General features: G+C 33.7%; 2 protein-coding genes across 2 annotated transcripts; both read left to right on the top strand.

Annotated features, from left to right (window-relative positions):
- The first annotated feature begins 4,914 nt into the window (after nucleotides 1-4,914).
- Nucleotides 4,915-27,991, top strand: LOC123553957 (calcium-activated chloride channel regulator 4A-like). The gene is made up of 14 exons (XM_045343735.2): nucleotides 4,915-5,199; nucleotides 7,983-8,265; nucleotides 8,548-8,659; nucleotides 11,341-11,518; nucleotides 11,920-12,064; nucleotides 13,849-13,949; nucleotides 15,457-15,681; nucleotides 16,606-16,896; nucleotides 17,160-17,372; nucleotides 19,456-19,720; nucleotides 21,002-21,160; nucleotides 21,371-21,607; nucleotides 22,055-22,510; nucleotides 23,045-27,991. Exons 1-14 carry the CDS (start codon nucleotides 5,050-5,052, stop codon nucleotides 23,782-23,784), a joined length of 3,555 nt encoding a protein of 1,184 aa, XP_045199670.2. The 5' UTR covers nucleotides 4,915-5,049; the 3' UTR covers nucleotides 23,785-27,991.
- Nucleotides 27,992-39,786: 11,795 nt separating this feature from the next.
- Nucleotides 39,787-67,488, top strand: LOC123553958 (calcium-activated chloride channel regulator 1-like). The gene is made up of 14 exons (XM_053548639.1): nucleotides 39,787-40,048; nucleotides 42,650-42,932; nucleotides 43,218-43,329; nucleotides 43,908-44,085; nucleotides 45,382-45,526; nucleotides 49,079-49,182; nucleotides 51,488-51,712; nucleotides 59,762-60,052; nucleotides 60,768-60,977; nucleotides 61,900-62,164; nucleotides 62,695-62,853; nucleotides 63,272-63,508; nucleotides 63,933-64,388; nucleotides 65,183-67,488. The coding sequence occupies exons 1-14, from the start codon at nucleotides 39,902-39,904 to the stop codon at nucleotides 65,311-65,313; spliced, it is 2,943 nt and encodes a 980-aa protein (XP_053404614.1). The 5' UTR covers nucleotides 39,787-39,901; the 3' UTR covers nucleotides 65,314-67,488.
- Nucleotides 67,489-72,089: the final 4,601 nt, after the last annotated feature.

The following is a 72,089-nucleotide window of genomic DNA, read 5'->3' as shown; positions in this document are numbered from 1 at the left end:
TTTAAAGCTATGTATTCTGTGGTTAAATCATGTGTCAAACATTGTAATGCACTTTCTGATTTTTTTGATATATCGATAGGTTTAAGACAAGGGCAAAATAATTCCCCGGCATTTTTTGCTTTATTTGTAGAAGATCTTGAATTATTTTTACAAGGTAAGCAAGACAGCGGACTTTCATTGTATGATTTGAGTATAATTCTTCTATTATTTGCTGATGACATGGTCATAGTTGGTAAAACTCAACAAGACTTACAAAACAGTCTAAATAATTTACATGAATGTTGCTGTTACTGGGGACTTGAAGTTAATACTTCTAAAACAAAAGTTGTTGTATTTCGAAAGAGGGGACCCATCAAACTATATGAGAAGTGGTATTATGATAATGAACCATTAGAAGTTGTAAATGATTTTAATTATTTAGGGGTTGTTTTTAACTATACTGGTTCATTTGTTCTTAATAATCAGTGTATCGTTGGCAAATCCTTAAAGGCAATGAATGTTTTAATGAGTAATATTAACAAATATGATATAAGTCCATTTATATCGCTTCAACTGTTTGACTCGTTTGTGGGTTCTATTTTAAATTATGCATGTCCGGTATGGGGTTTCTCAAAGTCTAAAGATCTTGAAAGAGTTCACCTTAAATTTTGTAAAAACATACTTGGCGTGAAACAAAGTGCATGTAACGCTGCAACCTATGGTGAACTTGGGCGTTATCCCCTGTATATAAATAGATATGTTCATATTATTAAGTATTGGTTTAAGTTATTAAATACAGATAATATTATTTTAAAAGGTATTTACCAAAATGCTTTAGACCAGTGTAATCATAATGGTGTAAAAAATTGGGCATACCATGTGAAATGCCTTCTTAACGAGCATGGTTTCTCTGATGTTTGGAATCTACCAAGTCAGTTTGAAGCCAAAACATTTGTACCCATTTTTAAACAAAGAATTATAGATTGTTTTAAGCAAAAATGGTGTGCCGACATTGCTGCAAATAATGTTTTAAATACTTTATATTCACATGTTAAAACAAATTTTGGTATTGAAAATTATTTGAATATATTATTATGTAAAACATCACGAAGTTGTTTAACGAAACTCCGTATATCTGCACATAAGTTACGTATAGAGTCTGCCAGGTACGGCAGAGACAGGTTAGAAAGACACGAACGAATTTGTCAGTTATGTGATCTTAATGAGATTGAAGATGAATTTCATTTTGTTCTTAAATGCAGAGTTTATAAAGAATTACGTGCAAAGTTCATTAAACGTTATTTCTATACTCATACAAGTATGTATAAATTCTTAGAATTGCTACAATCATGTAATAAATCTATTCTAGTTAATTTGTGTAAATATATAACATTAGCTAATAACAAGAGAAAGGAATTATTGCAAGGAATTTAAACTCGTGTCTTGGAAATGCTTGTAAGTTTGTTTGTGTTGACATTAATTATAATATAACATATACATATACTGCCATTCAGTTTATATTACACTACCTATACTTCTTGAATTCGTAAATGCAGATTATTTATTAGCATTAATTTTTGTATACTAGTATAACAAGATTGATATTGTTTCTATTGTGATATCGTCGTAATATTCTTGTAATATACTGATGGTTAAAATCAGATCTGTTCATTCTCTACATATACCGAAAAGTCATTTTGCCTATCACGTATATTGTATTATATGTATAATTTCATGTTGTATTAACAAGATACATGTATTGTATACGTTAATAAAATATCTGTTCTGTTCTGTTATATTTTGAAACACTAGTTCTCTCCCTCCACTAGTCCCCAAAAGAACAAATAACACAATCTTATTCTTCGTATAATTTGTTTAAGCCACAGACATCTGTAATTATCATTCTAATATGACAAGTCATGTCATGAAAAAGGCCGTTTTGAAGCCGTATCGTATAAAAGGACATAACTGTGACTTCGTTGAGACTGAAACTGTGGTTTTAATATTTCATCATAAACGTCTCCATATGGATGTTTACTTATATTTAAACACGATTTGCTGTTTAGGAAGAGGTTATACGCCTGCGGCATAATTTCAAGTTTAGGTATATAATAGTAAACATTTATGCAAAAGAGTGAGTGAAATAGAGAATCGCTATTTCTTGGCGCATGTTCGGCGCCAAATAGTAGATCGACGTGACGTCATCTTGACCGTGTTTTAATGATAATATAACAAGACGAAGAGGTAAAACATCCCGCAGAAAAATGTATAGAGGATAATTGTTGGTTTCGGTGTAATATCACGTTATAATTTCACCGAGTGGGCACCAAAAGTGATATTTTCACGAGTGGCGCAGCCACGAGTGAAAATAACAACTTTTGGTGTTCACGAGTGAAATTACCGTGATATAACATCGATACCAACAATTTTTCTGTTTATTTTATGTCTAAAACTCTACTTTTGTTGTGTTTATTTCAATAAAATGTCGAAATTTGCGGGAAATTTTATCAGGAAGCATCGCAAAGATGACGTCATTTTAACGACGTCATCGTCATATTGTTTCCGGCTTTCAGTACGCTCGGTAAACTTTTTGACGTTAATCCGGGTATCAGATTTGATAATTTTCACTGAGTGGCCAGTGAGTTTATCAGGATATAATTCACCGTTATATTTCGATAAACCACCGAAAAACATAAAATAAAGACGTCTAGTTAATAATTCTGTAAAATAAATAATCGATTCAGAGTATATGAAAATAAGTGTTTAACAACTCCGTTCTATTACACTGTCTTTCGTATGTATCAAATATGGTAACACTCATTCCCTGCCAAGAATTTTGTCAACGTGACTTCAATATCGCCGTGTTTTAAAACAAAGTAGAAACAAATATGAGAGCAATAATCTTTTAAACCTGGTCCAGGAGAGATTTGACCGACTGAATCAAAGATGTTTAACGCAAGTAGACAGCTGCCGTTGACCGTCTATAATACAATTAATAGAATGTTAAACAGAATAATACATAGCCTAATTAATACAAAAAAACTGAAAGGTGAAAAACATGCGGGCTTAAAGTAACTCTTTTACATGATCACCTATATCGTAACATACCTATATCTTAACTATTAATAATCTTTGTTTGAGAATGAAATATAATCGGCCAATATATTTTTAAATAACCTTTTTATATATTTACGAGTATCATTATTTTTAAGTACTAGTATAAAAAGCAATGTGTACTTTATTAAATTCTATTTCGCAATAAACTGGTTAACGAACGAAATAAAAACCTTCAAATATAAAGCTCAATTTATAACGTATATTATTTCTTCTCATTTCAATTTTCAAATACATAATCTCTCCAGCACAGTCTAAAGACTTCCTTGTATATCTTTATATCAACATTTTTTAAGTTTAGTTTCTTTTGTTGAAAAGACTGATTGATCTCTAGTCGAAATTAAGAATTAATATGTTCAATGACAATTGAACAATCTGCATTAGTAAAACCCACGTAATGGCACGCACTTATCACGTGGTAATTATGCACTATCAATATAAATACCAACAAGAACCAGGGGGACAAGGACTTGCTGAAAATTTAATGGTAATTACTGGTATAAAAAAGACGAACGAAAATATCATACATAAGGTACCTTCAACCCGTACGTAAAATGGAAAAAGCAGACAATCTGCGAAACTCAACAGGTCGGCAAACAAGACCAAAAACAATGGAGAAAAAGTTGCAACTGTAGTGGAAATGCATATTTCACCTCATTTATATTAAAAAGAAATATAATAAGTCATTTTCTCTAAGATAAAATAGACCAATGAAGGAGTTTTATATGAAATCTGCACTTAGATAAATGGCTTAAATGAATAACTGGTATCACTTTAAAGACTTTACCAGTTTCGGAAAATCTGTTAGAATATGTGCAACATGTTTTGACATTTTGTGGTGTGTGCACCTGCTGAAAAGGGAAATGGTTATTTTTCTAAATAAATAAAAAAAAAAAAACATCCAAATTTTCAGTTTATGTTTCTTAACATGTTAAAACGTAAATATTGAACTTCTTTACTGTGAACAAATATGAAAATTTTGCAGGCTCTTTTTGATTGACCGTGTTCATGGGCGGAAGTGGAAATGCATCTAACCCCAGGCCTCAGTATCTGCATATGTACAAAATGCAATAGATGTACTTGGAACCTTCGAAATAAACGTTTCATAGTTTCCGTTCTTATAATTTTCGTGAATCGTAATAGGTCTATAATCAGACTACACTTGCCCGTAGTGTTAGAATAATACGTGTTACTTGACGTATAGAATTTGTTTCAGTTGTATTGCTGCCGAAACATTGTTTTACGAAAAACACTCAAGCTGTCGCCCGAGAAATTAAAAATTATGTGCACACGTAGTATTTACAACCAAAGTTGTTAAATATTCTTGTTATTTAGAAAGAAAGAAATTTATCATTCTTTATTATCAGATTATCAGTAACTGATAGACGGAGTTTGGAAATGGTTTGCATGGCCGTGTTTAAAACGTAAAGAGACTGGAATTCAAACCCAAATGAAAAGTACTATATCGCAATTAAAACACTAGTTTTCTCTTTCTTCAAGATCAATTAACTGCGGCTGTCGGAATAGCAGATTGTCTTACGTAGTGTCACAACAAACGCTTTCCTTAGGTAACGTTCAGTAATATGACGACCTGGCGTAGGTAAACAATTTGCTGTAGCCCAACCTGGTATTAGTGACCTTAATATAAACACATTCGTCATATTTGTGTATCTTCGCGAATGCAGAAATAGTATAAATATGGTTTTTGTGATGGGTGTCAGTTATCCTTAAGCGTACACGTACATTACATGCGTTTGCTTTTTTAAATAATTACAAAAATGAACCTTCAATGAATAGTCAGTCACGTTTATGCCATGTTCGTATTTATAACGACGCAGTTTTCTTCCAAGGTACAAGAAATCCAGAGGAGGTACGACGCAGTTGTTTTATGACAGACAGGGAAACTATTTGTTTAGATTTATTTGTCGTTTGATATAATATGAAATTATATGAGATATGCTGACTATCACTGGACCAGTTTGTTTAGCTTCAATTGTTGTCAGTGGTGTTTTCAGTATTTCTGTAAACAATGGCGGATATGAGGATATAAATATTGTAATCCAAAACACGGTTGCGGAGAATGAAATACTTCTAGAAAGAATCCAGGTAAAACTTCTACCTAATAATGTCGCCACTTCGCACAACCAACAATTTCATCTTTAAATGTTGTACAATAGGGTAATTGATCTGGGATGTTGTATTGGACCAGAGCAGATTTTGTCAGGCCGGATTACACGAGGCGCTTCCGGCCTGACAAAATCCACGAGAGCCGAATACAACATCCCAAATCAAGCTACTGTTATAATGGCCTTTCATTAATACCTTCTAATTTTTGTTGTCTTTTAGCAAAAGATTACTAAATTCACATCTGCAACACATTGCTATTTGTTAACCTCGCACAGGAACTTATAGTATATACATTGCAAGCATTGATTGCCGACCGTTCGAAACCGTTACCGTTTCGGAGCCTTATTTTCATAGGAATGATAAAAGTACAAATTAATATGTTCATTTTTGAAATTAAAAAATTAAATTTTAATTGAATGCTTTCAATGTTCTGAAAGATTTTAACGTCTTTTTGATCACGGCAAACGATGCTAATTTAATTCGTTATGCCATCGTCCCTCCTACATACTATAAGGATCGCCTATAACAATATAAATGTAGCGTCGGCATGCGTCGTCGTATGTCTATGGTTCTAGAAGAATTTTTCAACAAAATATAAATTTGTTGATAAATAATTCTATTTTCTATTACAGTTTCAAACAAATAATAAACAATCGGCAAATCTAATTGGTTTACACATATAAAAAAACTTTTATCGATACATTACAATAATCAAGACTTTTTTTAATATATTTAAACACCGTTTGAATTTATACAAGAATGGCGAACTGGTGTCAACAGTGTGGCAGTTTTGACCTTGTACAAAAGTGTACGTTTGAAATAGAATATTTTTTAAACAACATTATATTTCACAACCTACGTACAGTTATTACGAGAATTCGCATCATATCCGCAAATAGTCTTAGAATACAAACAGGCAGATTTTGAAGAGACATTATAGACAGAAACTTGAGAGATAGAGGACGAATTCCATTTTGTATTCAATTGCCATCCCAATTAAGAAATTAGACTAAAGTATATAAAGAACTATTACAGAAGAAAACCTAGTAGGTTTAAACTTACACATTTTTTTGTCGTCCAGAAACTTATATGCTAGAATCTATCTAAGTTTTCAGGAAACGCTAGAAATACGTACGCTCAGACTATCGAGCGTCAATATTTGAACTATTTTAAAATATGTATTGTACATAGTTAATTTAGAATGTATCATTTGTAAATAGAATGTATGTGTGTAAGACTACTGCATATTGATAATATGTTCGCAAGGTCGTATAGTAGTTGAACAACAGTAAGATTACTGCATGATATTTAAACAGGCCCTTCTTGGATAGCTGGTCTATATCTTTTGTTATTTTTCTACCTCCTTTCTTCAAAAGTCAGTGATACAGTAAGCTGCTCAATTAACCAACGACTTGTTAAGAATAAAACAAAAAATAATGATTACTATATGTAATAAATTAAACACGACAATTATGTACACGTGAGACAGAGTTGAAAGAGTAAATGAAAGTGCCGCTTTTTATTTTTATTTCGCATCGGCTAGCTTTTGAACATTGTATGGGAAAGCATAACATTTCTACGCGGGGTATATGTTATCGCACCCATTACACTACTACTTCATGCTTGTCTTTAGAAACTATATAGTTTATTTGAAAATAAATTTGTTCGTTCGTTTGTTATTTTGATTATGTCCGACGAACACTGATGTTGCAAATATACAAAACAAAAGTTCGACCGTATACGTAATTTGTGTACACACTACTTAGAACTTAGGTCCATGGAAACAAATTGTTCTATCAATTCTTAGTTTCTACACTAGACTTTCCTGTAGTTATTCTGTAGTATGCTCATTTAATGAAGGCACAATTTCGTACCGCAGGGAAATATGTAAGAAGATTATTTTAGAAACAAGAAAAATATCAGTAGACTCCGTTTACTTCGGTCTGTTAATGAGAGGCAATGCGGCTCCTTAGTTTCATTAAATTTAGCAACTGACAATAGTGAATATGTGATACAAACTAAATTGATGCGAGCATGAACTTAGATAAAAGTTATCAAAAGCATTATGGCTGGCCCACAGGTCATGTCAACATCACTGTTATTATGAAATAAGATTTGTCACAGAATCCGGAAGTGATGGTGAAATGCCATTTATCCATAAAAAATGTCACCAAAATTGTGATTTTCCGATAGACTCCCATTATGAAAACTCGACTGATGTTCAAATTTTTCAAATTAATCCAGACAAAAATAATATAATATTAATTTCATTGGCATGTTCGTAGTGAACATGGTTTGAGAAAATCGCTTTTTAATCAAATTCTATATTTTAGAAAAACTATCTGAACGTGCAGACCTACATTAACTTAAAATATTTGACAATGTAGATAACTGTCACAGTTAACATTGTCTCTCGTTTTTCATTCGACTATTCCTATAGTTATGTCCAACAAAAGTTCTTGTATATTGAGAAACGATGTGTCATGTATAAGGTAATGGCGAGGTTTCGTTTCAATTTCGCTTTTATCTGGAAGCATATACACATTTAGTTGATGCATAATGGGTATGGAATAACAATCAGCAAATGTGTGCATTGCCATATTTCAAGGGTATACTATTACACAAAACCATCAGAAAATATCATCAAAATGGAATGGAATAGAAATGCTATTAAAATACGTATAGTATCTTAACTGTTTACCATTGCATCATGCCAATGCGTATCTCAATACAAATCCCACGGACATGACTTTCCGTTACAGGAAGTATTCACCAAAACATCGCAGCTGCTTTTCGAAGCGACTAGGCACCAAGTTTACTTCAGACAAATCAACATCATATTACCCAAATCTTGGAGCTGGAAATCGGAATATACAGAAATCCCAGCATTGTCAGAACTAGAGTCCTATATTACTGTTGAAGAAGGAAAAGTTAAATCTCCTCACACAAAACGGAAGAGAAAGAAGTGCGGCGACCCAGGATGGTACATATATCTACACACTGACTTTTTGTTCACAAAAGGAAACACCGAATGGGGACCTCATGGTAAACAGTTTTTTTAACTTTTTTTTTAACTGTATCAGACCTGCCCATTTCCAATGTATCCATTTACTGCGTCTTAGCATTACATGTATTTGTATACATATACGATAATTAACATGGCTTTTAACTTCTGTATTATAGAATAACTTAAATGTTTGTAAACTTGTGTTCAAATGGAAGTTTGTTCTTGCCCTTTTCAACGCGTTCTAGTATTATCCTGATATCACGGCTCGTAAGTGGAAATATATGAAACATCATCGTCTTAACTGAATTGTCTTTGTTTAGAGAACGTTATAGTACATGAGTGGGCGCATTTAAGATGGGGTCTGTTTGAAGAGTATGGCAGCAAGAAGAGAGGGCGGTTTTATCTGGACAATGGTATATGGAACCCTGTTAGGTACTGACTATTTTATGACAAACTGTAAATTTTCAACTAGAACATAAACATTTAGACAGATTGAAATATTTGATTTTAATCCTGATGGCGATTACCCTTTTCTATAGAAAATCTATGGATTAGCCCGGTCGAAATAAATTACTATACAAAGCGTTACCTGCTCTTAAAACTAATTTATACTTAGTTGTGCTTCCATTTTATATGAAATATTATACTAAGAACAAAACTCGTCTTTACAACGCAAATCTAATTATCGCATTTATGTTTACCGTTCTTTGTAGTTGTTTATACTGTTGAGTAAGTTTTAATAAAAATAGTTCTGAATTCACCGACACAAGCTTATAGGTTACAGTCTGATTTGGTACGCCCAAGTTTTGCCATTGTTTAGTGGCAGTGAACACTGATGCCAGACCAGAAAGGAAAAGCCACTTTACATGTTATACTCTACCTCTAAATATACTGTAAGATATACTGTAAGAACCATGATCATGAACGGAAAGTATGCTAACCGATTTCAACTGCGCATTTCTGACTTACATCGCGTTCTGTAAATGGGTACCAGGCATATTAATAAACAAGTGGTAATTTATCTTCCTTCGTGCACCAATAACATTGTCCAATAACATTGTCTCAATATCGATTCTGATAAAGGATCTCATTTATAAACTTAACTCTACTGGCATCTCTGGGTCCTTGTTATCTTGATATTCTTCATACCTACATAATCGGAAAAAACTGTACTCCTTAGTTGCAAATCAGCTCCAAAGGTAATCACTGCTGGGATTCCCCAAGGGTCAATCCTTAGCCCCTCTAGCTTATTTCTAATCTTCATCAGTGAGTATTGTCCTAGATATTCAAGCTCATATAAGATTATTTGATTATGACACGAGCCTTTTAATTGTCGTTAAGAATGCAAGTACTGCTTCTATTATCTTAAATTCTGATCTTCAGACAATTTCAAATTGGGCATCAAGATACTAGCTATTGAACTTTAACCCTTGATATCCCGCAAACAAAATAGAGCTTATCATCGTCCACTATTAATGCAAGGACAACAAATAAACGAAGTCCATAATCATAAACATTTAGGTATTGTTCTTTCAAATGATATTTGATGGACTACACAAATTGACTACATAAAAAAGAAAGCTTGGTTGCGAATAAATGTAATGAAAAAATCATTTAGACAGAAATTTTCTTGAGGTAATTTACAAATCATTTTTTAGACATATTCCTGAGTATGGCGATGTTCTTTTTCACAATTGTACACAAAGCGAAAAAAAAAAACCAACAACAAAAGAAAACAAAAGATTTTGATCTACAAGAAGTGCACATATTAGAACAAGCTTACGTGAAAAATAGTTTGCCGAACCCCGTTTACTGTATCAAGTGATAGTTACAGTAGCAAGCATGTAAGTGCTACTAGTTTTATTGTCTATTTCTGTTTTTTTTCTTTCTTCTTGTACTTTCCACTACGGAATTTTTTTTATAACTTCCCCTTTGGAAATATCCTTTAGTAAATACTTGTAATTTTTCCAATTCATTAGAAGTATTATATTGCCATGAATTATGTATGCACATTGCTGTAATATGGAGAAGGCAACCTTAAAGACGTGCCACAAAATAACTGTATCCTTTTGTATTTCCATGATGGTAATTATACATGCTTTGCATGAAAAAATTGAGAAATAACGGTGATATATTTAAGGCCAAGACAAGGTGTTTAATGTCTAAATATATTATTCAATTAATGTAGTAGCACGCATTAAGGTGAATTTAGACCATACTTTTTTCCTACAGTGTAAGATAATTATTATTCTATTTTTTTTAAACTATACTGGAAAGAGGCTGACTGAATAACTTTGCAGAGGAAATTGTGAAAACATATTTAATTAGGGCGGGCCTAAATTTTCCGCCTGTCATCTTGTAGAATAGCTGTATAATACCAGTATTATAAGAATGATTTGCACTAAGTTCATGTGAGAGGAAAAAGTAGGTCACTAGGTTGTGGTGGGTCTTTAAGCTTCCTGTCCAATCCTTTATTGTACATTTGTATGCATGATACGAAAATAAGTTTTAAAAAATATGTTTAAACCAACTGTAAATATTAAACATTTTCTTTCTTGTTTGTTTACGTTTTGTCTGAGATGTGCACACGGCCGTGTCGTCTAGACCGGAAGTTCATTAAGGAAGTTCATTCAAGTTTTTTTCTATAACGTTGACGAAAGCATAAAATATGCAGAGATTCTCTGCGATATGAAATATTGAGACAATGTTACATGTTCACGATGGAAGATAAATTACCACTTGTTTAACATGCAGAATATCTATTTACCGAACTGCACATTGTAGATGTGAAATGTGCGATTGAAATGGGTTAGTGCATTTTCCCGTTCATGACCATGGTTCTTACAGTATACCTAGGGATAAGGTATAACATGTACAGCGGCGTTTTGTTTCTGGTCTGGTGCCAGTAGTGGAGAATATATTATTACTTTCTATTACAGCATATAACTTCAACTGCGTTCATGATCTATAATTTTAAGGTTAAAAGTATACCCAGATATCTAGACTTTTTATGTGTTATTTTGCTTTTAACATTGTATGGAAAACATTACACGTTGAAGAATGTGTCAACATAGCTTTACATTATTTCAATGCTTCTCTACAATCTGATATAGATGCAGTGGGAGTGTTAGCGGAAAAGTAGGAAAAGGTAGAGACTGTACTAGAGCAACGTCAAAGTGTAAAACAACAGACACGAGTCGGTTGATAAATGAAAATTGTAAATTTTGCCCAGATGAATCGCAGGCTGAATCCAATTTGAGTTCAATACTGGCATTTAACTGGATTGATCGGGTATGTGCGTAGCATTTCATATTTTCTAGTTTTCAGATATAATATTTCCTTAACGGTAACACTTCCGAAAATGTTCATGATCAGGGTACAATGTAAAATTTGCACAGCATGTAATATATGTTTTTAAAAGTAAATCGAGTTAGAGTTATTATAAACAGGAGTTAGCTAGTAGGTGTAGGAGAACCTGCATCACACAATGTTTGATAAATACAGAACAGAGTCTACTATGTAATTATGCAATCATCAGTATGGCACATACATGGAAAGTACAAGTACTTTGCATCACTATGTTGACATGTATTAATTTAATTTAAATTTTCGAGGACAAAAGTATATTTTTGACGTTCTGATTTTAAGGTCAAAAATACCCAGTGAATATATTGTTTCTCTTTGTAATTCAGGTGTCTACATTTTGTGACAAAGAAAACGACAAAACTGTTCCAGTACATCAAAGACACAACAGCAAGGCCCCTAATAAACACAATTCCAAATGCCGTGGTCGTAGTGCTTGGGAAGTAATGAGAGAACACGAGGACTTCAAAGCTGGTAACCCAAGACAGAAAAACGCATATTTTAGATTAAATACATTAAGACAGTGTTTAATGCACTTATTTCGAATTTACAATAATTAAAACTTTTGTAGACGGTTTTACTTTTTTCTCTCAATGCAATTAAATGAATATCATATCATTTGCACAACAATACAACCCAGTTTAACATGTATTATAAGTTTATTCCTTATATAAATGTGACTTACATATACTACAAATTTCAAGAAATAAAACCTAAAAGAAGAATATTTGGAAGCATAGAATGAAACCAAGCAAATAATTCTCTTCAAAAGAAGTTATGAAATGTGAAACATCCCTCACACCTGTCCCCTTTCCCAGCACCAGTTTCTGTAGAATTCTAATATTCATAAACATTGAGTGAACTCCTTGATCGAAAACAGCTTACAAGTACATTTTGCACCGATCTGCAATTTTATATATTTATTGGTATTTATTTTGGTATTAAATCTAGGCTATTCGTAGATAAATTATATCAAATTTGATTTGGTTAAATGTATTCGTCCTTCAGATATGGTAATGATACATTGTGCAGTTTACCGTGATATCAGTGTATTCATTATTACGTATAGATTTAGTCAAACAGGTTGTCATGATCAAATAATTGATATATATTGCAGTAATATAATTCTACTTGTTTTTCGTAACACTATTTTAAATTATGATATTTAATATAAGATTTTTACATTGTTTTTAAATTTGATTGTTCAGAAATCCTGTCAATTTGTTAAAACTGTATTCTGCAAAAACGGGTTTGGTATAAAGTCATTGACATGTGACTTCCCTGTATCATGCAAATACGACACAACAGCAAGGCCCTTAATAAACAAAATTCGAAATGCGATAGTCGAAGTGCTTAGGAAGTAATGAGAGAACAGGATGACCTCAAAACAGGTTATCAATCAGGAGAAATGCATACATTTAGACAGTGTTGATTTCGATATTGCTATAAACGTATTGACATGTGACTTTATACGAAATTTTCATTTCAAAAATCCAACAAAAAGTTTATTTTAACTATATGCAAAATACAGAAATATTGGTGGGGGTGGGGGCGGGTAAGGGGTAGATAAAGAGTCGGTTGTTAGAGGAAGTGAGCAAGGATTAATATTCAACAGGAAAAGCCACGTTCCTTAAACGAAGTCTCTACACCGTAAACCACAGCAGCACAGATAAACAAACAAACAAATAAGTAAAAACAATATTGTGGGGCACCGTCCAACACAGCAGCACAGACAAACAAACAGACAAGTAAGAAGAAAACAACATTGTGGGGCACGCCCAACACATGCGCGCACGCACGGACGGACGGACGCACGCACACACGCACAAGCAGGAAAAAAAGAAACAGTCGGGCACCGCCTAAGGACGGCCGGTGGAAATTTTGGTGGGCACGATAACCTGTTCACAGTAAAAGGACAGGGGGATCAAATGCAAGGGAGCGCAAATGCAAAGGGAAGGGGTTGGACGGGGGACGATGGTGGTAGTGAGGAGAAAGAGGAAAGAAACGCCAACAATAAACAAGACAACATACGCAACACAAAATACGAGACGGACAGAAAACAAATTGAAAATAGGGACACTGCCTAGGACCGGTCAGTAACCTATATAAAGGAAACTGGGGGTTTAAACGCGTTTAGGGCATGCCAACCTCGCACTTACCCTAGGCCACTAATAAACACGATCATACGAGCGGAGTAAATATGTTTAAAATAACTTATCTCCAAGTTCTTCAGTGCTAAGTTCTATCTATTCTTTCAGCACCATTGTCGGCCAGCACAAACACGACGCCTATATTCAATATTCTCCGAGAAACTGACGGCTATCGTGTGTTTGTACTAGACGTTTCCGGTAGTATGCAGGTACCTGTTATAGATACCAAGCGGTTAAACTTATCATAAAAAAGACTTATACAATGTATTAAAACGTAAACATTTATTTACTGGTAGTTGTTTATCTCGCTTGATTTTCTAGTCACTTGTACAACATTCTAAACGCTATTTCATGTCTGTTACAATTTATCATTACTTCGTTTCCTATCCTTAAAATATATATATAGCAACTACACATTTTTTATATGTCTGCCCTGATGATTATGATATGAAACCGGTAGGTAGACAGAAATACAGATAGAGGAAACCCATTGGATGTTTTTCTTTTATATATATATATATATATACTTTAGTGCAGTATATTTTGCAAAAGATGTCCTAATAGATATACAATTCATATTATTTTGCATTCAAGTGTAGTTCCGTACCAGTGAAAAATAAAAATGATATTTCCACTGCTTTAAAACAGTGAAAATATCAATTTTACTTCACTGATATAATTTAATATTTCACTGAAAAGGATAAAATAAAACGCTTTATTGGAGATTATCATCCAAAACTGAAACATATCCCTGGTGCCTTCAAGTCACATGCGCCTCAACGCTCCATGTTGCAAAATCGTTTTTGGTTGAAACTCTTGCGTTTGACAAAATACGCCATTGAAGCTTGATATTTCAACCAACGTTCTTGGCAATGCAAAAATAAACGACTATAGGGACACCTATTGTCTTTATCAACCAACAAAAAAGTTTACTGTGATGGTTTGACATGAAGTAATTGGATGCTTCAGTCTTCAATCTGAAAATAGATTTAACTGTGTCTTTGATACGAGTTTGCAGAAAATAGTTATTCTTCCACACCTCATTCAACAGAACATATAGAAGATAAGGTTCTTGTACTGGTGGTAGGTACATATAGCAATATCCGGCTTGAGGACAAGAGTAAATGTTGAGGCGTTAACGAGGCTCTTTCGACTTACCGCGCAAACTGTTATCTGAGAGCCTTCATACCCATCTGTACATGAAATGTATATACAAAATCAGGAGACATTATGTCATACAGAAAGATAAGAAACAACACAGTGTCCAGCTTTATTTTATTACATGCAGTGTGCGTTATACATTTTTCGTAAAATACAGTTTTATTAATCAAGAAATATACTTCAAGGAATAAGGAGAAACCGTCAAGATATTTGATTTTTTTCGCCTTTTCGTGAAAATAATTCAAAAAGTTACTGCACGAACCAACTACATAAATGTTGCTTGATAAACAGTGTTGACAACACTTGAATCATGTTACATGAGAGTTTTCGTTTTCCAGCACCGTTGAAAAGACCTGAAACTCATATCTGGTATGTAAGAAAGACATAGCTTAACCCAGTCATATACAAAAATGTACCAAAGAAATAACTGTCGCTCAATGCAAACGCAATTTTAGTAAGGTTAATACTTATCGTAATGTATATATATTATATTATATCAGTCATAATATTAGGAACAGACATTCCCTTATCTATAAATATATATTCTGTTACAAGGGCACAAGAATTGCAACGTTGTATCAAGCATGCGAATATATAATCCAAACAAATATTCCTGAAGATAGCTGGTTGGGTATTGTTTGGTTCTCTAGCAGTGGTTCAACAAAGATGGATATTACTCGAGTTACATCCCAGCAGGTTAGGGATGCGCTTATAACTGCAGTTCCACAGACTACCGGTGGAGGCACATGTATTGGATGTGGCATAGACGAAGCCATAAGAGTAAATATTGTATTATATATTTATTTCTTCTGCCATTTCACTCCTGTACGAAGAGTGTTTATGATACTACTGACATAATACCGATATTTTACTTTATATTTACAGTTTGTTTTTTTTATTTTAAAGATTGAAAATGCCTTTCTATTGACATATTTACATATGATTCCCATCAATGATAATATCATGACTGGTATCATATCTTTCGTGTAGCAACTATTGATTGAATAAAAATATTCGCGTGTCCCGAAGTAAACTAAAGATAACTCATTGTTTTTCGTTAGAAGTGAGACAGCTCGAGTAAGATGTAATTTTCAAAACTTATCTCATTTTGAGGTTAGATATACTCCACACTTACAAATAAACAACATATTTCATTTTTGTTTTATGCTTATAGATAAAAACCCGCAAAGAAATAAACAAAAGCTATATCCTTTGCAATTTGAATTATAGGAATTATACAGGTTTCAAAGATGTGTATAAGTAAAATGTGCGGGCGTCAAAACTGCTCTTGAAATACTAACAGATCAATATTTAGGTACATTATGTATGAACGTTATGGGATGGCAAATAGCTACATTTAGTTTATGTACCTGTTTACGCAACATACTACAAGCTTCGTTTAGGTACCAGGTTCGTGAACTGAAAGACTTTTCATTTTTGCATAAATCTTCGCAAAGCATTAATACTGTCAAATACGAAGAACATTGGTTACATGTATATGTATCAGCGACTAGCGTCAGTATATTTTCGTCCAACAATACAGGTGAAAACAGATTACTAATTAGTAATGAACTCATAATGTCACTTTCGATTTGGTTTGCCTTTAAAGCAGGCGAGCTTCAAACATAATATTATCGTTGGGTATTATATGTAAAGATAAAATACTTAACGTTGGATACAGCTGATTTTGCCATATTAATGCAGATTTTGTCCAGCAAACGTGGTGATCCTGCCGGATCCGAAATCATGGTGATATCAGATGGTCAAAACAATGTTGGTGACCTTGATGCGTCTATTGAAAATGCCAAAGAAGCAAATGTAATCATACACACCATTTCTGTGTCACAAGCAGCAGACGAAAGAATGATATCGATGGCAACTGCAACAGGAGGCATACATATATCTTACCTCGAGACTGGAACTATAAGTTTTGCATCCGTTTTTATAGAAATACTGTCCAGTGGAGTGACCTCCTTTGCGACTGAATCAACCACGGTTTGTTCTATTTTTGTTATAATAAAACTATAAGTCGAAATGAAAAACTTAATAAGTTCAAGACTCACAAACTATTTACTCACATGAAATGACTTAGATTGCCTTCATTTTTTTAATATGTTTGAATTATATATCCTAGTAGTGATATTCAACTGGCATTATGATAATGTGTCTGCCGAGATTCATTATATTTGTCACATGTCATACGTGATTATCGTTTGAAGATGCTTTCTTTTCTGTACTGGTCTTTTTACCATTCCAAGATTTTGTCAGAGAAGTTGGACTCCTTATCATCAAATACCGTACCATTCAGTTTTGACATTGATAGTAGCGTTGGAATAAACACTACTGTCAGCATACTGCAAGGATCCTCCACAGATATAAGCATAGAGGTCCAAAGTCCAGATGGTACAGTTTATACAGAACAAACTACTGGAGGAGATAGCCTGATACTAGATATTCCTGGCACAGCTGTGGTATATATATATATTTTATGAGTTTGATATTTCTGCAGTTTGAAGTGTTTAGTTGAGATTTACTTAAATATGTCTGGTCACTTTGGATTCTTATTAACTTGTTTAACCTATTTCGGGTTCGGATAGGATAGAGCATATCTTTGAAAACAGGAAACGTTGCAATAGGCATGTCGTTACGACTGATGCAGCAGAAAATGCGCAGAAATGATAAAGGCGAAAACTACAATATTCTGACATCAATATGCATTTCTATACACAAGTATCATGTTTGAATTTGTTTTTATTTCCAACACCCTTTATGCAGAAAATTGCCAAGTAATTAAAATTGTAAAATAAATATCAAATTAACCATAACTTTCGATAAGAAATCTACTTTCATATTTAAAATATTTATATCAATTTGTACGATTAAATAAGTCCAACATCGTAAAACATGTTTTAAACTTCTGGATATGTAACTTTTTCTAAATATAATCACTGTAAAAAGGGCTTAAATCCTATGGACCCGTTTACCATCATTTAAAAAGAACATACCGTTAAATCATTCAGTTAAAAGATTGGGCACGGTCAATTTCTTTTGACTGCTTGGCTCTTGACTTCTAAAATGGCTTTTATTAGCATTTGGTCAGTAAAAATTGTCAAGGGAATGCAATTATGGTATACAAAGTGCTTTCTGCATTGTTTTCACTGTTAACAGTGACGCCCTTCTATATTTATGGAACAATTGAAGTACATTTATGCAATTAAGGACTAACATTCCTGTTTTTCCAGAATTAATTACATTGAAATTAAAAGCTTTTTTGTGCGTGTATGAGGCGGGTGGGGATCGAGACGTTTGCTCGGTTTACACGAAATTTTGGTTTTCTCAAAATATATTATATATAGAGCGCCAACAATCTAAGCCCAAAGAACGGTTAATAGATTTTAGATAGATAGATTTATTTCTGCATAAAATGTATAAAACATGGCATCACGATACATTATCCGTTAAAACAGAAACAAACATGTGATAAGGATCCATGTCAACTACATTATATACAAAGGATGACACAAAAAAGAGACATGGAATCTCTTATTTCCATTGTGGTCCTTTAAATACAAAACAGTTTTACATAGGAAGACAATTTTAAAAAAATATCACAGCAATTGGAAAAAGTATGGTGCACTATCAAATGCTAGACATGGGCATTTTCATGTATCACAGATTTTAGATAATCAGTACAATATTAAAATGATAAATCTATCTATAATTAAAAACATGACTAGAAAATGAAATATACTTCTTTAAACAGAATTTAAAATTAACTAAAAAATACCACAGCAATTGGAAAAAGTATGGTGCACTATTAAATGCTAGACATGGACTTTTTCATATATCACAGAATTTAGATAATCACTAAAATATTAAAATGATAAATCTATCTTGAATTAGAAACATGACTAGAAAATGAAACAAACAAAAAAAAGAAGGAAATGTTTAGTCCATCAAGTACTTCTTTAAACAGGACTTAAAACTAACTAAGGACCTGCTGTCTCTTATATGTTGTGGAAGCTCATTCCATAATGAACATCCACGGTACGTGAATAACCTTTTACCAAAGTCCTTAACTCTGGGTACAGAGAAACGACCAGTCAGCGAAAGTACGAGATAGATCATCATTGGATGATGTGGATGTTACTCTAAACCTAGTATTATAATTGTGAACAGAAGCACCAGGGGTAAACTGGGTAAAGATGGTGCAGTATTAGAAGATACCTTAAATACATGACACAGAGTTATAAAGTCAACACTACTGACCGCAGATAACCAATTCAGGCTAGAAAACTGCTCCTTACCTATATGTGCCCTGGAATCAAGGTTCAGAACAAATCTTTTAAGTTTATTCTGCGTGACCTGCAATTTGTTCCTTGCGTAACAGAATAAAACCAAACAGATGATGCGTAGTCAAAATGACATGGACATAATACTTTTCTGTAGAGTAATAGAATTTACGCATTGACTATTCATTTGATTTTTTTTATCTATAATCTTGAACTTTTAATGATATTTTTATCAGTGGTATCAAAAATTTATATTTTACAGACAGGGAAATATAATGCGACAGTAACAACACAAACTTCGACATCTTTTGAATATTACGTAACATCTTGGCCTACAGGCTCCGAAGTCGTGCGTATATCCTCTTGGGTGACTCCAATAAATTTAGACTTTTTTACTGGTGAATTACCTGTGATCGAAGCTGATGTAATGAAAGGTCGAGCGGCTGTTTTGAATGCAATTGTGACAGCAGTTGTAGAGACAGGTGGATCAGAATCCTGTGAAGTTGCATTACTCGACGATGGAGCCGGTCAGATATATATAATATATATATTGCTTGATATTAGTTCTGTTCATTAGAATTCTAACATGGACAAAATTTATAACACATATAGCTGTAGTTAATGTTTATTTTTTCAGTAAATCAATGCTTGCCATTATCAAGTAAAAAGAAGCTTATCATATATGAGAGATGCATTAAATGATACGTAGATTGGCTCTACAACTTTTTTACGTATTATATAGTATACTAAAATGATATCACATGATTCTTCAAAAATTGTTTTGTTTTTCTATAAGAAAAATATTCTAGTATACTTTTTTTACATTTATCATGCAAAATATCGTAAGAAAATTAGATGTCATGAAGACGTTGCTGAACTGGACCCAGACATTTTTGTCTTGATTAAACAGATGATGAAAATATAAAAGTTTATAAAGTAAAAGCTTCAGATCTGGAACAATTGTAGCACACAAATTGTATTCTAAACTGATATTGATATCAATATAATATATACATGTATTTTTGAAGTCATGATTAATCAGACAATACTTGTACATGTAGATCTATTTGTTTAGGTTTAACATTATTTTTAAAGAAAATAGTTTTCATTGTGAGCTCAGCTTGAGTGCTCAAGTTGAACTGTTGTTTCTATCTGCTCGTCATGAAACTCTGTCAAAATATTTGTTTGTGTGAAGTCTTAGACCATGTTCAAAACTTATACAAATGTAAGGTAAAATGTAGGTCACATTGTCAAATAATAAATTCTGTAAAAAGATCCTTTGGAAGCAAAGAATGCAACAAATAATAGCAGACTCGGTTTGATGGAGTCTGTTCATGAGAGGTAATGAAATGTGCAACACCTCACACGCCCCCTAGTACCGGCTTAAGCGGAACTCTATCCGGATATGCTGAATGGACTCCATGATACCAGAGGACCAGAAAATATAACAACACTGAAACCTTGTTGGCTAACACTCCAGAGGCCAGTGTTTCTACCCGATCTGAAACTGTCAGAATGGCTGTCTTCCTGAGAACTAAGTAAAGTTTGAAGAAGTAAGATGTAGGTTATGAATCGATTGATGGGGTTCATTATCTGTGATGAAAACCATGCCTCAAACTTGTGCAAGTGGTTCCGCTTGACGTCCTCTTTCTAACCACGGTCCTGTCTATTATATGATGATAAGAGGAATGTTTTTCACACAAAACAAAATTGTTGCATTTATTGATACTGTGTGTCATGGTATATATTTAAGGTATTGGTCAGGTAAGCGTCTGTAGGACCATTATGTCCCTCTTGCTCCATTACAGATCCTGATGATACCATAGACGACGGGGTTTATGCAGGCGTTATACCAAGGTTCTGTTTCGACCAAAACGGTCGCGTTAGTGCAAAGGTGTACGCGCGTGGTGAAAATGGAACAGCATCTGTACAGGATGTCTTTAGTGGAGCCGGAAGTCCTGATTCAGGTTAATTTATACCTATGATTTCTGTTCTGTTTTGGTACTTTCCAATCAAATTCTTCTAGTAATTAAACATAAAATAAATTGGTTCAAGAGTCTGACATTTTGGATCTTAAGTTTAACAATGACATTATAGCTTGCTTAAGTCCTTGATTATTTAGTTCGATAGTGGGGAACAGATGGTAAATTTAAAAGAAAAAAGATTCATAATTGTAGATGAAGACTTAAACAGCACAGAGGTTCTCCAGGACAGCTTTCAACGAGTCAGTCTGCCCAGTGAGATTTTAGTATCGAACTATTCAAGTATAATTGCAAACCAAGATATAACTGCACCTGGCCGTATAACAGATGTATCTATCATAGACATTTCCACGGAGAATACGCAATACGGCGAGAGTAGAAACTTCACCATCACATGGACGGCAACCGGGGATGATATAAACATTGGACAAGGTAATTCTGTAACTATTATTAGACAGTAAATATGCTTGATGTTGCTGGCATTTCCCAGCCAATTTATACTTTAACTTATTTGATAGTAAGCCAACTCTTAATTAAAACTCATTTCTTTCAAGATTTAGACAGACGTATTATCTTGAGATGGCCGTCGATAACGTAACTTACATGCGAGGAGTCTACTGACATGTGTTCTCGGGACTGCTATGATTGTTTTTTTGTTGTAGATTTTAAAATCTTAGTTCATACTCATTTAATTTTGAAAATATGGCGACATTCGAGTTTTCATGGTAGGAGAAGTTCCTGTGTGTGCATCTGAGCATTACTCAATGCACTAATAACACCTTTGCATATCTTTCTACGATCAATTAACCAACTGAATAACTTTTTCACATAAAACGATTCTAGATCCCAAGGTTAACAAAGACTCTTTATTAATTTAAGCCACGGAATATGAACTGAGAATCTCTGATGATATAAATGTCCTGATAGATAACTTTTCGAGTGCGGAACTGCTGGATGTCGTAAATGCAAACTTCACACCAAAGGCTGCTGGGGAAGTTGAATACATCAGAATAGAAATAGATGCGGAAGAGTCATACACGTCTACAACATTCTTTGGTATAAGTGCAAAAGACGAAGCTGGGAATACAGGCGATATCTCTAACATTGTTTCTATACTTGTTGCCAATGGATACCGAATTAAAGTCGAAGGTGATGTGGTTTATTCTAAATCTTATACCGATGAACAAATTGAAGAAGATGTTATAGAAGAAGAAAAGAAGAAGAATCTCACAGCACTTATTATCGGTTTGTCTTCTACAGCAGGGATAATCGTTATTGCAATTACCGCCGTAACTGTTTGTATGAAGAACTTGAAAGCTAAAGAAAGTGTCAAAGGTAAAATAAAAATTTACAAAGCGTCGGTTGCCGCATTTTTATAAAGTCCAGAATGAGAACAGAACCTTCGAAATTAGTTTTCTATAATATTCATTTACCTTTTCAGAGTATAGACGGTACAGAATCATTATTTGACATTGACATGTAGTTACTATTTGTCATCATTGAGTCTTTGTGATTGCAAGGAACCAGGTGTATTTTAATCTAACAATCTTTATACATAAACTTCTAGGGTTTTTGCGAGGCCAGTAACTAGAACGGACTATAGCTTATCACTATACGGTGTCCGGCTTGTGCTTTCTGAATTGAAAAGTGTTCAACAGTTAATCACTTGTCTATGTTATATCCCGTTAACTAAGTCACTTAAGGATTTATTTCGATTCGTTTATGAAAAATAAGATATAAATGTGCGTGGGTTAGGGGGCGGGGAGGGGGTGGGGGTGCAATATAGCAAACAGTTCAGAACTAATAGGGAACTGATTATTAAAAAATAATCACATTTTGACATTTGTACTTTCTGTCTTTTTTATTCAGATTGTGAATTCGGCAGTAGGGCTTCAACGACTACGGTAGTTTCAATAGATAAACCGTTGAGAGACTTTTACACTAACATGGTCTCACGGCAGACGGTTGCAAAGAAAACCTTCCAGTCAGCCCAGCTACAAACCATTCCAGAGAGAGAAGAAAGCTGGATTACATCGTTTTCTTCACGGCCATCCCCGTATCAAAGGAAACCGTTTGATATAATAAGTCAAGGTTCATGCAGTATTGAAATGCTAAATGGCCCGAATAATGCGTTTTCAGAGCACATGGACGATTACTTGAATACTGATGCTACAAGCATCTTTGAACAACTGTCGCCAAGAAGTGACAATTTAGCATTTGATGATGGTATGATGATTGAAAATTCTCCGGAAGCGGAAGTAGATATTCTACCAGAGAAAGGAACTACAGCTCAGGCAGACGATATAAAAACCAAGTGTAAATTCCTAGCCGTACTTGAAGATATGCCAGAAGAATTTCCAATACAAACAACAGATGAAGGTTTGAGCAAGGAAGCGAATGCACAGGAGATTGTTCCCGGAACAGTTGTAATTCTGGAAGAAAACCACGCAAGGAAGGAGAATAGAAAGGGATTCAAACGTGAGCTGAAGGAACCGTATTTTGAAGAAAGGTCCGTAACATGTACAAGTTTGTCTGTCGAATTTCCAGCTCTTGACAATGACGAAATAAGTCAAGAGATCAGTAAGCTTTATGATGATGTTAACTGTTGAGAAACGTGATTTGTTTTAACAAAATATGACTGTGCAACTCTTTTAATCGAATTTTTGACTAGTGTTCTTTTTAAGGAAACTTTGTCTTTTTATTTAGCGATAGGTTGTCTCCATGACTGAATATGAATCATTATTCTATATAGACTGTTCTTTATTTCCATTTGGAAATTGTTGGTTGAATTATATATTTTTTATTTACTCTACATTCATGATGCATTCTGTTAAACGGTATAAACTATAGTCTTGAATTAGACTGGCGTTAATGTTGATGGCTTATCTGTAATATGTATCTACACTGATAGCTAAAAACCTTATAAACTAATATTAGCTTCACAACAAACTCAACTCACTTGCCTACAGTTGTCAAGACAGATATTCAAATACATTTTTATAAATATATGTACCTAATCCCTGATTTAGTCTATTATTTAAATTATAAGAATGATGAAACTTGACGTGCCAATCCACAGAAGTAACGACATAGTATCACGACGTTATCGAAGTAATGCAGTGAACTGACAAAGAGATAACAGTATAGAAAATTTTATCTAGTTTTTAAATGAATCACATCTTAACATATATTGTATATTTTGTAGAAAATATATTTTAAGCACAGCAAACGATACACCAGAAAGGTTTTCTATTTCAATTATATATCTTCAAAAACTGGAAGTAGCCTATCTCAATTATTTACAAATGTGAAACATTTTGACTAAAATATCTACTAATTAATCATTTGACAGTTATTGTAACATTTGTTAACATGCCATTTTGTATCCTGATATCATTTGGAGCAAAGTAAACACAAATCCTGGTCTCTATGAAAAAGCCTCACGTTTCATTTTCATAAATTAGTGAAATATAGTGGGAAATAGTACCAAGTTACCGTAAATGTATTTAATCTCTTTTAATGTTATCCAGTTATTTAATATTATTAAAGGACCTAAAACAGAACCTTTAAATACATTCCAAGTCACAAACAGAAACGTTTGCTTTCGTAGCGTAATTCGTAATTACCTTTAAATTGCATAATGAGTGCAATATCCACCGGTTAAAATCACCTTGCCTGAGAGGAAAAGTTTTACCCACCTGGGGTCTTCCTCAACCATCAAAGCTGGAGAGTCGCCATATGATCTATATTTGTGTCGGTGCGACGTTAAACCCAACAAAAAATTCTATACTTTTTGTGTATAATCTATTCTTGGACTATAGGTATTTAATGAATTAAACGTTTTACAGACGCGTTTTTATTGTTTCAACCAGTATCAACCGTTTGCCATGTCATAATTTAAAGCCAGGTTTGCTAGTTTTGTGATATAATGTTCAATGCAATCAGTACATACAATAACATAAAACATTTAAAATGTAAAATAATCTTGAATCACTGCATTTGTCCTGTCAATACAATATTTTCCGCACAAAAAATGCCCGTGTCAATATTTTTCAACCTTTAACCTGCTAAATATTTAAAATGGACTTGTCCATCATTCAATTTGGCATACCACTTATTATTCAAAGGGTGTTCACTGAAAATTTACTAACTAGATAGCGAACAGCGCAGAACACTATCAGCCTGCATGGACGTGCAGGCTGATCTTGGTCTGCACAAGTCGCAAAGGCAGGCTAAAGGCTAATACTTCTGTTACTTTTCAAAATTGAACAATGGCAATATTGATACATTACTCTTGCGGTTATTGTAAATTTCTTGATTTTGTGGACTCGATGGTGTAAAATCTTTCAGATAGTTTTGGAAATGTGTTTTCAGTAATTCACATGGCTATAAATTTTTTGCTTCTTGTTTATAGATTTGGGAAACCTTTTCTACGGATGTATGTTTAGGACATGCAATTAATTTTTTTATCACGAGCGCTCGACATCTTATCTCGAGCGCACAACATCCTATCTCGAGCGCTCGGCATCTTGTCTCGAGCGCTCGACATTTAATCTATATATATTAAGGCCCTTTGTGTGTATTTAGGCCATCAGTAAAACATACGGAAAAGTTGATAACTAGGGTTCCGCCTTTTCCGACGTTATTTAAACTTCCCACAAGTGCATGTACAAGTTTATCACACCATTTGGGAGAGCAATACACATAATTTGTCATCCTATCTTCAAAATTAAATGAACATAATCAACGATGCTTTCTGCATGTTTATGATGTTAGAATAGCAACAAATCGCAGTTCGACTGATAAATTCGCGCAGAAAAGTTATAAAATTGCATACATGAATTAAGGGAAAGCAAGGAAATTCTTTAATATATTGGCGAGGCCTACATACTAAATCCTTTTTTTTTGTCAAGGACTTAAATTTATTTCTTTGCGTCATCACTGAATTTTTTGCTGCCTTTTTTATCAGTTTGCGTATTTAAAGGTCCAATACTAAGGAAAGTGAACATTTTAATTTCTTTTAAAAAGCACAGAAACTATTTCATTTTATTGGAAAATGAAAGTTGGTATGTAGAAATTCGAAATAAATCGCAGTATATGTACAATTATTTTTCTATGAAGTATGAAGAAAGTTAAAAAGACCTGGGGGTCATTCTGTCGATTCATTGAAATTTCAACATAATACACATACATTTCTTTGAGTTCCAAAGACCTTCTGTAAATTTTGACCTGCCAATCTTCATTATTTAGTGTCTTGCAGAAGCCTATGCACTGGCTATGAAAAAAATTGCCAACTCGCTTTCCCTTAGTAATGGACCTTTAAATTATAACCCTGCAAACAAGTGAAACGGTTATAAGTATAATCGAAACAAAAGCAAAAACAGTGGCAGTCGTAAGTTTTTGATGATGATCTGAATTCACACAAAGGGCCTTAATATACATTGATAAGATGCCGTGCGCACGAGATGAGATGTTGATCACTCGAGATAAGATGTCGTGCGCACGAAATAAGATGTTGATCGCTCGAGATAAGATGTTGATCGCTCGAGATAAGATGTCGTGCGCACGAGATAAGATGTTGATCGCTCGAGATAAGATGTCGTGCGCACGAGATAAGATTTTTATTGTTCAAAATAAGATGTCGTGCGCACGAGATAAGATGTTGATAGCTCGGGATAAGATGTCGTGCGCACGAGATAAGATGTTGATCGCTCGAGATAAGATGTCGTGCGCACGAGATAAGATGTTGATCGCTCGAGATAAGATGTCGTGCGCACGAAATAAGATGTTGATCGCTCAAGATAAGATGTCGTGCGCACGAGATAAGATGTTGATCGCTCGAGATAAGACGTTGATCGCTCGAGATAAGATGTCGTGACCGGGATATAACATGTTGACCGCTCTAGATAAGATGTCGTGCGCACGAGATAAGATGTTTATCGCTCAGGATAAGATGTCGTGCGCACGAGATAAGATGTTGATCGCTCGAGATAAGATGTCGTGTGCACGAGATAAGATGTTGATCGCTCAAGATAAGATGTCGTGCGCACGAGATAAGATATTGATCGCTTGAGATAAGATAACGTGCGCACGAGATAAGATGTTGATCGCTTAAGATAAGATGTCGTGCGCTCGAGATAAGATGTAGTGCGCACGAGGTAACTTAATCTTAAAAAAATAAATGCATGTCCTAAACATACCATCGTACTTTTCTTCATGTAGTATGTTATATAATTCTTTGAGACAATAGTGTCTGATTTGTTTGTCCGATACTATTGTCGTGTCGACATTTGTTTAGAGAGAGAGTATTAATTTTCGTATGTTTAGGATGACACGAATTGATATTTGTTATTTTTGTAAACAGTGTCAGTCTTGATATTTATACATTTAACCCTTATCACGCTATACACGACTGAGTCTGCCTTTGCGACCAGTGTAGATCATGATCTGCACTGTTCGCCATTTTGGCAAGCACCCCTTTTAACAGTTACTGTTACTGTCCAAAGTAAAAGATGAATAAGTTCATGATAGAAATTTAGCCGGGTAAGGGTTAAGAACGATAATTGTATGCTGTTTTATTCTAGGTCTTGACATACGCAATTGAATTAATGAAACTCTTTCAGATACTGATTGAGACTGACCATATATACTTAGAAATAAAATTTTCATCCGAAAACCTTCGTATAATCAGCTTATTTTTGTCCATATAATAACCTAAGGAAATTAATTATAAGAATGGATTTATGTGCATCTCAAAGGGATTGTATGGGGAATCAAGTGAAAGGAACCAGATCAATAAACTATTAATAAAACTTAGCCGTGTTTGTTTATTGCTGTAACGGATCTTAAATTGAACCTTTGTTGTAATGAGGTATAACTATATGCTTGCAATGTCTTTAAATGTAAATAAGTTGACCTTTCGTACATACAAAATTAATAGTAGAATCAGTTGAATATTTTACATTTAGTAAAATGTCCCATACAATAGACATTTAAAAATGTGAAGAAAAGTTTAGGTAGCAAAACAAAAAGGGTTACGCTAAAACCCCTACATTTATAGAAAGAGTCTGCTTCCAAGGTTATAAAACTGAACATTTAGACCAGTCCAAGAAACGAAACTTGCCATTGATCCGTTTCGAAATTAAGAAGTAAGAATAGAATCCCTAAAATATAATATGAATAAAGTGGCATTATGCGCATCTTACTGCACTTAGTGTGTTTTTGGTGAATGTTTTATAAAAGCAATTTACGGTTGATGTGCATTTAAATGTGTTACATAAACGATAATGCCGCATAAGTATTTGAAGTTGATACTTTAGAAATAAAGAAATCAAACTTATAAAATAATAGTTCTTTTCTTCAATCTTCTAAGCTGTGATCTCCCTTACCTAAAGGCAAACATTTTTGAAGTTATAGGGAAGCAACTCCTGCGTGCACTTTTCTTAAAAAGACTGCCCCAGACAAAATAAAAAAGTTTTATTTGGAAAGTTATTATTTCGTGCTGGTAACAGGAAGAGTTTGGCATATTTGGTTTAAAGCTATAACTTCCTCCACCCTTTTACACACACATCTATTTCAGCTGGATGTTTACTTGAAAATGAGCATAATTCCACTTTGATATACATATAACAATAAAACTCAGACCAAAAAGCATGATAACAAAATGAAAACAAAATTTACATCGTTAACACAAAGTAAATATCAGACTAATCGGAGGATTTCAAGGTACCCTAGAAATTTCTTTCAAGTGTGTACAGTCCGACGTACCTGTCAAATTCAAATAAAAATGTCAAATGTCTCGCTATACATACTAGCGAAAAATAGGATGTGTCTAATTTCCTTTTAATAAACATATTTACACGTATTTTCTTGAAATAATGGCAAAATTGGTATATTATGAAATCCTCTAAATCATACAAGCCACCAGCACATTTTAAAGGCTTCCTTGGCGATTGTTTTCTTATGAAAGAGGACATTCGAAAGTCGAGTTTCTTTGGTTGTAAAGAATAAATTATCTTTCTTCTAAACGAATTATACCATCAGACAATGTGTGTTAATTAACAATTTATCTAACGTTCACTTTCCGAAATGCGAAATAAATTGTACACCTTTGACTATTTCAGTTTTATACGTTTACATACTTTGTTGATATTTGTATAGGTTACGTGTTAGTATGCGTATACTTCCAACCATTAGATGCCGCACATGAAATATTCCCACATGATCCGACGTAGTACATTTGGGAGAAGTTCTTTCCTTGCGAAATATCAGAAACATGTAAAATATGAAATATAGTTCATGGAAGAAATACGAAAATATCATTGAACATTGTATCAAAGAAGCTTTTCATAAATATAGCTGATTAAAGTCTAGCTAAAACAAATTGGTTCTAGAGTATAATACCTTCTCCACCCAAATCTCACGCCGAGTAGAATCTCCAGAAAGCGGATATGTAATCATCAAATCTGTAATAGTCCTGATATTCATATTCTATAATTATGCTAAAATAACGCTCTAAGTTGGGAATCAAATGTTAGAAATCTCACTTGTATCTAGGAACTCAGTGAACACATGCAAGTGTAAATGTTCAGTTGTTAAAGTTTTCAACACAACCATTATTTAGCCAGAAACTGATTGATCACCTTTAAATGTGTAACATGAAATAGCGTATGTTGTCTATAAGATAGTCAATATTACAGTATGCTGTGATATTTACCTTTGTACTGTAGTCGCTTATATCTTAGAAACTTTCTCCATACAATACACAATGATTTTTGTTGCCCTATTGTTACAGCTTTTCTGTTCGGCATTTCAAATAGCATTTTAAATATTATATAGATATTTCCCGCATATGTTGTTATATTGTAACGGGCTTGATATTTATCGACGTCGCCGGACCGACTACACAGTTCTGATCGAATTCTGGCTCGTACCGGACGTACTTAGATAATCCTAAGAATGTGAAAATTAATAAAAAAAACTATTGAATAATTCAAAACATTTAAGACACCTATACAAAAAAAAAATTCCGAACAGGATTTTAAATAATTTATCTACGGACATATGAACAGCAGCGGTAACAAAAGCGTTAATGTAACGGTCTAGACAGATAATTGTTAAAACTTTCTACCATATACTAAAAATTAAACAATGTATCTGTTTCTATCTGTGGAAAAAGTAATAGAATTACAATCATGATGAAATGCTTTATAAAAGATTTTATGTCGTGAAATTCTTTAAACAAATGGAGAAAATGCTCTCAATACGTGACGCACAAATATAAACATATATCTCTTATTAATACAAATGTATAGTCATAAATGTGGCCTCTAGGGTGTTAACAAGCCTAATCTTTGATTTGACTTGGTGACCGAGTTTCTGACTCCACTTGACCTAAATTTGAAGATACAGTCATAAATGTGGCCTCTAGAGTGTTAACAAGCTTTTCCTTTGATTTGATCTGGTGACCTCGTTTTTGACCCCACTTGACCTAGATTCAAGCTTGATCTTAAGTTCATCAAGATTAATATTCTGATAAAGTTTTATGAAGATACAATCATAAATGTGGCCTTCAGAGTGTTAACAAGGTTTTCCTTTGATTTGATCTGGTGACTCCAGATGACCCAATATCAAACTCGTCCAAGATTTTATTGAGAGTAACATTCTGACCAAGTTTCATTAAGGTTGGACCAAAATTGTGACCTCTAGAGTGTTTACATTCAAATTGTTGACGATGGCGACGGACGGACGGACGACGGACACAGGGCGATCACAAAAGCTCACCTTTGAGCACTTCGTGCTCATGTGAGCTAAAAAGAAAAACTTTAAATTTGTGTATATTAGGTAGATTTCTTTAGGAGTATGTCCTATTAATGATGGCAGACATAGTGGTGCTGTCAATATGAATCAACCTGCCCAAATTTTGCTTAGTAATTTCAACACACAACATATAAACGTATGTGTCCATTACCTGTAAAGAAAGATACACATGAATATGTTTCAAAACACAACTTTTGACAAAATGACAATCATCTACAGTGTAGGACTGATTAATTGCTTTATAACTAAACAGCTACACATTAAACAAAAACAACACAACAAAACAATTATATTTCAAAGTCTTCACATAGCATACCATAATGTGGTTTAAATGTTTACCTTCTACAAATACATTTCTTTCATACAGAAAACTCCTGATTTGAGTGTCCTAAATTTCATGTACTCACACTGCACTGGAGAATACACTGCACATGAGAACATACCACTTGCGGCAATAATTATGCTGCAACAATGTATTTTGGGGTTCTCCGCGCAGTGTTTTCCCCTTTAATAACATAATTTAACAGTTTGTGGGATAATATTGACAGGCAATAATGACCATAGCTCTAAACAATGAAGTTAATAAAGGATTCAGACATATTGCTGCAGACTTGGGAATAAAATTAAATTTATCTGAAAGTCAGAATGCTGCTGTAAAAGCATACGTGTGTGCATGTACAAATATACAAACATTTGTATTCCATATGAATACATTGTATTTTGAATGATAGATAAACCATATACAGAAATATCGAATCATTTTTGTATTCAAACATACGGCATTTTGCCAACACGAAACATCAATTTTGGATGTAAAAATGTCAGAATGTATTAACTTCCTGCATATCATTACAAGGAAATCATACTGTGTGTGGTTTGTAGCAAAACCAATCTTTTCAACATAAATTTGTTGGTTTGTAAATCGCTGGTTCATGAAGTGCATTATCATAGTTCTTTGTAGGGGTTACCATTTTGTAACTACGGTATTTTCCACTGTATATGTAGAATTCGAATATACTGTGTCAAAATTTTAAAAATGATATACCCTATTCTAGTATTGTGCTAAAATGCAGCTTTAAAATGTTACAATTAAGTAAACAGTATATGCACTATTTAATAGTCACAAATTTAACTGATGTGACAAATAAAACAACTTTACCATGGAAGTGTGTTAGAATATAAAGTGTAAATGATGAAGAATCTCACATTGTCTGTAAGCCATTCTGAACTTCTGAGTGAATGAAAGTCTGTGTCGGACCATACACCTTTGCAACAGGTACATCGAAGTCTTATGGCAGATTACAGGTGAGTTGTATTTCATCTGATGAGGGATTGTCTATAACTGAGAAACAGGACCAAGATAAAGCAACAGTCAAATGAACATTATTAGTTTACAAAGAGACTAAGCTGTCCAACCATCTGCGAGAAATATGAAGTTTTTTTTTCAGCTTGAAAGCTTATTTTTATGACAAGATGGTGTAGTATATTGTCATAATTGAGTCTATCCTGTATCTTGCGTCATTGACCTAATATCGTAAACGGACAAATAAAGAGAAAAACTATACCATTACTTGCTGCCCCACTTTTACCATCAAGTCTTGGCCCAGTATCAATCTTAGACAGCAAATTATCTTCCAACTGCTCCTTGTATAAATACCTAATAAAAGTTCATATTTCTTCTTAAAATAACTTATGTTTAACTTTGAAAATATTTAGCAAATCTGTAAACCAACAGCATTTATACCAAATTCATAGAAAATATCTATTTATCTAATCCCCAAGAGTATATGCTGTAAGCTGTGGTACTAAATGTCAAAAGGAGATAATTCTACAATTGCATAGGGTTTTATGATTTATTTAGCATAAATGGCTTAATGCACATCATTTATCCTCTGAAAAGGCAGCAAATGACCTTAACAACACAGCTGCTACAAATTTTAAAGTTCGTGTTATGTAAGGGAAAACAGACATGTTATGTTGCAATGTACATCTATTATTTTAAAGTGTCACATTCTACATGTACTTGTTCTGTTCAGTGATACATTTTCTGTCAACACACTGTCTGGCACAATATGACACAAAGTCATGGTCCTTATGCTTCACAGCAAACTTGGAAACTTAAAAAAATCAGTAAATGGTATCAACATTTTGTCTATGATTAAATATTACTTAGATATAATCCACATATTTTCTGCTTTGAAATTTGACAAAGACTTAATAAGGAAAGGAAAATTTGCATGTTTAAAAGGGCTAACTGGCTTGATCTGGCTGCTAGAAAATTGCTTAAACTAATACAAATTTTACTATGATTTTACAAATAATTCTTCTGTATAGGTGTAAACTAACAATGTAAACAAATATTCTGGAACTTGTGCAAGGGTAATCGCCATCAACATTTACTTAATCGGGATTTTCTTTGACTAGCGCCCAATGGCTCAATATTGAGCTTGCTTTTTGTGAAGTAAGAAATGTAACAATAAATCATTCAAAGCCAGGCATTTACATGAACAAAATCTATCGTGCTAATATTTGACATTTGACTTCTTAGTATGATGTGTCTTGCATGTTACTTGCCCGCTCATTGTGATGAACATTTGTGTAAATTCACAAGATTGGACGGATAGATATTCTATCAATTTAACCTCTAAGTGTGACCTTGACCTATGACCTACAGACGCAGATCATATGTAAAACATGCTGTCTTATCATGTTGAACATTTGTTTAAACCTATTTCAAAATCTATTTAATAAATGAAGAACTTCCAGCCTGGTCAAGCTATATTGTGCTCATATTTGTAACCTATTAATGTAACCTTAATCCTTGAGATAGTCAATGGTCTTGTAACAACACACCATCTCATCAGTGTGAACAATTGGGGTATTTAAAATCCACCAATGAATGATAAATTAACAGTCCCGAGATCTGCCGGATGCATGCGCATTCATCCACCCATCCATACACTGAACAACATGGATGGGCGGCTTCTAAGTAGGCTCAACAAAAAGTGACAAGAAGTGTGAAAAACTCAAAATGTTGATGGTAGATAAGAAGCAATGCACATCGGTTGATTGTAAGCTTTAAGCACCGAGTTAAGCTCCATAATTGCAGAATAAATGCCCCACAAGTACCTAACTTCCTTGTCCCCTAACGTTCTTTCGACGCAGTTGAAGGGGCCTGTGATATAAAAACGATGGCTTCCTGCCTCTTCTGGTGGGCCTGAGCAGTAAACCAGACTGAGATGGTATTCTGGACACAAGTTTCTTAGGAATTGACAGCAGGTCAACATAAACATCTTTCTAGTCACCTGGGCCACTCAATAGAAACAACATATGAGCCGTGCCATGAGAAAACCAACATAGTGGCTTTGCGACCAGCATGGATCCAGACCAGCCTGCGCATTCGCGCAGACTGGTCAGGCTCCATGCTGTTCGCTTTTAAAGCCTATTGGAATTGGAGAAACTGTTAGCGAACAGCATGGATCCTGACCAGACTGCGCGGATGCGCAAGCTGGTCTGGATCCATGCTGGTCGCAAAGCCACTATGTTGGTTTTCTCATGGCACGGCTCATATTATTAATAGAAGAAGCCAATGTTTTACATCTTGAAGCTACAGCCACAGGCCTTATGCTGTTCAAGTGACGACCCGGTCCTCCCTTTTTTTGAAGACGCTTTCACAGATGTGTCCTCTAACTTAAAGACAGAAACATGGTCATCAACTTGATTATTTTAAAATATATCAATGTCACAACAAATGTGTGGTGCATTGACAAATTCATCAGAAAGTGTGTGCCAATCATGCCCTGGAATGTTCATCATCACATGAAGCATGTGCTTACAAGGCTAAACCAGTCACTGTGCTTGTGTAAGGCCAATTTCATAAACACTTCCAGAATCATAGCTTGTGATCTTGAACCTTTTTGGGCCTACTTCTTCTGCACTACTCACAGCAGGATGGTCTGATGTAGGGAGTCTATCAAGACAGTGGTTAACCAATAATATGGGTTTACAGTGAAGAAACCTTGGAACCTCACTGGCATACTTCTTGTAGACATTGTACTGTACATACCTAGAAGAAATAGTTATTTTGTTAATTTACTTTTTCAGTTACAATAATGAATTGTGACGGTCTTTGCATTAGGTCTTATTTTTAGTAGATAAAGCTTATGAAGTTTCAAATGAAGCAAACAGTGGCCTAATTACATGCATTTGTGTGTTAACAGCACACACTATGCTGAATCAGCATAATTACAATGAAGAGTTATCTTGTACAATCGTAAAAGTTTCTAAATTGTGTACACGGATGGACACAACAAGCCCGCACATAGCGCAAATTTAAAAATAGCCAAAATCCAAAATGCAACTCCTGTTTCTGTTGAGTTCATGATGTTTCCACTGCGTTTACATATCTTAAATTTTCAATATCACTGTGATTGTAGCGTTCGGGTAGAAACGTTTTTTTTATCAATGGAGTACCATATTACTCAAAGAGCCCTCTGTATAGGAGCTCAAGTAGTTCTGCTTGAACTCCTTATGCTGGGTTTCTAGGCCATTGGTGGTATCAACTCTAATATTTAGTAATGTTTGACGATGGTACTGCAACCATCTCTGAAAATCACAGTTTAAAGAATAAATATTTTTAGTGACAACCTTCATACATATAACAATAATCAAACATTTCAACAATTTTAACGGATATAACGGCATGCTGAAAACAAAAATATACATATATATGTGTGTGTGTGTGTGTGTAAAGAAAACGACTGCACCAATCAAATACAATAGAAGTTATGATTAGGATTAAAGTAGGGCTGTGACAAATGTATGGTAAACTGTATCTGATTCAATTCACTTGTAAAATCAATCAAAATTTTCCACAAACCTTGATAGTATTTTCCTTTTTATAACTACAGATGATTTATCAATTTTATTTCAACTAAACAGTTAATTAATTTCAAAAATTCGAATGAAATTTGTTTAAACCAAAAACACACAAGCTTAAAAACTCTTTCACAAGATCACAGTCAATACCTATATCATAACATATGTATATCGTATAGACATTATAATATTATAATATATTGCGTGATTTTTGTGACACCTATAAGTTAAGGGTAAACGAGACTAAAACAAAAATTGTAGTTTTTAAAAATGGAGGTGTATTAGCAAGAAATGAAAAGTGGACATACAGAAATACAAATATTGAAGTTGTGAATATATTTTGTTATGTTGGTTTAACTTTTACTAGGCAATTGTCTGTGAACGCAATGGTTCGTGAACTATGTATCAAGGGCCAAAGAATCTTTCTTTCTCTTTGAAATCATTATATGAGTTTGGTCAGTTATCTAAAACTGTATTTTTTAAACTTTTTGATAGTAAAATTTGTCCACAACTATTATATGGTTCAGAGATTTGGGGAATTTGTAGGTTCGATGAACTTGAACGGGCACAGTATTTTGCTTGTAAACGTTTTATGTGTGCTAAACAAAGTACCTCAAATTTTACTACGCTGGGTGACTGTGCAAGATACCCTATGTGTAACCACATATAAAAGATGTGTAAAATTTTGGCTGACGATTATAAAAATGCCGAATAGCCGGTTGGTAAAAAATGTTATAACATGACGTTAAATGATGACATAAATGGTCAAAATAATTGGGTATCTTCCATTAGGGATTGTTTACAAAGTCATGGTTTTGGGTATGTATGGGCTAATCAATTTGTCCGATTGAATTCTCCTTTTTAAAAACGTTTCAAAATAGATTGAAAGACATATTTTTACGGGAATGGAATGTAGCAGTAAATTCAAATGTTTAACTTTCAAATTATGTGTTATTTAAGAACGAATTTAACTATGAAATGTATCTGGATGTACTAGATGTTAAAAAATTTAGATATACTTTCGTTAATTTTAGACTAAGTTCGCATGACTTAGAAATTGAAAGGGGTCGATATATTTATGTACCCAGACAAAACAGAATATGTAAAATGTGCAATTCCAACTCTGTAGAAGATGAGTATCATTTTCTGTTAAAATGTGAATTTTATTCCGAACTACGTAAGCTTCATATACCAAAAAATACATATCACCGCCAACTATAAATAAATCTAATGTCTATCAATATGGAGAAACGATTAAGTCAATAGCAGTATATTTGTACTACGCTTTTAAGAAAAGGAAAAATGGATTACAAGAGTTGCAAAGAACGACATAATTAAGGACGAATCCATTTATTATTGTATTAAATTGTTCGTAAACGTATGTCGTAGCTGAATATTATATATTATATGTTAGTCAATATGATGTACCATGCACATGCTATGCAATTTGAAAATATTTGTTGTATATGTTTTGCATGAGCCGGTGGCCTTAGAGCAAATAAATTTGCCATTGCCATATATCATTATTTTCAAGTATGAAAAGTAATTGGTAAAGTTGTTTTTCTTTTTTATTTCGAAACAAATCGGTTACAGAACGAAAGAAAAATCTTTCAATATCAAGCTCAGTTATGTTAATTGATTCTCATTTCAAGTTTCAAATACATAATCCCTCCAGCACAGCTGAAAGACTTCCTTGTATATTTTCATATCAACACATCAACATTTTAAAGTTTACCTTCTTCTTTTGTTGGAAAGTATGAAAGATCAATTATCGAAATTAAGAAAAATTATCTTCGATGACCATTGAATAATCTATATTCACAAACAACGTAATGACACGCACGTATCAAGTGGTAATTATGCACTACAAATATATCGATACAAATATCAACTAGAACCAGGAGGACAATGACTTGTTGAAAATCTGATGGCAATAACTGGTAAACAAGGAGAAAGAAAATATAATACCTAAGGTACCTGCAACCCCTTACGTAAAACAGAACAGCAGACAATTTGTGAAACTCCACAGGCCGCATAACACGACAAAAAGAAAAATGAGAAAATGTTGCAGGCAAGGTATGACTGAGCCGTTGACGGACTTAAAGGAAATGCATATTGAACCTCATTTATAAAAACACATATATGTCATTTTCTCTAAGATAAAATAGATCAATGAAGGAGTTTTATTCGAAATCTGCCATTTAATTGAAACTAGGTAAATGACTTAAATGAATAACTAGAAAGACTGATGTTTTACCAGTTTCGGAAATTCAGTTTGAAAATGTGCTACATGTTTTGACATGTTGTGGTGTGTGCACCTGCTGAAAAAAAGAGTGGGTTATTTTTTTAACAAAAACATCAAAATTTTCAATTTATGTTTCTTAACATGTTAAAACATGAATATTGAACAACAAAACATGAAAATGTTACAGGGTCTGATTGAGTGTGTTCATGGACGAAAGTGGAAATGCATCCTACCGTAGACGTCTTCTAGCCCCAGACCTCGATATCTAAACATGTTAGAAGTACCAAAAAACAATAGATGTACATTGAACCTTCGAAATAACAAACGTCCAATAGCTTCCGTTTATTATGATTTTCGTGTAAGTCCATAATCACTACCCTTACTCGTAGTGTTAGAATCATACGTGTCACTTGTGTTTTGTTCAGTTGTATTGCTACCAAAACATTATTTTGATCAAAGAAAATTACGAAAAACACCCAAGCTGGTACCCAAGAAATTATGCGCAAATGTAGTATTTAAAACCACAGTAGTTAAATATTCTTGTAATTTCGAAAGGAAGATATTTGCCTTCTTGATATAATCAGATTATCAGCAACCGATAGACGGAGTTTGGAAATGATATGCATGGCCGTATTTAAAACGCAAGGAGACTGGAATTCAAACCCAAATTAAAAATACTAAATCACAATTTTAATACTAGTATTCCCTTTCTTCGAGATTAATTAATTGCGGCTGTCGGAATAACAGATTGTCTTACGTAGCATCACTGTAATACTCTTACATGCCTGCCTGTGTAAGACTGGGATCCCTACCAGATGGACAGTGTGGAATGAAAAACCGAGTGTTAGTAAGCTGTCCCGAGGGTTGGGAAAACACATGCAAATATGTTAGATAATTTTTATTGCCTATCACGTTCAAAGTAGATCGTTGGTAATTTATGACGTAATAATAGTGCCAGCACTATGTGACGTCACCTAAGTGCACGCTATTTTAGACAGGTTTTTCCCTAGGGAAAGACAGGAATATCTTATCCCGGCGCGTGCTCAGACAAATGTATACTTTTCCCGCTTTATTGGCATGGAAAAGCTGTCTTACACAGGCAGACATGTTACTAGATATTTTTTCTTGCGTATCACGTTCAAAATAGATCGTGTAGACAAACAGATTTTAGGTATTTCCTGACATTATCTATATAGTTTATGACGTCATACTGGTGTCAGGCCTATGTGACGTCACCTAAGCTGCATGCTATTTAGACAAGGATTTTTCCCTAGAGAAAGATAGGAATATCTATCCCTGGCGTGTGTTCGGACAAATGTATACTTGTCCCGCTAGGTAGGCAAGAAAATAAACAAACGATTTCCTTAAGTAACGTTCGGTAAATGCACGTGTCAAATATGACGACGTGGCGTATGTAAACAATTCGCTGTAGCCCAACGATCGTTGTGACATCTGGAATTAGTGACCTAAATATAATCACATTGGTCATTTAGGTGTATCTTCTCGAATGCAGAAATAGTATAAATATGACATTTTGTGGTGGGTGTCAGTTATCATTAAGCGAACACGTACATTGCATGCATTTACTTTTAAAATAATTACAGAAATTAGCCTTCAGTGAATAGTCAGTCACGTTTATGCCATATTCATATTTATAACGACGCAGTTGTCTTCTAAGGTACAAGAAATCCAGGGAAGGTATGACGCAGTTATTTAATGACAGACAGGGAAAATATTTGTTCAGATTTACTTTTCGTTTGACATGATATGAAATTATATGAGATATGTTGACTATCACTGGACCAGTTTGTTTAGTTTCAATTGTTGTCAGTGTTTTCAGTATTTCTGTTAACAATGGCGGATATGAGGATATAAATATTGTAATCCAAAACACGGTTGCGGAGAATGAAACACTTCTAGAAAGAATCCAGGTAAACCTTATTCCTTATAATGTCGCCACTTTGCAAAACCAATAATTTTATCTTTAAATGTTGTACAATAGGGTTATTGATCTGATCTGGGATATTGTATTTGACTCGAGCAGTTTTTGTCAGGCCGGATCACACGATGCGTTCCGGCCTGACAAAATTTATATACAACATCCCAGATCAAGCTACTGTTATACTGACCCTTTTATTAATACCTTCTACTTTTTTGTCTTTTAGCAAAAAATGATTAAATTCACATCTATTGTTTACCTCGCATATGAATATATACATTGCAGTTATTATTGCCGATTCGGAGCCTTATTTTTATAGGAGTAATAATCAATAAAAAAGTACAAATTAGTATTTAACTTAAAAATCAAATTTCAGTTGAATGCATTCAATGTACTGAAAGATTTTTACGTCTTTTTGATTACATCAACCGCCTATGTGTCCGCTTTGTAACTGTGGCATGAGTTTTCGTATGTCTATGGTTCTAGGAAAAAAAATTTCAACAAAATATAAAATTGTTGATAAATAATTCTATTAGCTATTACCGTTTCAAACAAATAATAAACAATCGGCAAGTCCAGTTGGTTTACATACGTAAAACACCTTTTGTCTTAATATCGATTTTTGTGTAATACAAATTGTATAACACTAGAACTCTTAGTTCACTGTAATAATCAGGACTTTGTTAGTGTATCTAAACAACGTTTGAATTTATACGAGAAGAACGATGAACTGGTGTCAAAATTATGGCAGTTTTGACCTACAAACGTGTTAAAGATACAAAAATAAAACAAGAAAATTATGTACACATGACACAGAGTTGAAAGAGTAAACGAAAGTTTCGCGGTTCATTTTTATTTCGCATCGGCTGGCTTTCGAGCATTGTATGGTAAAGCATAACATTTCTATGCGGCGATATATGTTAGCGCACCCATTACACTACTACTTCATGCTTGTCTTTAGAAACTATAGAGTTTATTTGAAGATAACTTTGTTAGTTCGTTTGTTATAATAATAATTATTTTCAACTAATAATGATATTGCAAATATACAATACAAAAGTCCGTCCGTAATTTGTGTGCACACTACTAAGAAATTTAGGCCCATGGAAACAAACTGTTCTGTCAATTCTTAGTTTCTGCACTAGACTTTTCTGTAATCATTCTCTAGTATTCTCATTTAATGAAGTCACAATTTTGCACATACCGCAGGGAAAAATATGTCAGAACAAGCAAAATATTAGTAGACTCCGTTTACTGCGGTCTGTTAATGAGAGGTAATGCGCTTCCTCAGTTTCGTTAAATTATATTTCTTTTTCATAGCACATAACAATACACAATAATGAAAATGTGGTACAAATTGAATTGGTGGAAGTATTAACTTAGATTAAAGTTATCAAAAGGATAATAGCTGGCTCAAAGTTATTTCAACATTACTGTTATAATGAAATATAAATTTGTCACAAAAACTTAATTTCAAAAATTTCCAGAACTATTAAAACTATTAGAAGACTATGTAAGGTAGTTAGCCATATTTGAAGAAAAAAACGAAATGGTAAATGCCATTTATCCATAAAAATGTCATCAAAATTGTGATTTTCCGATAAACTCCCATAATGAAAACTCTACTGATTTTCATATTTTTCAAATAAATCTAAAAAAACAAAAAACAAACACACGGCTCTTACTTTTTATTGGCATGTTCTCAGTGATTCCTTATGGTTTTGAAAACAAAGGCTTTTTAATCTAATTCTACATTTTAGGAAAAAAAAGTCTGAACGTGCAAACGATATTAAACGTAGAATATTTGACAATGTAGATACCTGTCACAGTTAACATTGTCTCTGGTTATGGATCACTATTATTAATGCCCAACAACTACACTAGTTTTCGTATATTGAGAAATAAGGTTATAGAAGGTTTCGTTTCAATTTCGCTTTTATCTGGAAGCTCTAATGTGGTGTAAATAAAAATGATTGAGACTCAATACCTTCGAAAAATCGAATATTTTTCAATAACATCGATTTTAACGTCTTTGTGCGCGTCGCAGTGAATGAATAAACATTCAGTAAATAAATTCGAGTTAATTGGAGGAGAGTGCATTTTTTTCGTAGATATTATGTACGAACATATAGAAACCAAATTGTGAGTTGTACCGTATGGATACGATAAGCAAATTGTGCATCCTTGCCATATGTCAGGTATCATTGCACGATCATCTAAAGGTTTCTCTAATTGCAATAGGCTTTGAAAGTGAACAGCATGGATCCTGATCAGACTGCGCGGATGCGCAGGCTGGTCTGGATCCATGCTGGTCGCAAACGCACTATGTTGGTTTTCTCATGGCGCGGCTCATATATACTCTTTTAATTGCTGAATGGTGCATATGGAATAACGATAAGCAAATGTGTGCATCTGATTTGCCATATTTCAAGGGTATACTATTATACAACACCATCAGAGACTATCATCAAAATTGAATACAAAAGCCTTTAACATTACGAATAATATCTTAACTGTATGAGCAAAATTCACCATTGCATCATGCAAATGCGTTACCCAATACAAATCCCACGAACATGACTTTTCGTTACAGGAAGTATTCACTAAATCATCACAGCTGCTTTTCGAAGCGACTAGGCATCATGTTTTCTTCAGACAAGTCAACATCATATTACCTAAAACTTGGAGCTGGAAACCGGAATATACAGGTATACCAGCACGGTCTGAACTAGAGTCCTATATTACTGTTGAAGAGGGAAAAGTTAAATCTCCTCACACTAAACGGAAGAGAAAGAAGTGCGGCTACCCCGGACGGTACATATATCTACACACCGACTTTTTGTTCACAAAAGGAAACACCAAATGGGGACCTCATGGTAAACAGTTTTTTAAACTATTTTTTCCAACTGTATCAGACCTGTCCGTTTCTAATGTATTCATTTACTGCGTCTTAGCTTTACATATACTTGTATACATACACGATAATTAACATGGCTTTTAACTCCTGAATAATAGAATAATTGAAATGTTTGTAAACTTGTGTTCAAACCGAATTTTATTTTTGCCTTTTTTCAAACGCGTTCTAGTATTATCCTGATATCACAACCCGAAATTGGAAATGTATTAAACATCATCGTCTTAACTGAATTTTCTTTGTTTAGATAACGTTATAGTACATGAGTGGGCGCATTTAAGATGGGGTCTGTTTGACGAGTATGGAACCAAGAGGAGAGGGCGGTTTTATCTGGATAATGGTGTATGGAACCCAGCAAGGTACTGACCATTTCATAACAAACTGTTAATTCTACAATAAATTATAAACATATGTTTTCTATTTAAACAGATATTTGTTGAGATTTTGATCTTAATTCTCGTAAAGATTACTTTTATCGACAGAAATTATGGATAAAACCGACCCTAAATGCATAGCGTTATGTCTTTTTAAAACTCACATCGTTATGCATATAGAGAGGATATTACGCGAGTGTCTTTTCATATTGAATTTATTAAACTCATTGAATAAAATAATAAAAAATGCGAGGCTTTGCCAAGCATTTTATCAATTTTATTCAACGAGTTTAATTAAATCAATGTGGAAAGTCACAAATGTACTGTTCTTTTTTTCACATGTTAGCTTTTCCTGTTGAAACATCAACATTTCTACTTTCTTTACTTATCATAAACAAGTCAGTTTCACCAACGCCTCCTATACTATAAACGACGTCGACGTCAAAGCTTTATTACACTAGTGTATTATCATTTTATGTAATGGCTTTATTACACTCCAGCGACGTCAAACATGTGATAAAATGTGGTAAAGTAGCTTTACATTATTTAAATGTTCAATATAGATGCAGTAAGAACGTTAGTGGAAACGTTGGAAAAGGTAGAGACTGTACCAGGGCAACGTCAAAGTGTAGCACAACAGACACGAGTCAGCTGATAAATGAAAATTGTAAATTTTGCCCAAATGAATTGCAGGCTGAATCCAATCTGAGTTCAATCATGGCATTTAATTGGGTTGATGGGGTATGTATGGAATTTTTCATAATTTATTTTCATTTCATAAATTACTGACGTTAAGTTGTCGAATAACAGCTTACAAGGCATATAATATATGTTTTTACCGTACTCGTGAGTTCATAGAGAGAAATATCGTAAAGAATGGTAATTTAGCAATGGTATAAATTCGTGCAAAACATATGGTTTCTATAAACAGTACTTTGAATACTTTATCTCTGACGACATGTATATTCTGTATCTTAAGCTTTAATCACAAGAGCTTGGCACATGAGTGGATTGAGTTTGAGTCCTAGAGCCAAAATCATGAAAAAAAAACACGTACTAATATAACTACTCCCTAGGCAAGGGTTTTAACCCCTCAGAGGCTATGTTTTCAAATACTGTCTTTATATGGCCAGGAAAAAAATATTATCAGCTATTTTCTTAGACAAACATTGCCTTCAGCTATTCAATTCAATCAACTTATGAAATTACCTCAACACATTTTCAAATATTTATGTTTGAGGGGTTAAAACCCTTGCCTAGGGAGTAGTTATATTAGTATGTTGTTTTTTCATAAATACGGCTCTAAGACTCAAAAATAAGTCATTAAACTCAATCTATCCATGAGCCGGACCCCTGTGGTTTTAATATGAAATATGTTTATCAACTTCTGCCTTGTACGAGAACAAATGATACCTCCGTGTCGCTGAAAAGGCAGCTGAAATCGCGGACATTTCAAACATTTCATTAATTGAAATGTCGTTGTTTTTTTTTTTTTTTTTTTTTTTTTTTTTTTTGTTGTTTTTTTTTTTTGTCAAAATTACAAGTATACAGACACTAAATAGGAAATGGCGCGAAAAAAATGGTAGTCGCATGACAGGCCTCAGTTTTTTTCTCAATAGAACTACTTTCCTTATTTTCTTTGCATGTTTTATGCTAAAATCACGTGGCAGATCTACGTTTGACATGAAGGTAGCATTTACATAATGAAATAACAACATCACAGAATTTTTCATGGAAACTTTAATCATACACCGCCACTACAATTTGTGAGTTTCATTTTTTATCTGATTTTGCCGTTTGTGTGTTTGACTGAAAATATTGTTCTTGCATCAAGCATGACGCCAACATTTCTTTTGATTTTTTTCATCACTGACAATATTCTTCAAGTAAATGTAAATTACAGACATTTAAAATGATGAATGCTGCGGCCATTTAAAATGTGTCAATTTTATATAGCATATAGAAGAACAGCTAGTTATGTGTTGTAACCTACGGCGTGAATATCATTTTTGTTTGTTCTTGTACTTTATAACTCAGGTGTCTACATTTTGTGACAAAGAGTCTGACGAAACCGTACCGATACACCAAAGACACAACAGGAAGGCTCCTAATAAACACAATTCGAAATGTAAAGGTCGAAGTGCTTGGGAAGTTATGAGAGAACACGATGACTTCAAAAAAGGTAATCGAATAGAAGATTTCAGAAAAAGGTGTGGTCGCAGGATTCCTTTTCTCGTATATTTGTTATAGCAATTTCAATTCTTGCTACAGCAACAAACCACAAGGATGTGAATATTACAGATATTTCTTGTTCTGTGTTGCCATAGCAGCCAGATTTATTGTCACAGCTATAAAATATCGTAAGTGTTCTCCATATTTCCATCAAGAAATGAAGTTTCAAGCAAAAATATTTTATATCTTTAAAGTTATTGCAGAACCCTACTTTGTGTGACGGAATGGTGGGCGTACGGATAGACGGGGAACAAACAAACAAAAACAAGCTTTCTCCGGTTTTACCGACAGGGGGAATTAAATCAAGATATTTTTTTAAGTCAGACTGAAATTGAATTAAGATAAACGAAAACTATATGTTTCAATCATAAAGTATACGCGTTACAAAAAGCTAATTGTTAATGAAATTAGTTTATAAAGCTATTTCAAATATTTTCAGAGTACACTTGGTATTAAAGTTACAAGATTTATCTGATATGTTTTAGAAATAAAAACGAGACTTTGGACTGACACCTTTGTGTTAGATTAATTCAACATTCGTCCTCGATTTTGTAATTAGATATTATTGGTCTTCTCAATGGCACTATGTGCATTATTGTGCATTAAAAGTCGCTAAGTATTAAGTTCTATTTCACCTTATATGACACTGCTTTCAAAATATCAAATAAAGTCCTCTGGCGTGCAAGAGGCAGCTTATCAGGTCCTTTGATATCGGTCTTTAAATATGATTTTCTTTTTAATGCAATTGTATTTAAACTTCATAGCCTTCATATCCTTTTCAAACGTTTAAAAAAAGATAACCAAATAGATCAAATTATCTGTGTAATTTAAGACGAAAAGTACTAAATCCTTTCAAGCCACAGACGAATTTAATGATTCCAAAGAAAAATAACAAAACCACAGCCTTGGTTATTCACTATTTATGACACACTTCTGGCATTGGTCGTGTCATAACGTATGATAATGCTGCTGATAATGAATGACTTAAAAGGTAATTAATGACTAACTCAAAATACATTTATATAAACTAAGATATTTCGAAATAATGTTATAAATTGGAGGTTGTACATCGACTAGTCGTTAAAACCTCATTCAATTAAATGTGTAGTTTGAACTATTGGTCCTAGATATCTCCTCATCATCCTAAGGATGTATAATAACAAATACTATGGAAGTCAAACGGCAGTTTGAAAATAAAAATCTTTACAAACTTTTATTGGCAATTTCAATGTAGTATATACTATTCACTTACGTAAAATTTGTGGCATATAATAATTGATTATTCTTTAGTGACAAAGAAAATCCCAACCGTTTTCAGAGCTTCTCGACTTGTTTTGAAAACCTCACACAAAAATCTGCAGCAACATGATTAAAATAAAAAAGGATTTCAGTATGAATAAGCTACATGTGTCTCATTACAAACCATTAGCAACACATGGCTGACAATTTCCAACCCTGAAGCTAAATTTGCCCTTTTTTTTAAAAAAAAATTAGAATATTCCCTGCATATGTATCACCAACTGCTACATCGTTTCTTATCCAAAGACAATGTAAAATCTGAAAATAATCTAAAGTATACGTTCTATCCGTACCGTTTTTCCTCACTGTTTCAGTTTTCCTGAGGTTTTGTCAAATGACAGCTCCACTTTTAGGTAGCTCAAAGAAGGCATTCGAGTTTGCAAGTCACAACGTAATGAAGTCAAAGCCTATGCTACTAAAGTATTTTATTCTGTAAATGAAGCTGCTCAAGAACTGAACTCCGCTAAAAATTAATTCTAGCATATTTTATTATTTCAAAGTAAAAATATGCGTTTTAATATATAATTATATAATAAATTGCCTCTTATTTTCAAATCTTACTTTGGCAATCATTAGCCGAGAACTGTTTATTGCCATTTGCATATCCGAATAAATGAAGATGTATCATATACTGCATCATACTCCGATGTGAATTTACCAAATATATTTCACTCTGATATTTCGGTAATTCACTGAAAACATGTAATAAAAGCAATAGTTAGTTGATATTCGTTTTTTTACCGTTTTTGTTGAAATTAAGCGGACTATCTTTTACGTTTGAGCAAGACTTTGTTCGATATTATCGCATAAATTTCGCTTTGTCGTTCCAGTACGATTTTTACCGGGATTCGATGTCTATACACCTGTAATCGATGTCTTGGTAAAATTGTAAATTATCACCGTTTGTCATTACACTTATATTTTTTTTAGATTTTCTAACATACAAAATGTGAGGAATGTCATATCGCCAAAATGTCGACCTTTAACTTTTAAAGGTGGTTAATCACATTTAAGCATCATTCTCTGACATGTTTCAGTTTTCATATATTCTGTTAGAAAAATACCCATTACATAATGTTAGATCCCTATTGGAAATGTATATTTTGTTACTTATCATAAAATTTTGTAATCCACAAGTGTCAATACTTCTTAGCATTTTGAAAATTTTCGGGTCTATATTATTAAGTAAAACGATTCACACAAATCATTTTAATTGCAGTAAATTAAATATGTGTGTTGAATAGTACCAGATATCATGTCAATGGAAATTGTTAGGGTCGAATAGGGAGAATAAATATAGGTTCCACTTTTCTTTTTCTTTTCTTTTTTCATTAACTAAACTGTAAGCAACGAAGTAAGAGAGTATTTTTCTAGAAAATCAGTTTGTAGATATGAAAAAAAGTGTTAAGACTAATTTTCCTGACTTAACAAAATACTGTTTCTTTTTCTTTTCATCATAGTACATACTTGACAAGTATTTCCTGATTACATTATGAAATAACAATAAAGCTTAAAGTTAATACATAGACAATACATGCATTATATATTTTAAAGTTCCAAGCCCCGTAGTACTTGGGCGTGTTTCAAATAACTATGGCTAATCTGTTTTCTAACCTGAATGGCAAAAGTGGACCGGTACCTTCAAATATAAATGTCGTATTTACATTAGTAACAAAACAATGATAAAGACAAAAATGATCTGAAATGCTCCCTTAACCAGCTCACAAAGACTTGTTAAATTCTATAGACCCTGAATTACTAATCTTATTGAGACGTATACGTCTTAAGTTCCACAAAAATATTGCTTCTTAACTTTACGCTGCTACATTTCTAGAATGGACTGGTCGATCATTCAATATGGGCAGTACCACTTGTTATTCAAAGAGGTGTTCTATTAATGCTTTTACTCCTAATCTTTTTCCCGAGAGTTAATCACTAGTATTCATGAATATATTAATTTGATCTTTATATATCTATATACATTTTTGTATATACTACCATACCATTATGATGGGAAGGCGTTATCTAAAACAATGCCCGTTACCAAATTTTGCAGTTTGACTCAGTATGACTATGTAGTTAATACTACTGTTAGGAAAATATAATCTACACTATATAATAAATTCCATACTGTTGATACCGAAAACACAATACTTACTAGATCTGGACCCATTCAGAAACAACTTTGATTTTTATATTTTAGTTTCTTTGCCTGCTTACACAAACACAACACCTACATTCAATGTACTCAGAGAGACTACAGGGCATCGTGTGTTTGTACTCGATGTGTCGGGTAGCATGAGTCGTGTAAGTATTTATTAAAATACATGTTGTCCCGAGAATAACTCATTAGTTTTTACATGTAGCAACAATTCTTCTTTCTTATTTTCCGCAATGTCCTCATAGTGTTGTGTGTTTTAGTCTCCTTTTGCCTGCTATTCGATAAAACTGGTGTAAGTGTAGTTCTCTGTGCATTCCTCAAACCGAACTGTGCTTGGCATTTTCTATAATTTTACCATTTTCCATGAAAATTCTGATTGTACTATTGATACATACGGAACGGTTCGTCCGCCAATTACATTTTGCCTATTTCTTCAAAAATCTGAAAACACTTTGCTGAAATTCAGCATACGCTTAGAAAAAGATGTAATTGATAATATTTAAAAATGTCATCAGAATATGCCATCATATATTATAAGGGCAGAGTTAGAGAAAGGCCCCAAAACACACTCGCATATACACGTACGCACGCACGCACACCCACACGCACAGAGAGAGAGAGAGAGAGAGATAGAAAGAGAGAGAGAGAGAGAGAGAGAGAGACCTGTTCAGTTAGTCTGCGATGAGAGACGGGCCTATTCAGTAAGTTTGTCAGCAAATAGTCTGGGCCGATACACGCGAAGCCGTCTTTTCCCGGGAAGAATCACTACAGGCCTCTTAGTTATGTGGGAAACAATCTTGAAGACAGTCTCAGAAATTTCAAGTTACTGGACTTGCATCGACGCATGCTATATTACCACTGGGTATTCACTCATTTTTATACAAAAATGTTTATGTTAATTACATATATGTGACATTTTAAAAATAGGATGGAAATTATTATTAAAATGATATTTCTTGATTCGATTAATTTGAAGTTGTAATATAATCGAGCCACACCATGAGAAAATCAACATAGTGCATTTGCGACCAGCATGGATCCAGACCAGCCTGCGCGGATGCACGGCTGGTCTGGATCCATACTGAATGGAATAAGCGGTAATTTTGACATATTTTCATAATGTTAAAGCGATGGATTTAACCACGATGGACACAGTGACTTTACCCTATTTCTTCCTATGAAGTTACACTATTTCCTTTGTATGAAATACCACATTGAATTGTTAAAAGCCGGAATCAAAGTATTAAAATACGGACGAACAAACTTACCAATTACTTGATTACATTCATTACATCATCATACATTATTTTAGTACGGATAAATACGTTTGATTATTATTACTTTCAGTTTTTCAAATCATTAATGTTTTTAAATGGGACTTACTCCCCAGTGGTGGTTTTGCCACTGACCGTTCCAAGGCGGTGCCCCACTGTGTTCTTGTATTTGTTTGTTTTGTCCTTGTGTGTTTTTTTTGTGTGTGTGTGTGTGTGTGTGTGTGTGTGTGTGTGCGTGTGTGTGTGTGGTGCGTGCGTTGATCGTGTGTGCTTTTGGGGAGGCTGCGTTTTTGGAACGTGGCTTTCACTGTTGGATATTCTTCCTTGTTTTTTGTACCCATATCCTCCTTGTCCCTGGTGTGGTGAATTATTGTGATGTAAAAAGTTTGTATTTTCTACTTAAATGTTTTATTATTCAAAAACATTATGTTTTAATGGTACAGTATACGCATGTTTATGATACAAAATGTAACAGTATTTCTTAACTATTGTCAGGCTTTTTCGCAACACAGTATGACATATATTTAATTTTCTCGCACGACGTCGTACACTGTACCTAATATCCAGAAAATAAACAATCATATAAATTAAAATAAGGTGACAAGAATAAATTATACTTTAAAAGTTATATGGAAAGTACGATGATTGAAATTTCTATTTCGATTTGCAAACGTATCAAAATGCACACTGTCTTTTGCAACATGCAACGTATTCATAAAGAATATATTCTTTCTATTTTCATTCATTGTGTTCAAATAACTATGGTAATATGATAACTGAAAGAATAGTTCCACAGATATAAGGAACATTTTGAACCAGTGCTGAGACATGTATTCATAATTTGGAACATAGACGAAAGTTTGGAAACCAAATGTTGAGAAGTCGTTAGAAATACTTAAACAAAGTTTTGAACTTTTGAACACATTTGTATAATTACACTAAACACGATTTATAAACCTAAAGCTGTCGTCGGCATGGAAGCTATCCTTATTTACAAATCATCCATACCTATTACACACTAGGCGCAGTTATCAGTCCATACAATTCTGGACATCAATATCCTTCTTGTAAATTGTCATATTTAGCATACAAATGTTTGTCGCAGTAACATTATCCTAATGTACTCCATTGCATTTAGTAGTTCTACACATTCATTTCTTTTTTTTCTTTTGTTTAGAATTCAAGAATAACAAAACTGTACCAAGCAGGTGAATATGTTATTCAAACAAAGATTCCCGATGACAGCTGGTTAGGAATTGTTTGGTTCAACTCCACCTCCTCGATAATGAAAAATATGACCCAGGTGACTTCGCAACAAGTTAGGGACGAACTTGTATCATCATTACCGCAGTATGCCTCTGGTGGTACATGCATTGGATGTGGCATAGAATCGGCTTTAGAGGTAATACCTTGTAATAGCCCATCAAACCTACCCAGCTCGTTTCTACATTTGTCATTTATGAATCGGAACGTTGGTGCGTCTTGTTCTATTTTTAACTAAATAGTTAAGTTTCGTGCACATTCAGTTGGTTTTATTGCATCGCGCATAGTTAATCTAACGTTAGTATCTATCCAGCTGATCCTTAATTACATAATTATATACTTCTGTCAGGATAATTAAGCGGGAAAAGTTCTTACATAGGCCAGATTCCGGGTATTATGCATGGTTGGTTGGAAATGATTAGTAGGTAGGTGGGAGCTGGGACGGTGTATTAGGGTAAGACTCTCGCTTTGCACATATATACTTGGGATGTACATGCCACATCCAATAAATGTTTTGAACGACGTCCAGCAAAAGCTGGGATTCGAACAAGAACGGACAGATGATCGGTCTCTACATAGATACGTACTCATTACAAACTAAAAGGAGTGTAATTTTGAGACATGACAGTTTTACAGCTGTAACTTTCAACTAAACTTTTTGCAGCTGTATTTTGAGACCTGCAATTGTTTTAAACTGTATTTCTGGTAATTCTTCACTTGCAGGCCTTTTACGGCTGTATTTTCAAAATACAGGTCTTTTACAGATGTTTTATAGCTGTAGATCTGGTCCTGTTTTCGTACAGGATGAAGAATTAACCTAGATAAATTAGACAATAATCCACTATAAGGCCTTGATTATTTGTTAGTTAATTTATCCCAAGGAAAGTCACCTCCACTTCATGTGGTGTATATATTTTACAAGACTTAGGTGCTGTATCCTAAAACTCTAACGGCAACAGGTCATCGGGGATCCGAAACTAACAAAGTTTTGTCTAGGATAGTCGTACGTGGTTTGACATAAAATGATGTTAAAAGAACATCTAGAAATTTGAGTAAAACATTAAACAGTGCAATAACTCGATTCAATCAATTTTCAGTACAAAACAAGAGTTTAAGTTGATTTGTCATTAAAGAAAGCTCCGTCATCAATAAGCAATAACTGTAATTATATGACAAGAGGAAGAAGCTATTTATTTAGTAAAGTCGCGTCTATTTTAGCGGAAATAACACCGAGAACGTAACACGAGTTTAGCAAAATTAGGCCTAAATCTTACTCTCCATTTATCGCGGAGTGGGCTAGACCTTGACGTCACAAATGACGGATTTGAAAAGTTTTGCACAACTCACAGTTTACTTAATATTCACTCAATTTCATTTTACCTTATTAAACTGAAATGAATATAAAATGCATAAGAAAGATTGTAATTTTAGTGATAAGAAAGTGCAAAGCCCATTTTACTGACTTTATCGATGACTAATACAAAGGTAGTCTATTTTTAGTTTGACTCATCATCAAAATATATGGTCTTATATACATGTGGCAAAATGTTTGGTATATTGTAAAAATTTTGAATGTTATTCTATACGTTGATTTAGACCAATTAGGGTGATATAAATACGCATGCGCAAAACGTATTACGCAGTTAAAACTCAACATGAGTGCAAGCGAAACAAATACAGTCATAATGTACATATGTATATATATATACACACACAGCATTTCCTGACAAACAAATGACAAAATATCTAATATATGTTACTTGATTTCAATGTCTGTTTTACGTTGCCTGCGATCGGTATCTTGTTGAAAATGAATAATGAACATGGTTTCACTATTATTCAGGCATGTGTAATCCTACATTGTTTTAGTCGAATCTTATAAAAGATAAAATGAAATAGACCTAAATTTGTCTAAAGCAGATTAAAAAATCTTTGATAATTTTAAAAAAGTCATATCTTGGCGATTGCCTTTAAGCTAGAGATTTTGGACTGAGATCTACTGCATCCACAATACGTGGAGAAACAGTCAAGGTCAAATATCATATAAGAAAATCCACGTTCCACGGACAAAGCTTCCACGAAAAACAAAAACCTGCTGCAGTTAAGTCTGTATGTAAGTGTAACAGTCTGACATTAAGACAAAGTTAAACAATACAAAACATGGACAAAGGATATATATAAAGAAGAGCATTCATAAATAAACAGCGCGGGCGAGTTTAATCTAGTATATGGTGCGCATCAAACCTTTCTCATTCCTCAGTTAGTGTAAAAAATAGACCTTTTCGGCATGTATGGGAATGTAAACGACTAGGTAAATGTGTACGTATTTCGATCAATTAAGAGGGGTTTCCTCAAAATACTGGACAGTAATTCTAACGAATAAATCTGCCGAATTACATAAACAGTCATACAAAGTGGGAAAAGAGGCATGCCCTTTTATTTAATTTCAATGAGATTTGTAAAAGGAGCTGAAAACGACAGTTTTTCGTGGTGAAAGACGGACGGACAACGGATACCGTTTGCTTCACGGGTCTTCGACATCCGGGAAGGAAAGAACACTGCTGGTGGTAGGTCTGTTCATATTCAATAATAAGGGGAGGGCAATTAAACAATTGGAGTAGATTAGCCTGGCTGATATTGCTCAGGCTTGTTTCCGCTTAATTTACGTACTTAGAAAACTTGGTGCGAATCATCTACTTACATAGAACAAATTTTACATCTACTGGAAGCAATTTTGTGCGCCTTTGCAAACCATATTTTACTTCTTCTGTAAACAGTATCATATACAAATAAACAACTATTAATGGATAAATGCAATATGTGTAACCGCAGGTTATGCATTATAAGAACGTATTGTGGTGTTGACGGTTTAGCACAAAGATAAACTTTTGTCATGCTAGTTTTAGATTTAGTTTCAGTTGGCCACATAATTACTGCACCAGGCGTAATACTTGCTGTAATAAAAGCCAAATTATAAGAATACTGCCTTTCATACTGAATGTGTAGCATAAGGAACAGAACAGAATACTTGTAGTTATTACGACAAAAGTGAACGTACTCCTTGTCGAATAATTTAGGATACCCTTTACGTGTAGCAAAAACAATATCTGTCTAATCCCTAGTGATGGGCCCTCCCACTATTCCTAAAGGAAATAACACTGAGAACTCGTGAGTCTTACATACTGAAGTAAACTGTAAACCTTTGCTCCACGAGAATTGTTTTCAAACAATGGATGGGGTAGTTCACGTATGTTCACGTTTGAAATTTGTTAATTTGCTGGTCCTTTGGTATCATAGGTTCTATTCGGAGTTCAGCTAAAGCCGATGCTAGGATGTGTTGAACAAATTCAAGAAACCAAATCTATCATCATATGTTATATGCTTCAAACGTTTCTTTTTTTTGGTTATATTCTCTATCACAGAAATAGTTGTTAAATGCGTGAGATGAGTTTCACATTGCAATAAATGTTCTAACGTGTACAGACTCAGTCCAAATTTCATATACAATTATGATTATACAACTAGGTCTTTTGGATCAAAGATCAAAGTCCGTTGTATGTGGTAGAAACATTTTCGATATTATTGAACAGGTAATTATAGATTTGCATATAAAAAACTATCCAAATTCTTAACGTAAAAAGGCATAGTGAAATATAGAGCTTGCAACAGTGTTTGTTTGTAAAGCAAGGGTACGAGTCGCGCATTCGCAGTATGCTTTTATAAGACGTTGGTTGTTAGTATTACATGAGCTTTTGTAATTAAAAACGGTTGAAGATATTTTGAAATATTTCGCTGCAAATCGTTTTACTCGCCACCACATGTCATTTCCTATTATGTTTCATTTTAAATATTTATGACTCATTATTTTCTGTAATTTAAAAGCAAATCCTAGTTTCGAGACATCATGCATGTGAAAAAGTTATATATTCTGCGATAAACAGGGTGTTAACATTATTTTAAAGTCTGGGCGTTTTAGAATCCCCTTTTTATTCTTAGTGATATATGCAGATACTGGAATCTTCCATGAAGCTTTAAATACGAAGCAGTCCGAAGCCTAAGCAAAATCTTATTGAAAGACTTTCATGTCTTTCTTAATAATAGAATATTACCAGCTTAGTCATTTTACATTTTGTAGGTCCACTTAAACATTTTCAAAGAAAAGATTTATTTTCTTTTGATATAGTAAATTCAGTTTGGATTCTGTATGCGATGAAGAATAAATACGTAATAATAAGTAAGAAGCAAATGAGACTTTTCAGCTAAATTTTACATCAAACTTCTTTACCTAAATTTTGGGTACAAACATATTAAATATTAAAGAGTACATTGATAGACAACTTGTGTTATTTACCTGTTAGCGAGAACAACATAAAAAAATTCAAGAGAAAATGATATTTAACATGACACCAGCAATGTAAATAGTCAAATTAAATTTAAAAATACAGACATTATTCAACACATGAATGAAACAACTTTACCATTTGGATTCTCAGATTAGTGAAACAATTTTCCCATAAATCAAAGTGTAACTTCTAAAACTGATACAATTATTCAGGGCGTTGAAGCTATAGATTCTACTCAAGTCAAACAACATTCATACTAATCGAACTAAATAAAGCAGAAATATTTAAAAAGGGAAATAAGTATGTGTTTGACAATGATCTCATTGAACTCAGCAACAATAATTTGTTGAGTTCGTCAATTTTTCTTTTTCCAAAACCTGATATATTCTACCTGTTAACAGCGTGACAAAAACATTTCTTATGCCTAGAGTTTAACGACTATATTGATAAGGTTGGACACGCAGATTTTGTAGTAAACTTTGATTTATTCTAAGGATTTTGGCAAGCTCTTCTCATAGATGAAGCTAGATTTAAAGTTTCAGCTATAGTTACCCTTGAAGGCTTATTCATTCATAATGTCACTTGGTATGAAACATTCAACGGCCACGCTTCAACGACTTGTAAATTCCATTATTTCTTAACTTAATGAATGTGATGGATACATTGATGATGTCATCATATACCATGGCACTTTGTAAAGTTATTTGCACACGATCAAGGATATCTTCAAAAGAGACAGAGTGGCAAATGTGACAATAAATTTGTCAAAAAGAGAATCTGGTAAAGCTTGTTTCGTTTTATTATGTCATGTTGTGGGACAGGGTCAAGTAAAACCAATATATCTCTGACTTTCCAGTTCCGGCCAGTAAAAGGCAAGATATGCGCTTTCTTGCTAGGGCTGGAAACTGCAGAAAATTTTATCAATAATTTTCTTCAATTGTTGAACCTTTAACAAGTTTACTAACTGAAAAGTAAAAAAATTATCTAGAATGATAAATGCCAAAAATCATTTGGGAAATTCAAGATCATACTGAAGAGCGAACCAGTTCTTTAGACACCAAACTTTGAAATGCCATTTAAGTTAAAATTAGCAATAGATGCTTATGATATTGTGCTTGTAGGTTATTGCTACAAGAAGACAATTGTATAATTAATCAACATGTCTATTATTTCTCAAAGATCAATAAACATAACAAAATACTTTACCATTGAAAAAGACGGTCTAGCTCTTAGTTTGGCAATTCGGTATTTTGAAGCGTATTAAAGTGTGGCCATGTTCCCTATTGCTGTCGTGTCATTAACAAAATGAAAATAAAAATCAGAGACTGACGAGATAGAGTCTTTTACTCAGAGTGTAGAGCTTAGATTTCAACATATCAAGGGCAAGGATAACTTTATGCCAGATGCTCTATCCCGTATTTGAACCAAGTGCTCTGCACTTTTAAAACTGAACGTTACATCTGTTAAAATTTTTAACATGATATTTGATCATTCAATTTCTTTTTCATATATTACATGTGTTCCGTTTATATTATGTGTTAAATTTAAACGAAATTATCATTACACCCAAAATGATCTCCCTCTTTAAAATGAACTCTTGGTTCAATTAGGTCTAGTTTTTGACTATACATATGTATATGAATAACAACAATAAAAGCAATAAGTATTTGTTTCTATTTATTTATGTCAGGCGCGTAGCTGCCTTTACGCAGATATGCAGCTGCGTAGGGAAAATCTGGCAAGCATATACAATTAAATTGGCTAATCTCTTTCGTTGCAAGAAGAAGTCTATCATGCAATGGAACCTGCTTCATACGCAGTCATTGCTTTCTTCGTATTCTATTTATTATCTATCCTACTAGTTGATTACTAATTTTGTAATAATCATGAACATTTGAAATATTATAATCATATGCCTACTATGCTAACGGTTTGAAAAGGCAAACTTCTACAATAAAACTATAACACAATGTCAAAAATGATAAAAAGGTGGCTTTCAAGCCTAAAAGAAATTTTTGAATAGGATATATTATAATCTGCAGAATAATGATAATTAAGTTATTTTCAGACGCCATAGAATATCTGATATATCTTATAATTGTACTTAAAGTATACAATTATAAATTATTCAATGGTCATATTATTGAAGGAAATAAAACCAAATAGAAATCAAATAATTATACCCAAATATTGCCCGCGTATGGCACCTACCTGTACAAGACGTACAATATCACAGTTTGTGACATCCAGTTCACAATGAGATGAATATCTTCTTTCTTTATTATTGGTGATTACATACTTTGCAATGGCATAATAAGTAACTAAATTATATATATTATATTTCAGAGGACCTTAAACAAGATTCTTAAAAATATCAGATCAAGATTTCAGTGCAATACTTGGTTTTAGATGTCGTTGAATTATATCAACAGTCACGCTATGTTTTTAATATTTGTTTTATGAATCAGTATGTTAGTACAATGTCTACCCAAAGCTAATGTTCAAAATAAAGTCTGGAAAGTAGATCCCGCGGAAGCACCGAGAACAAGGGAAAATTGCAGACTCGGTTTAATTAAGTCTGTTCATGAGCAGTAATGGAGAATGCAACACTGCCCACGCCCCCTAACACCGGCTTCAGCAGTATTCAATCTTCAAATTTAAATGAGTTGAAATCAATGATCTCGAAGGACCAGAAAATATAACAACACTGAGATGAAGTCGGGGCGACTTTTTACGGCCGCCACACAGCACTTAACACCCGCTGTTGTGAAGTAGATAAAATCTGGAAAGTAGATCCCTCGGAAGCACCGAGAACAAGGCAAACAGTGAATATTGCAGACTTGTATATAACTTCTTAAAAGGATTATTTTCGGCTCGCTATAGCATACTATATGTTTTTTCAATGTATATTTTAATATTTGGACATGGAAATATGTTCCTTACATCCGATTATTTATATAATCATGTTTGCTATTACCATTTTACATTGTTCAAAGAATGGCTAAAACAGGGACACTTTAAATTGTTCCTTATAACCAAAAATTTACCGAAAATTCATTATAACTGTGTTCACAATGGTGAAGTACGACATCACAATGGCGAAGCACGAAATTGTGCATTTTCCAGTCTTGACTTCGCAAACATAATTTTGCGTTTTGTGCTTCTCCATCATGCACAGGTGCATAAGTAAAGTGTTGGAACACGAAATCATGACGGTAAAGCACGAGATCACAAGCGAAAAATCTCGAACTTTTCTTAATTTCGCGCTTCGCCATCGTGATATCACGCTCCACCACCGTTATTTCGCTCTTCACGCTTCGCAAACATACGCAGGTGGTAAGCAAATGGGGAAGAAAAAAAATGCTAAAATTTTGCGATCTCCCATTTTGCTGTCGTGGACCCGTGCTTCTCATAACCATAGAGAAAGCAGAGCGTGAAATCACGATGGATAAGCGTGAAATCAAATCTCAATAATTGCTTAAATCCGCACCTTGTCATCATGATCTCGCGCTTCGCCATCGTCATTTCGCATTTCACGCTTCTCCATTATGGACAGACGGTACGTGAAGCAGGACGGCAAAGCTTGAATTATTGTAAAATTCCTTTTACGCGCCTGTATGTATTGCTCAGTTCATAGGAATAAAATATGATTTATAAAGAACGGAACCAATTTTGCCAAAGGAAAAGTAACGTTGTAAAATATGTTGGAATAATATGTAAATAAAATCATTGCTAGGACTTCAAATGCCTAGGAATTTTATCTTTGGGCGAATTTTTCAACGGAATACCCTTGCCTTTGAAACATACTACCTGAATGATCTTGGCTCTCGTTGTATGTTTTGCAGATCTTGACGGCTAAATTCGGAGATCCTGCAGGATCGGAAATTATAATGCTTTCAGATGGAGGAAACAATGTAGGTGATCTTGATGCATCTGTACAGAAAGCGATCGAAGCAAGTGTAACTATACACTCAATCTCTGTATCTCAAGAAGCGGACACAAGAATGATATCGATGGCAACTGCAACAGGAGGAATCCACATATCATACCTCGAGACCGGAACTACAAGTTTTGCATCTGCTTTTATGGAAATATTATCAAGTGGAGTGACGTCGTATGCGACTGCATCGACCTCGGTTTGTTCCCCTTTGGATGCAAATCTATTTTAAAGGCACTGACCTTCAGATTTTGGCTCAAAATGATTTTATTTAAAGTTTAAGTTCGGTTATATCATGAACATTAGAATATGAGTTTTGTTTCTAAACTATCTTGAAAATGCCAAACAAAGAAAAAGAAACGTGCCAAAGTCGGGAATCAAACCCGGGCCGCCTCGAAAATAAAAGATTTCCTATGGTCTTGACCAATACACCACGAAGGACTTTGTACGTAACACTCGTGGAATATGAATGTGTTTCCATAACATATAGTCAGTAATTAAGTTTCAAAGTCTTCCTTAAGAAATATGAAAATAATTTTCAGATATTTAAAGATTTTCCTTTATTTTGTTGTCGTAAGAGCTGGAGGCCAGCGCCTTTTAAGTCGAAATGTAAAAGACACACACAATGTTTACTTACATTAAACAAATTAAAGTGCCATCATCTGTTTAAATATGCTTGAAACACTTAACCTAGTAGTGAACTACCGCTGGGATTTTGTGTATCTGAAAGAATTTTAATATTTTTTCTCCTGTTTAAAGCATAAACATTTGATTAAGCATGTCACTACGTTTCATTCAGTCTTGACATTGATCGTAGCGTTGGAATGAATAAATATTTGATTAAGCATGTCATACGTGATTATTGTTTAGAAATGCGTTCTTTTCTGTACTTCTGTTGTTTTTATCATTCCAAGCTTTTGTCAGAGAAGATGGACTACTTAACGTCAAACACCGTCTCATTTAGTTTTGACATTGATAGTAGCGTTGGAATAAATACTACTGTCAGTATACTGCAAGGTACCTCCACAAATATACGCATAGAGGTTGAAAGTCCAGATGGAACAGTTTATACAGAACAGACAACTGGAGACAACATTATATTGGATTTTCCTGGCACGGCTGTGGTATACGTGTTTTCAAATTCTGAAATTTTTCAATTTAAAGAGTAAATCTGAAATTAAGAATAGCCACGATATTTCTAAAATATGACTGGTTACCATTTATCCGCCTTAATTACAATTCATTATCTTGTGTAATTAATTCGGGTAAGGTAGAGCATATCCTTGAATGTTAGTGTTCAGTTTTCTCAGTTGTCCGGTACTATTATAGAATTAGAGTGCATTTCTAAACAAAGGTATTATTTTTGCATTTGTTTAATGTTATTTGGCTTCTGACGGCACTCCTTAGAAAATGTATGTGAATTTCTTATCTTTGGGTCTTTTAAAGTTAAAACTAATGCTACAATTTTTTTCACTTAAAACAATCTTCAGCTAAATGCCTCGTAAGTGCTATTGTTAAATCACCATCAAATTAAAAACTCACAATAATAACTGAACTTTAATGGAAATCTACTTTCATGTTTATTATATCAATTTGTTCAATGATATAATTTCAACATCGTAAAACAAGCTTTTAAACTTCCTAAACTGTATCTGTTTTCTAGATATAATCGCCCTCTAAAAACGGCTTAAATCCAATGAACCTGTTTACCATCATTTGAAAAGACGTACCGTCAAATCATTCAGTTTAGCAATGACATGGAGTACAGTTATGTATTTATGAAAGAACACTCCGGTTTTATCAGATATAAATACGTTGAAATAAATAAGGATATAGTTGGGATCGAGACATCTGTTCGGTTTACGCAATTTTCAGGTTTTCTCAGAATCTATACTGTAAGAGTATCAACAAAGCATGCACAAAGAACGGTTAATATTTTTCTATAGAGTAGCAGTATTCACACCGTGACTATTTACTTGGTTCTTCCTTTTCTATCATTTTTATCATTCGATGATATTTTTAGTAGTGTGTACTTATATTTTACAGACAGGGAAGTATAATGCGACAGTAACAACACAAACTTCGCCGTCTTTCGAGTATTACGTAACGTCTTTGCCTACAGGCTCCGAAGTCGTGCGTATATCCTCTTGGGTTTCTCCCATAAATTTAGACTTTTTAACCGGCGAATTACCTGTGGTCGAAGCTGATGTAATGAAAGGACGAGCGGCTGTTTTGAATGCAATTGTGGCAGCAGTTGTAGAGACAGGTGGATCAGCATCCTGTGAAATTGCATTACTCGACGATGGAGCCGGTCAGAAAAAAATATTTTTTTGTTGGTGGTAGTGGTGTCGGTGGTGTGTGTGCAAGCGTAACTGTATGCGTGTGTGTGCGTGTGAATTTAGTTCTGGCTACTAGAATTTTAATATTGACAAATGATATTATTATAACCAGTAACGTGTTTGGCTTGAAACTGCTCTTTTTGAATAGTATGACGCAGCGTAGTAATAAATCCGGCAGAAGAAATGTAGTACAAACTAAGAGCTTATCTTATAACCATATATTAACTGAAAACTAAGTCGAGTTTGAAAACAGATGATCTATGTAAATCACGATCCGCTGTTCATTTCCCTTGGTCAGAGGCGTCCTCTCAACGTTGTGTAGATGGTTTCGCTTGACATCTTCTTTCTAGCTAAGGAACTGTTTTCGATATGATGTTAAATGAATGTTTCTCAAAGTAAACAAAGTAGTTGTATTATACTGTGTGTCATTGTATAAAGTTGCTTAAGGTCAAGATCAGGTGAGCTTCTTTAGAAACATTGTGGCTCTCTTGGTTTATTACAGATCCAGATGATACCGTAGACGACGGGGCTTATGCCGGCGTTATACCAAGGGTCTGTCTCGACCGAGATGGTCGCATTAGTGCAAAAGTGTATGTACGTGGTCAAAGTGGAACAGCATATGTACAGGATGTTTTTAGTGGGGCTGGAAGTCCTGATACAGGTTGATTTATACTTATATTTTTAATGTTCTGTTTTTGTAGTTTCAAATCAATTTATTCTATTAATCAAGATATCAGTTACACTGGTTGTAAGAGGTGTAAGAGTGTGTCAGTTTGGATCTTACGTTAAACAATGACAGTAGAGCGTGCTCGAATTCCTAATGTCCTGAACTGATAGATACAATGAGTATTTCAAAGCAGATAATCAGGGGCAGTTATAAAAACAACAAAAGTCTGAACGTATGCATGTTTCATGTATTATTTCTTTACTTCTAATTAAATTTATAAACTCTACGACTGTTCAATCAAAATTACTCCTGTTTTAGAATATACAAATGAAATAAAAGCCGTAACTTAACGTAGAATCTTTGCACTTGGCCTGATTTGTTACAAGAATTCCGAAAAAAAAAATGATTTCAGAGGAAGACGCAAACGTCACTGAGGTTCTTCAAGACAACTTTCAACGAGTCACTCTGGCAAATGAAATGTTAGTATCAAACTATTCAAGTTCAATTGCAAGTCAAGACATTACTGCGCCTGGCCGTATAACAGATGTATCTATCATAGACATTTCCACGGAGAATACCCAGTACGGTGAGAGTAGAAACTTCACCATCACATGGACGGCAACCGGGGATGATATAAACGTCGGACAAGGTCATTATTTTACTAGAATTATATTAGACAGTAATATTCGTGATAGTTCAGCTGTTTCTTAGTCAAATTATATAATGCATTAATTGATTGAAAGCAAACAATTTACATTCATTTCCATTAAAGCTTAAGACGTATTGTTTAAGGCGGCCGCAGAGAACGTTACTATCACAAGACAGTCTACAGGCAAGTGTTCTCGCGGCTGCAATGATGGTTAACGTTGTAGGATCTAAAACTAAATTTACGCTCATTTAATTTGAAATTTGAAAATATGCCGACATTAATGTCCTAATTGTGCACAAGAAATTAACTTAGGACACTTATGAGTACTTGTGTATATCTTTCGGCGATTCATTAGCCAAATGAATAGCTTCTTTACATAAAACATCTACACAAAAGGGTTAAATATTCATTTTATTAATTTAAGCCACGGAATATGAACTGAGAATATCTGATGATATAAATGTCCTGATAAATGATTTTTCGAATGCGGAACTGCTGGATATCAAAAATGCAAACTTCACACCAAAGGCTGCTGGAGAAGTTGAATACGTAAGATTAGAAATAGATGCGGAGGAGTCATATACATCAACAACATTCCTTGGTATAAGTGCCAAAGATGAAGCAGGGAATGCAGGAGATATCTCTAACATTGTTTCTATACTTGTCGCCAATGGATATCGAGTGAAAATCGATGGTGAGGTGGTTTATTCTAAAATTTATATCGTTGAAGCAATTGAAAAAGATGTTGTAGAAGAAGAAAAGAAAATGAATCTTGCAGCATTTATTATTAGTCTGTCGTCTGCAGCAGTGGTAATCGTTATCGCAATCGTTGCCGTTACCGTTTGTATGAAGAAACTGAAAGCTAAAGAAAGTGTCGAAGGTAATTCGTTTGTTTGTTCTGTTTAACGCCGTTACAATATTTCAGTTATGTAACGACGGGCAGTTAACCTGGCCAGTGTTCCTGGATTCTATACTAGTACAAACCTGTAACCGCCAACTTCCCCACATGAATCAGTGGTGGAGGACGATTGATTTCAGACAGAATTCATACACAATGTCTTTTATCAAATTGTCACAGAGAACATACGCATTGCCTTTATATCGAACTCAAAACCCCGCTAACCGCAGATCTGCGCTCTCCTTACTGAGATAAGCGGGCGGACTTGTGTCGAGGGTAAAATAAACATTTCAAAAAGTATTTTTTATAAAATCCAGGAATGAGAATAAATTTATTAGATTATTCATGTACAGACGCGACTAAATCATTCTTAAACAGAAACCACATACATGTAGTTATTTGTCATCATTGAGTCATTTCAGTTACCAGGAAACCACCTGGACCTTATACACAAAACTGCCAGGTTTTATGTGAAGCAAGCCATACTGTAGCCCAACCACTCGATGCTTTCTCATTAAAATAGTGTTCAACAGCCTATAACTTGTCAATAAACTGACGATGCTGTTAGCCAATCGTAGTTATGTCACTAAAAATTTTATTTCATTGTGTTTATAAAAATAAGATATAAATCCTATTTTAATGTGTGTGCGTGTTTCATTCAAGATGTTCTGCAATAAAGCCAATAACTGAGAACTCATGGGAAATAGAAGATATATGAGTTGTCATCCTAATTAAAACATCACAGTTTGACAGATGTACATCTTGTCATTTTTCAGATAGTGAATTCGCTAATAGGGTTTCGACGACTACGGTAGTTGAAATAGATGAACCATCAGGAGACTTTTACACTAGCATGGCCTCACGACAGACCTGGGTTGGCAAAATGACGGCATTTAAGAGTATTTGACACATCCGTAGCATTTACTGGTATTTACCGGCATTTACTGGTATTTACCGGCATTTACTGACATATACATAGAACCTGAAAACTATTCCATTACCTCCTCATCAATATTAGATATCATTGTATTTTAATGTTAATGGTGTCAATAGGTGATATCAGCATGTCAACAGATGTATTTACTTGTTTGCTTATTGTGTAATAAGTGACGCTTTTGATTATAAATACAATTACACTATTGTGCAAACACCATCCAAAGTAGCCCTGCTAATTTCCAAAATGAACAATAATTTTTGGTAGAAGGTAAGACAAGTAACCTTTTCAATATGTCATTGAGTGATTGACAACTGTTCATGATAAAAAGGCAAACATAAATATCAAACAGAATATTATCAAAGTTCATTATAAGTCATCATGAAGCCTAAAGACCCCATTTGAGGTAACTTTGATATAGTGGATGATTCAAGAAAAAGGCTAAATGTATGAGATTAACAGCAGAAAATTCTTGCAAAGCCAGCAAGTTTAGGTGGCATAGAACATGAATTCTCAAACGTTTGGAATAATTCAAACTAAAGATTCAAACTAAAGAGAGAAATAGCCTTGGTTTAGAAAAGGCAGTAAAACTTTGTTTTGCTACAGAATGCTTAAGATAAATGGGGATCGGAGTGATGACTTACTGAATGTGATTATGTAATTGTATGACTTTGACTTATCACTATGTCCAGCATTGTATAAATATTTGAGAATATGTTCTACTTTCTGGAGTTTTTAATGAATCTTGATTGACGGGAAACAGACTGATTTCATACTAATTATTTGATGTTCTTACGTTATCGTTGTCTTTTTAACATTTATCTTTACATACGTTTTGTGTATTCTATTCTTAGACTACATGCATTTAATGAATTATATGTTTTACAGACGCGTTCCAATTGTTTTCACTAGTGTCAAACGTTTGCCATGTCATAATTTAAAGCCAGGTAATTTGCTAGTTTTGTGATATAATATTCAATACAATCAGTACATACAATAACATTAAACAATTGAAATGAAAAATAATTTTGGGTCACTGCATTTGGTGCTGTCTTAAGTACAATATTTTCCGAAAAAAAATGCATGTGTCAATATTTTTTAATCTTTACCCTGCCAAATTTTTAAAATGGACTTGTCCAGCATTCAGTTTGGCATACCACGTATTATTCAAAGGTGTGTTCACTGAAAATTTACTCATTGGATAGCGAACAGCACAGACCATGATCAGCCTACATGGACATGCAGGCTGATCTTGGTTTGCACTGGTCGCAAAGGTAGGCTTAAGGTTAGGATTAGGTGCGTGTCTTTTACTTTTTATACTTCTGTTACCTTTCAAAACTGAACATAGGTAATACTGATACGTTACTCTTGAGGTTATTGAAAATTTCTTTATTTTGTGGATTCGATGGTGTAAAATCTTTCAGATAGTTTTGGAAATGTGTTTTCAGTTATTCACATGGCTATTGAATTTGCTTGTTGTTTATTTGTTTGGGTAACCCTTTTCTTTATGTAGTATTTTATATTCTTTTAGACGATAGTGTCTGATTTGTTTATCCGATGCTATTGTCGTGTCGAATTTGTTTAGATAGAGAACATTAATTTTCGTGACACGAATTGATATTTATATATTGATTAGAATTTGTTATTTTTGTAAACAGTGTGTGTCAGTTTGATATTTATACATTTATCCAACCCTTATCATGCTAAACACGACTGATTCTGCCTTTGCAACCAGTGTAGATCATGATCAGCCTGCACATCCGTGCAGTCTGATCATGATCTGCACTGTTCGCCATTCAGTCAGTATCTTTTTGGTAAGCACCCCTTTGACGGTTAATGGTACTGTCCAAATTAAGAAATGGATAAGTTCATTATAGAAACTTAGCAGAGTAAGGGTTAAGAATGACAATTGTATGCTGTTTTATTCTATGCCTTGACATATGCAACTGAATTAATGAAACTCTTTCAGATACTGACTAAGCCTGACCATATATACTTAGTTATAAAACATTCATCCAAACCTTTTCATATAATAATCTAATTCTTGTCCAATATAATAATATAAGGGAATTGATTGTGTGCATCTCAAAGGGTTTGTATGGGGAATCAAGTGAAAGGAACCAGATCAATAAACTATTAATAAAATTTTGCCGTCTTTGTTTTCTGTCGTAACGGATCTTATTTAATCCTTTATTGTAATGAAATATAACCATATTCTTGCATTGTCTTTGAAAATAGGTTGATCCTTCGTGCATACAAAATTAATAGTAGAATCGGATGAATATTGTACATTTAGTAAATGACCCATACAACAGATATTTAAAAAGTAAAAGAAATGTTGAGGTGACAAAACAAAAAGTGTTACGCTATATGGAAAGAGCTTGGTTCCAAGGTTATAAAACTGAACATTTAGACTAGCCCAAGAAACGAAACTTGTCATATGTCCGTTTCGAAATTAAGAAGTAAGAATAGAATCCCTAAAGTATCATGTAATTAATATACATATTACAACAAAACTCTGACCAAAAAGCATGATAACAAAATTGACATCGTTAAAACAAAGTAAACATTAGACTAATCGGAGGACTTTCAACGTACCTTAAAATTTTCATTCATGGACGATTAAGCAGCAGTAATAATCTATATTTGGACGAGGCAAATGCCGAGTCCAAATATTAGTTATTACTGCTGTGTACGAGTCCAAATGAATTCAGTATTGAACTGTTAAATTACCTCTTTTTTCACACCATTAAAAGATAGATGTAGAAAACAAAAATTTACACATTTAAACTCCCAAACAACAACACACATTAATCTAAACTACATTTTTTTTTCTTCTCTGATAACATTTACTCTCAGTGCCAAAAATTTCGAAAACAAATTTTAGTGAAATTTTGAACCGAAACGATGATAAGTGGATAAAAAACGTTCTAACTAAGAAATTGAGTGCAATTTTAAAATTTTTATACTGCTGTCTCTATATACAAGGGAAATACTTCCAAAGCCTCCTGATAAGGAATCGGAAGAGTTGTCCCGTCTAATATGAAAAAGATATGGATTTTCGGGACTGGAGTCCAATATGAAAAAATATTGCGTTTGTGGATTGTAGATTTCGGATGTTACTATATATACTTAAGAAAATGTGAATGCATTTTAAATCACACAGTGCAATATTGGTCTCTATTGTAGTGTCATGTGATAGAAAGAAAAGTTTCCAATTAGGTAAAAATTAGGTAAAATAAACATTTTTATATGCATTTTCTTGAAATAATGGAAAATATAATTCGACAATTTTTAACCCTATAAATCATACAAGGCACTAACACGTATTGAAAGGCTTCCTTGGTGATTGCTTTCTTATGGAAGAGGACATTCGAAAGCTGAGTTTCTTTGGTTATAAAGAATAAAGCAATATCTTTCTTCTAAACGAATTGAACCATCTGACAATATGTCTTAATTCAAATCTTATCTAACGGCCACTCTTCGAATTGCGAAAGAAATTGTACATTGTGACTATTTCAGTTTTATACGTTTACATACTTTGTTGATATTTGTATAGATTACGTGTTAGTATACGTATACTTCCAATCATTAGATGTCGCACCTGGAGGCGGCGGCTACTGGAATATGGAAAATTTTCTAACATGATCCGACGTAGTACATTTCAAATGTACTAATGCATGCGCGGATCCAGAAGTGGGGGGGGGGGGTCCGGACACCCTCCCCCCCCCCACCCTGTAAAATCCTTAAAAAAGGAAAGAAAAGGAGAACGAAAGAAAATGGTTTTTCGAAAAGGCATCATTAGGACTGCATTCAAAGTGTATATGGCTGCTGCATGCGACCCGACATAATTCATATTTATGTTAATTATCTAAAAAAAAACCTAAAAATTTTACCTTTAAGAAAACTTAATTTTTTAATTTTGCCCACATTTAACAGGTTAATCCTTAAAACTGTGAAAATAAGGAGTATATTGAATATAAAATTGCAGCGGAAAAGGTGTCCTATAATGCTCCTAAAATGCCCCAGAACAAAGACTTATTGACAACCCTGTCCTTTTATACGGCTAACATCCACACACACACACACACACACAAAACACACCATCAAATTATTTAGTGTATAAAGACACATTTTTCTCATAGCTGGAACAATTGATACGTATTAGACCTTCCTGGTCTTAGTGAGGGGGCCAGTCGGACCCCATCTGAGAAAATTGGCTGGATCCGCGCATGTCATTTGAGAGAAGTTGTTTTCTTGCGACATATCAGAAACATGTAAAATATGGAATATAATTAATGAAAGAAATACGATATTATCATTGAACATTGTTTCAAAGAGGTTTTTCGTAAATATAGCTGATTTGTTCTAGAGTATAATACCTTCTCCACTCAAATCTCAGGCCGAGTAGAATCTCAAGAAAGCGGATATGTTATCATCAAATCTGTAAGAGGAGCCCATCAAATCTGTAAGAGGAACTTCTGAAAGCCATTCTCATCCATCAGAGGTTCGTCAAAATCCCGAGACGACTAGGCAACCATGGTAGACCTCTGGTATGCGAAAATGTTGGAAGCAAGCCTTGTCGTAATTTTCCCTTTTAAATACGATTAAAATAATTCACATGCTGCGATGTAGACTGATGTGAGAGAATCATCAAAAGCATATTTGAATATAATGGACTGACTCTGTTCTGAAATAAACCCTGTTTACCTAAGATAGAAAGTCGATTTTCTTCGATATATATGCAGTAAAACACACACTAGAATCTCAGAAGCTGCTGAAAAGAATCTTAAGGAAAACTTGCTTTATGAACCCTTTGATGGAATGAAATTACATGCCATCACGTAAAGTGGCCGACTAGAGTAATAAGTAATTCACTAGCTTTAAAGGTAGTCAATCGCATTTAAGCAACGTTTTATCACATTTTTCAGATTTCTTATATTCTGATAGAGATTTATTTAAGGAACAAAAAGACCCATTACACAGACTAAGATACCTACTCAAAATGTCTAACATATCCCTTTTGGGTACATTTTGTAACTAGCTTCCTTTAATGTAATAGTTTTAAGAAGTGCAAAGAGAGGTAAAAATAATTTTATAAATTTGTATTTCTAATGAATTTGGGCAAAATATTTACAAATCTTTAAAATATGTGATACAATAGACCTTTTAACAGAGAGCTATTTCCTTAGCAACGGGAGACAATTTTCGCGCACACGCACTCTACGTAGGGCAAAAAGACATGACCGACTAATATAAATTACATTAGTAAGAGTTATATTGTATATCAATATATTCGATAAATAATGAGTTTGTTTTATAGTAAATATCCAACGAAAGACAAAGGAAAATATATGTAGATCTTTGCAAACCCACAGCTAGCTGATATACTTTAACTAATGCGCATTATCATTGATGATTTTGGACTAATAAACTATTTTTTTCAGCAATTTTGATCTCGACAAATTTCGGTTAAGAAAAATGAAAAAAATGATATTTTCCATGAATTAATAAAGTAATGATAAAGTTTTTATTTTATTTCCTAACATGATCTCACATAACTTACCACCTGTCGCAGTTAGCTTACATGATACTTGAAATATAATTAAAAGTCGAAGTTGGAAATGAAATGTTCAATTAACAAAGTTCAGCCTTTGATTTTGTATCCAATTATACTCAAATGGGGAGCAATTCATTCCGTATTCAAATAGATAATAATCATCTTAAAATTGTTATTTTTTATTTCTATTGATTCTTTGAATTTGAAAGTTTTTATTTGACAATATCAAAGTGGTTCGGATGGTGAATGCAGCAGTCAGATTTAATAGAGAGGGGGCGGGTAGCGGGGAGGGGTGTTCTACACTTACATTCTTTATCTGTTGTTAAACGATGTTCTATTCTTTGCGGAATTCAAGTTTATCATAATTATTCTATTAATTTACGGGTAATGACATCTGCGCACGATACATTTTCGATATGAAAATGATCTAGCATGTAAACATAAGAGATAAAAAAATTAGAGATTTATATTAGGTATTTTGCTTCAGTATGTAATTATAGTCCTTGATTTGATTCATATCTTACGAAATTAGATTTTTTGTACCTACACTTTCATCGTTTTAAAAGGGAACGCCCATTAAAGTTCCGAAGTATATTCTTATAGGTTTTAAAATACTAGATATTACGTGAAATGTTTATTTTTGATTCACAAAACAGCTCCGCAACCTGATATATAAATCCGAGTGCGTTCTTATTATAGCATTGATGACCGAAGGCATTAAAGTATGTCACATCAAAGCCATCTGATATGCTTCAGTAACTTCGATGATCTGCTTTAATTAGGGGACACCCTCGAAATTAAGTTAGGGTCTTGATTACCCAGGTGACCAATGTTTTATCATGTCATTTGCATAATACAAAAAATGTAGTTACGTAATAATTTCCGGTATATTACTTAAAACAGCAACTTCAGTGACATGGAGCCGCGACCCCTTAGTTTGTAGATGTCATTCAAGTCGAAGAAAAATATATACAACAACTATTTGAAGTTGTGGGGAAAAAGTAGATAAAAGAAAGAAAATATAAGAAAATTGTTCTTTTCTGAAGAAAATTAGAATAAAGCAGGCTTTTCAGGTAAGACATGATTAATAACATACATGTCTTTAATCAAAGCATAATGTATAATAAATTACTTGACTGAAATCATCTTTATAGTGGCAAATCAATTCGTAATATAATGATAATTTTAT

Source organism: Mercenaria mercenaria, chromosome 7 (assembly GCF_021730395.1).
Source record: "Mercenaria mercenaria strain notata chromosome 7, MADL_Memer_1, whole genome shotgun sequence".
Taxonomy (NCBI): Eukaryota; Metazoa; Mollusca; class Bivalvia; order Venerida; family Veneridae; genus Mercenaria; species Mercenaria mercenaria.
The sequence above is the reverse complement of the archived record's forward strand: the minus strand, read 5'-3'. Positions and strand labels throughout refer to the sequence as shown.

What these genes read in the sequence shown, in the direction of transcription:
- LOC123553958 (XM_053548639.1), top strand. Translation starts at nt 39,902, where the DNA reads ATGTTGACTATCACTGGACCAGTTTGTTTAGTTTCAATTGTTGTCAGT. An exon ending in TGTCGGGTAGCATGAGTCGT is followed by an intron (nt 49,183 to 51,487) that starts GTAAGTATTTAT and finishes TCTTTTGTTTAG; the next exon opens with AATTCAAGAATAACAAAACT. An exon ending in GGCTGGAAGTCCTGATACAG is followed by an intron (nt 62,854 to 63,271) that starts GTTGATTTATAC and finishes AAATGATTTCAG; the next exon opens with AGGAAGACGCAAACGTCACT.
- LOC123553957 (XM_045343735.2), top strand. Translation starts at nt 5,050, where the DNA reads ATGCTGACTATCACTGGACCAGTTTGTTTAGCTTCAATTGTTGTCAGT. An exon ending in TACTTCTAGAAAGAATCCAG is followed by an intron (nt 5,200 to 7,982) that starts GTAAAACTTCTA and finishes TTTCCGTTACAG; the next exon opens with GAAGTATTCACCAAAACATC. An exon ending in ACGTTTCCGGTAGTATGCAG is followed by an intron (nt 13,950 to 15,456) that starts GTACCTGTTATA and finishes TTCTGTTACAAG; the next exon opens with GGCACAAGAATTGCAACGTT.